Source organism: Mercenaria mercenaria, chromosome 12 (assembly GCF_021730395.1).
Source record: "Mercenaria mercenaria strain notata chromosome 12, MADL_Memer_1, whole genome shotgun sequence".
In the NCBI taxonomy this organism is placed as follows: Eukaryota; Metazoa; Mollusca; class Bivalvia; order Venerida; family Veneridae; genus Mercenaria; species Mercenaria mercenaria.
Window position 1 is genome coordinate 4,478,260 of NC_069372.1, and position 72,089 is coordinate 4,550,348.

At 36.0% G+C, this 72,089-nt stretch overlaps 1 protein-coding gene and 1 long non-coding RNA gene across 6 annotated transcripts in view; one reads left to right on the plus strand and one right to left on the minus strand.

The window, feature by feature from the left end:
• The first annotated feature begins 22,044 nt into the window (after positions 1–22,044).
• LOC128547189 (uncharacterized) lies at positions 22,045–59,217 on the plus strand. 3 transcript variants are annotated; one of them, XM_053519010.1, is made up of 13 exons: positions 22,045–22,151; positions 29,849–30,480; positions 30,684–30,711; positions 31,289–31,867; positions 32,053–32,124; positions 32,297–32,686; positions 33,881–34,093; positions 34,940–35,094; positions 38,925–39,270; positions 42,789–42,856; positions 45,157–45,243; positions 47,068–47,113; positions 54,598–59,217. In XM_053519010.1, the coding sequence occupies exons 2-13, from the start codon at positions 29,869–29,871 to the stop codon at positions 54,975–54,977; spliced, it is 2,976 nt and encodes a 991-aa protein (XP_053374985.1). In that variant the 5' UTR covers positions 22,045–22,151; positions 29,849–29,868; the 3' UTR covers positions 54,978–59,217. The 3 variants fall into 3 exon arrangements, with proteins under 3 accessions (XP_053374985.1, XP_053374987.1, XP_053374986.1); XM_053519011.1 differs by lacking the exon at positions 22,045–22,151 and adding an exon at positions 24,301–24,405; XM_053519012.1 differs by lacking the exon at positions 47,068–47,113 and having other exon boundaries at positions 54,598–54,748.
• A 10,005-nt stretch (positions 59,218–69,222) lies between these two features.
• Positions 69,223–72,089, minus strand: part of LOC123541440 (uncharacterized) — a 12,295-nt gene continuing 9,428 nt past the window's right edge. For all 3 annotated transcript variants that reach the window (XR_008366364.1, XR_008366363.1, XR_008366362.1), the window contains one exon: positions 69,223–69,366. This is a non-coding gene — a long non-coding RNA (uncharacterized LOC123541440). The remainder of the gene's footprint in view (positions 69,367–72,089) is intronic.

A 72,089-nucleotide genomic window follows, 5' to 3' on the forward strand; every position in this document is an offset into this window, starting at 1 on the left:
CACACATGACTTCACCATCATGATATGTCAAGTTAAATAACTCTAGCTTTTATTTTGTCAAAATTATGCATGCTCCTTTTTATCACAGAAATTTTGTGACAGTTTTGCATGTATGTATGTTTCTCAAATATTACTTGACTAAATATATTTAGATTCTGCACACGTCTTGAGCATCATAGGATGACCTAACATGGTAAGTCTCATAACTCTGGCATACATTTTAGCAAAATTATGCCCCTTTTTCATCTTCCAAAATGTTTCTGAAGCTTTTCTGTTAGATAGTATGTTAGGTCTTCAAATAGTCGAGCATGTCATTAGACAGCTCTTGTGTTTATGTATACATTATTCAGTTACAAATTGAAATGAGGTTGAATTTTTCCCTAGTGATAATGAACAACTTTGTAAAATGAGAGGCTCGACTGTCTCGATTCATTCCTTGTTTTACTTCTATGTGTAACAAGGTTTTGTTGTTCACCTGCGCAAACTACATTGTAAAGTTTTAGATGGTCAAAACTAGTTTCCCAGTGATACTCTTCATTTATTTAAAGAAATGTTGCCTATATGCAAATATATTCAAATGTCCTGTGTAAAATCGAGTGAAACAAATGTGTTTGTGGTTGCTACATGTTTATTTTTATGCCCCACTTTGAAGAAGGAGGGGTATATTGTTTTGCAGATGTCGGTCGGCCAGTTGGTCGGTCGGTATGTAGACCAATCCGTTTCCGGATGATAACTCAAGAAAACTTGGGCCTAGGATCATGAAAGTTGATAGGGAGGTTGGTCATAACCAGCAGATGACCCCTAATGATTTTGAGATCAGTAGGTCAAAGGTCAAGGTCACAGTGACCCAGAACAGTTAAATGGTTTATGGATGTAACTCAAGAACGCTTGGGTTTAGGATCATGAAAGTTGACAGGAAGGTTGATCATGACCAGCGGATGACCCCTATCGATTTTGAGATCAGTAGGTCAAAGTGACCCGGAACAGTTAAACAGTTTCCGGATGATAACTCAGTAATGCTTGGGCCTAGGTTCATGAAACTTGGTGACAAGCAGACGACCCCTATTGATTTTGAGGTCAAAGGTCAAGGTCACAGTGATCTGGAGCAGTTAAATTGTTTCTGGACACTTTGGCCTAGGATCACGTAACTTGATAGGGAGGTTGATTATGATCAGCAGATGACCCCTATTGATATTGAGGTCAAAGGTCAAGGTCACAGTGACCCGGAACAATGGTTTCCGGATGATAACTCAAGAACGCTTCGGTCTAGGATCATGAATGTTGATAGGGAGATTGGTCATATCCAGTAGATGACCCCTATTGATTTTGGGTCAGTAGGCCAAAGGTCAAGGTCACGTTGACTTGGAACAGTCAAACCGTTTCCGGACGATAACTTGAGATCGCTCGGTCATAGGATCATGAAAATTAATAGGGAGGTTGATCATGATCAGCAGATGACTCCTATTGATTTTGAGGTCAGTAAGTCAAAGGTCAAGGTCACATTGACCCAAAACAGTAGAACGTTTCTGTTCAGTGACTAAATAATTTCTGTTCCTTGTGCAATTACTCGATGCTTCAAGGGAGGCATTTCTTGTTCTACGAGCTCTTGTTTATATAAGCTGTGTTCATAGATCTTTATACATCTAAGTAGTATCGTACTGAATAATGCAAAGCCACCTATGTGTTCAAAAGAATAAAATGTGTTAATACATGATTTTGTATATCCAATGTACACTTCATTCAGAGTTTTATGTATTGTTGCAAATCTGTACTTTAATACATGCAAGATTAAGTATATATTATGAAGAAAGTTCTCATTCCTTTGAATAAGTTTGTGTCTTTCGCACATAATAAAGGTTTGTTCTTGAATATTAGTATTATCTATCTAATTTTAATGACTACATAGTCTGAGAATGTTTACTGGTTATTTCTGATGGCTAGTCATTTTTAAATGAAGATTTTATAATTTAGTATTAATGATTTTGTCATTGACACTGAGTAATTTGTTATGTTTTTATCAGCATATCTATTTACATATATTAGTCCCTTACCTGTCCTAGGGCAGGGATAAAGACTGTAGGATACTACATTTTTCCATCTGTTAAAATAACATTCCATCTTTCTATCATTCCATCAGCTCCAGAACTTCAATAGTACTTGGCGTAAATGCTACCAATAATGGAACATGTCATGCACAAAACCTAGGCCCCTAGCTCAAGGTCACAATTTGAGGTCGAAGGTTAATGAGGTATGTTTTGTGTTAGCTTCATAATTTTGCCATATATCAGGAATTTGATACTGTTTAGGCATAAACTTCCCAATAAAGAGATAATGCAGCGAACCTATGCCACTAGCTTAAAGGTCAATGTTACACTCAGTGTCCAAAGATTTAAGGTCATTGTATTTGTCAGCTACTAAATAGCTTTCCCATACATAGATTATATAAAGATAATTTGGCACAGACATTCACTGTTACAAGATGCTTGGCTTTGGTTTTGTTGTAACTCTATGATTCCAGCAGGTATAAAAATTTTGATTCCATACCTCATGCTTTTATTTCGATGTAAATGAGATGTGAAACCAAAATTTTTAGTCCTGTTTGGCGCCATATAGCCTATACTGTGTTGGTGCGTAAAACTCGAATCAATTGGTTGCTTGCAACACCCAGACCCTTACCTTAAAAGTCGAGATAACATTTGTACGTCAAATATTTAAGTTGATTTTCTTGTGGAGTCATAAACTGTTTATGCATGAACAGATATTCAAATAACTTGACATGAAATTTCTCCATAAGGCGTAAAATAAAATTGTTTGTTCCCGTTATCCCGACCTACCCTAAATTTTTGGCCTGACCCGAAATGTTTTTATTGCATTCGAGAATATTTTTTTTCTACTTTTTAACAAAAAGTTGCAAAACTGCACTTTTTATACGCCCGTTTGAAAAACGGGACGTATTATGGGAACGCCCCTGGCGGGCGGGCGGCGTCCACAGACTTTGTCCGGAGCATATCTTCTACATGCATGAAGGGATTTTGATGAAACTTGGCACAGTTGTTCACCATCATGAGACGGAGTGTCATGTGCAAAAACCAGGTCCCTAGGTCTAAGGTCAAGGTCACACTTAGAGGTCAAAGGTCCAATTCAAGAATGACTTTGTCCGGAGAATATCTTCTTCATGCATGGAGGGATTTTGATGAAAGTTGGCTCAATTGTTCATCATCATGAGACGGAGTGTCTTGCGCAAGAACCAGATCCCTAGGTCTAAGGTCAAGGTCATACTTAGAGGTCAAAGGATACAAGAAAGAAAACTTTGTCCGGAGCATATCTTCTTCATGCATGGAGGGATTTTGATATAACTTGGCACAAATGTTCACCACCATGAGGCGGAGTGTCATGCGCAAGAACCAGATCCCTAGGTCTAAGGTCAAGGTCACACTTAGAGGTCAAAGGATACAAGAACGAAAACCTTGTCCGGAGCATTTCTTCTTCATGCATAGAGGGATTTTGATATAACTTTGCACAAATGTTCACCACCACGAGGCGGAGTGTCATGCGCAAGAACCAGGTCTCTAGGTCAAAGGTCAAGGTCACACTTAGAGGCCAAAGGTCAGATACAAGAATGACTTTGTCCGAAGCATTTCTTCTTCATGCATGGAGGGATTTTGATGTAACTTGGCACAATTATACACCATCATGAGACGAAGTGTCATGCTAAGTTCCCTTCTTTAGAATTACTTCCCTTTGTTGTTACTATAAATAGCTTATATTGTAACTTTTTCATTACTAGTCGTAGGGAAAAATCGAGACCACTTTTCTGTAGTACAACATGCATGCTACATCCAATTATGAGGTGTATTTTGACCAATCTCTACCTGGTAAAGATTTTTATGTGGACTTACAATTTTTTTTTTTTTTTTTTTTTTTTTAAGATTATCTTCCCTTAGTTGTAACTATAAATAACTTATATTGTAACTTTTTTATAATTGACCGTAGGGAAAAAACAAGACCACTTTTCTGTGGTACAACATAGATGTTACTTTCAAATTTTAGGTGTATTTTAAGGTATCTCTACCTGGTAAGGAGTTATTTTTGTGGACTTAGAAAAACAAATGACTTACAATGATTACTAAACAACCACAAAATTAAAATTCCATTTCCAAATACAGGTGCTAGAGTAAAGAAATTTGCTGTGATGGGCGTATATTGTGACATTCTGGCACTCTTGTTTATGCTTTAAATTAAACATGGTCAGTGATGTTAGAAATCAACTTACTGATGCTCTAAAGGCATAACCCCTTTATTTGTATTCATATTTTGACACAAAAATAATTTCCTAAAAGTCTCACTTATTAAAAAAAAAAATCCAAAAAAAAAAAATTCTGACATACCTCCCCTTTTCCTTTTTAGCATGTTACCAGAAACAAAGAATTTTTATGCCCCCGAAGGGAGGCATATAGTTTTTGAACTGTCAGTCTGTCCGCAATTTTCGTGTCCGGTCCATATCTTTGTCATCGGTGGATGGATTTTCAAATAACTTGGCATGAATGTGTACCACAGTAAGACGACTTGTCGCGCGCAAGACCCAGGTCCGTAGCTCAAAGGTCAAGGTCACACTTAGACGTTAAAGGTCATTTTTCATGATAGTGCATTCGTGTCCGGTCCATATCTTTGTCATCCATGGATGGATTTTCAAATAACTTGGCATGAATGTGAACCACAGTAAGACGACGTGTCGCGCGCAAGACCCAGGTCCGTAGCTCAAAGGTCAAGGTCACACTTAGACGTTAAAGGTCATATTTCATGATAGTGCATTGATGGGCGTGTCCGGTCCTTATCTTTGTCATTCATGCATGGATTTTAAAATTATTGGGCATGAATGTGTACCACAGTAAGACGACGTGTCGCGCGCAAGACCCAGGTCCGTAGCTCAAAGGTCAAGGTCACACTTAGACGTTAAAGGTCATTTTTCATGATAGTGCATTCGTGTCCGGTCCATATCTTTGTCATCCATGGATGGATTTTCAAATAACTTGGCATGAATGTGTACCACAGTAAGACGACATGTCGCGCGCAAGACCCAGGTCTGTAGCTCAAAGGTCAAGGTCACACTTAGACGTTAAAGGTCATTTTTCATGATAGTGCATTCGTGTCCGGTCCATATCTTTGTCATCCATGGATGGATTTTCAAATAACTTGGCATGAATGTGTACCACAGTAAGACGACGTGTCGCGCGCAAGACCCAGGTCCGTAGCTCAAAGGTCAAGGTCACACTTAGACGTTAAAGGTCATATTTCATGATAGTGCATTGATGGGCGTGTCCGGTCCATATCTTTGTCATTCATGCATGGATTTTAAAATTATTGGGCATGAATGTGTACCACAGTAAGACGACGTGTTGCGCGCAAGACCCAGGTCTGTAGGTCAAAGGTCCTAAACTCTAACATCGGCCATAAGTATTCATTCAATGTGCCATCGGGGGCATGTGTCATCCTATGGAGACAGCTCTTGTTTTAGGCCTAATAAGATGATTTGCCTTTGGACCCAGGCAAGTGTACTTTTTTTAAATTACTTCCCTTTAATAGAATTAAGTTTTTCATTACATTTCTTACATTTTCTTACCAATTTAAAAATGAAATTATACTAGAAGAAAGATGGTATATTTTGATAGATACTTAAAAGTAATTGGCAGGTAATACCTAGTTCAGGCACAGTTTGTATAAACTGTTTATCCCTTCCATGAACGTAAGAGGTGACTGATAGGACCTGTACACTTGGTTTCGCAATATCTGTGATTCCAGTAGGTATAAAAGTTTTAATTCTATACCTCATATATGTATGAACTGCTAAATCAAAATTTTTGGTCTTGTTTGGCATCATGTTACCGGTGTTGGTGTGCCGTTAAACCCAAATAAAACATTTGGCAGTTGTAGTGTTCCAAACATGCAAATTCAAACCCAGACATGCTGCATTATAGTTTGTTGTATATTCAAATAACATCCTTTGTTAAAAAAATCTAGTAAAAACTTTGTGTTCTTGATTGAATTAAATGAGACAAAATTCAGTTGAGTGAACTTGTTACTCTTGGCAGATATATGCTCCAAAACCATATTCTAAACATTTTGTAATTGTTTTTGTGTCACCATAAAGGATGGCACCACAGTTTGTCCTTTATTCGATGACACGAATCTTTAAGATCAACATTGCAAAATATTGTATCGAGTGGTGCCGATTAGTATAATCATTACCAGCTGGATGTATGTTACCAAGCTCTGTCCTTGTCATTACCAGCTGGATGTATGTTACCAAGCTCTGTCCTTGTCATTACCAGCTGGATGTATGTTACCAAGCTCTGTCGTTACCAAGCTCTGTCCTTAGCATCCTTTGATGAGCCGTTTTTTGATTCCATACCTCATGTTTTTATTTCGATGTAAATGAGATGTGGAACCAAAATTTATAGTCCTGTTTGGCGCCATATAACCTATACTGTGTTGGTGCGCCGTAAAACCCAAATAAATAAATAAATTGATGAGCCGTTGTCACAGTTGCTCTGCTTGACTGAAGAAACAACTTCTCATAAAAGGAATTATTTTTGTGCGTTTATACTGGCATAAACCACATTGGGACTTTAATGCAAATCCTCCAAGAATCGAAAGTTGCAGGATTAAACCCGTATAAATGCTCATAACTAGCATTTAATTCTTTACTGAATTGGTATTGCACACTCTTTGAAATTGTGTTTATTTTCATATGATAAATAATAGGAGTTCTGGTGTAATATTCAATGTAGTTTAAGCACAAGTCAAACAATCACTTGGATAATTTATTGATACACGTTGGGATGTAGAAACGGTGCTATAATCAAAAGCAAAATTCTCTTCGCTTAACTTCTTGTAATAAAAAGTGTGTGGTGGTGGGGTAGGGGTGCGAGGGGTAGCGGTGGTCAGCGTAACTGCGAGGGTTTGGCAGTAGATACAATAATGATAGGAACTAGAGTTACATACTAGTGTTGAAAAGTTTGTTTCATTTATGTATTTCTAAAAGAATTCCGACTTAACATGACTTTGGGACATGATAGACTTTCCATGTGCGAATATAAACGATTATCAAGTTTATCGAGCGGTAAAAAAAAACAGCCGACAGATACTGCATGAACTGATCAAATGGTGAAGTATTCAACCGTTCACAGGTTCTACCAAATCCTTCAAATATCTTACAAATTGAAAACAATCTGACTAGCACATGTGGAATATAATTGATTTCTATATCTGTAAAAAATGTGACCGAGTATTGCAGTGGTGATACAGAAGTCTCCTACCGGTGAAAAAACAATTTTACTTTACCTTCAATAGAGACCTTGACCTTTGACCAACAAGCATGGGTCATGTGCGCGACACATAGTCAAATCATGGGGAACATTTCTGTGTAGTACTAGAAATCCTTTCATGCAATTAAAAGTAATGGAGCAGAAATAAATTTTTACTTAACTTTGAACAGTGACATTGACATTTAACCGACAAGCATAGATCATGCGTTAACACATTGTATCATCATAGGGAACGTTTGTATGTAGCATTTACATAATCCATCAATGCATATAAAAGTTACGGAGCAGAAACAATTTTACTTCACCTTCAAAAGTGACCATGACCTTTCACCGAGGGAACATCTCTTTGTAGTAGTAAAGAAAATCCTTCAATGCAATTAAAAGTAATATGGAGCAAAAATAATTTTTACTTGACCTTGAAAAGTGACCTTGACCTTTAACCAACAAAAATAGACGCGTTGACACATCGTCATGGGGAACGTTTGTATATATCATTAAAATAATCCATCAATGCATATAAAAGTTACAGAGCAGAAACAATTTTTACTTTAACCTTCAATAGTGACCTTGACCTTTGACCTACAAGCATAAGTCATGTACGTACATAATCTACATATTGCCCTCTATTCAAATACCAATTTTTACAAGCTTAGCTTGAATACTTTTTGAGTTATCTCAGGATCTAGATTTGCGGACGGATGGACGGAAGGCATTACAATATTCCCCTCCGGTGTTGCACCGGTAGTAGCCTATTACGAATTTGGTACATGAAGCAAAAGTAAAGCTATTGTCATCTGTGTCACAAAAATTGTGCGTGTATGCAGGTGTCTCTAAAACTACTAGAACAAATGCTTTCAAACTTCACTGTTATATTCGGTATCATCATATGACCACAGGACAAGTTACATAATTTAAGCTTTTATTTCGATAAAACTTGAAAAATTTGGTTACAGTTTTGCATGTAAGTAGTTTTCTAAAAAAAAACTACCAAGTCAAATACTTTTAAACTTCACACATGTCTAGGGAATCATAAAATGGCCTCTTACTACAAGATTCATTACTCTAGATTTTATTTTTTCAAAAAAGTGCCACTTTTTAAGTAAAAAAAAATATTGGTTAAAGCATGTAAGCAGGTTTCCCAGGAACTGCCAAGCAAATGTTTTTAAACTTCATACATGTTTTGGCATCATGAGATGACCTCATAGGGCAATTTGTAACTAGTAAATGCAGAAACTAATTACTGCAAATCTAAAATCATTTTAGTAAGCTATCACTGCTATTTAGAATCATAATATTTTATATAATGTTTTACTTACTAACACAGGATTCTATTATATGTTGGACCTTGTACTGATATGAATATTTTACACAGTAGTAGTTACAGATACAAAACTAACATGATATTTTTCACTTTTTAATATAACTGTAACAGAAGGGTGTACCAGTGACACAAATCAGGGGATGTTCTTTTATAAATGTTATTTATTAAGATTGAATGTTACTTTTGGTGCGCTTCTGCGGATGTAAAAATTAAGACAAAGATCTGTAAGGAAAAGCCACGCTCCCAGAACGCAGCGTCCCCCTCTCCCCCGATAATAAATACCATATCTATGTATGTGTAAAGATAGGAAGGAACAATCACATAAAACATAGAAAAGTAAAACAAATTGAGAACTAGGACAATGCAAACACATTTAGTAGCACATTGGGGGTATCGCCTTGTAAACCACATCGGGAGATATGCCAAATCCATAAATTGCGCTTTCAGTTGAAGTACTTACATTGTTAGAGGTATTTGAAAATTCTCTGTGAAGTGTTCTTGCTTTGTCAATGAGGCGCATAAAGAGAAAAGAAAATTCAAAATCCGCCTTATCTGTGTTTAACAAAATTTTAATTACTTAAGTCGATGTACCCTGAAAAGTTTCATGTACATATAATTCCTTTAAGAAATTCACAATGTGTTTTAATTTTCTGACAAGTTTATTCACCTACGATTATTCGGTTAATCTTCCAAAATAAGTGCGCGTTGTATGTGTCGTTTGAATTCATTTTTCAACACTGGCAAGGATAATATCTTAATTAACTAATTATAACACAAACCTTATTTTACGGCTTAAATTTTAAGGAAAAATTACCCAAGTTCAGGAAACTTTCCCGATGGCATTTCCGTTGGGTGAAAAAAGTTCCTTCTATATTCGATTCCACAATTTTTCCAAATACTTAGGGAAATAAATTTCAGTTTGATATGTTACTCCTTACGCTTTTTACGATATATTGAATATGATTAAGTATTTTGAAAAAAAAAAAGAAATGCGGCTTTTTACGATATATTGAATATGATAAAATTTTAGAAAAAAAATTGCGACCAATATATCCAACAGCTGTTTCTTGTCATCGGCAGCTTAACTTCGGACGAGTTCGTATGTTTCCAGAACTAATTATTATATACATAAACGTGTTAGATTGAGATTTAGCTGATGTAAATCATATTATTTTAGATAAAGAAGTATTTTAGTGCATTTCTGCGGTCGAACATGGCATGCAAGTTGAGCAAAGACGACCCTTAGGGTCGGATTTCGAACATAATCAATACCTTGAATAGTACATGAATAGTTCTACACGAATATATCTTTAAATAAAAATATCTTAAGTATTCTTGTCGTAAATTTAAACTGAAAATGATACATTTCATAAAAAATGTGTTGGAGCGCGATCGGCCTTACCTAACCTAACCAGGGGGTAATTAAACTGCGAATACTGCAACATGAAAATGATAGTAGCAGTACCAGAAGAAATAACAGTAGTAGCAGTAAAAGTATAAGCAGTAGCAGTCAGAAATTAAAAATCGAAAAATTTGCGTAAGCAGTATCAGCTTCGAGCAGTAGCTGCAGTGAGCAGTATTAGTACCAGCAGTAACAGTGAACAGTACCAGTAGCAATAGTTGCAGTATAAGTAGTAGCAGTACCAGCAGCTCTGCAGTAGTAACAGTATCAGCAGTAGCAATGAGCTGCAGCAGTAGCAGTGAGGTACAGCAGTAGCAGTGAGCTGCAGTAGTAGCAGTGAGCTGCAGTAGTAGCAGTGAGGTACAGTAGTAGCAGTGAGGTACAGCAGTAGCAATGAGCTGCAGCAGTAGCAGTGAGGTACAGCAGTAGCAGTGAGCTGCAGTAGTAGCAGTGAGGTACAGCAGTAGCAGTGAGGTACAGCAGTAGCAGTGAGGTACAGCAGTAGCAGTGAGCTGCAGTAGTAGCAGTGAGGTACAGCAGTAGCAGTGAGGTACAGCAGTAGCAGTGAGCTGCAGTAGTAGCAGTGAGCTGCAGTAGTAGCAGTAAGGTACAGTAGTAGCAGTGAGGTACAGTAGTAGCATTGAGGTACAGCAGTAGCAATGAGCTGCAGCAGTAGCAGTGAGGTACAGCAGTAGCAGTGAGCTGCAGTAGTAGCAGTGAGCTGCAGTAGTAGCAGTGAGGTACAGTAGTAGCAGTGAGGTACAGTAGTAGCAGTGAGGTACAGTAGTATCAGTACCAACAGTAGCAATGAGCTGCAGCAGTAGCAGTGAGGTACTGTAGTATAAGTACCAACAGTAGCACTGAGCTGCAGCAGTATAGAAGTAATACAGTAGTATCAGTACCAACAGTAGCAGTGAGGGGGCCTCCGTGGTCGAGTGGTTATGGTCGCTGACTTCAAATCACTTGCCCCTCATCGATGTGGGTTCGAGCCTCACTCGGGGCGTTGAATTCTTCATGTGAGGAAGCCATCCAGCTGGCTTACGGAAGGTCGGTGGTTTTACCCGGGTGCCCGCTCGTGATGAAATAATGCACGGAGGGGCACCTGGGGTCTTCCTCCACAATTAAAGCTGGAAAGTCGCCATATGACCTATCATGTGCCGGTGCGACGTTAAATCAAAAAAAAAAAAAAGCAGTAGTGAGCTGCAGTAGTAGCAGTGAGATACAGTAGTATCAGTACCAACAGTAGCAGTGAACTGCAGCAGTAGCAGTGAGATACAGTAGTATCAGTACCAACAGTAACAGTGAACTGCAGCAGTAGCAGTGAGATACAGTAGTATCAGTACCAACAGTAGCAGTGAGCTGCAGCAGTAGCAGTGAGATACAGTAGTATCAGTACCAACAGTAGCAGTGAGCTGCAGCAGTAGCAGTGAGATACAGTAGTATCAGTACCAACAGTAGCAGTCAACTGCAGCAGTAGCAGTGAGATACAGTAGTATCAGTACCAACAGTAGCAGTGAGCTGCAGTAGTATCAGTACCAACAGTAGCAGTGAACTGCAGCAGTAGCAGTGAGATACAGTAGTATCAGTACCAACAGTAGCAGTGAGATACAGTAGTATCAGTACCAACAGTAGCAGTGAACTGCAGCAGTAGCAGTGAGATACAGTAGTATCAGTACCAACAGTAGCAGTGAGATACAGTAGTATCAGTACCAACAGTAGCAGTGAACTGCAGCAGTAGCAGTGAGATGCAGTAGTATCAGTACCAACAGTAGCAGTGAGATACAGTAGTATCAGTACCAACAGTAGTAGTGAACTGCAGCAGTAGCAGTGAGATACAGTAGTATCAGTACCAACAGTAGCAGTGAGCTGCAGTAGTAGCAGTGAGATACAGTAGTATCAGTACCAACAGTAGCAGTGAGATACAGTAGTATCAGTACCAACAGTAGCAGTGAGCTGCAGTAGTAGCACTGACATACAGTAGTATCAGTACCAACAGTAGCAGTGAGATACAGTAGTATCAGTACCAACAGTAGCAGTGACATACAGTAGTATCAGTACCAACAGTAGCAGTGAGGAACAGTAGTATCAGTACCAACAGTAGCAGTGAGCTGCAGCAGTAGCAGTGGGATACAGTAGTATCAGTACCAACAGTAGCAGTGAGTTGCAGCAGTATAGCAGTACCAGCAGCTCTGCAGTAGTGGCAGTAGCAGTGAGCTGCAGCAGTAGCAGTACCAGCAGTAGCAGTAGTAGCAGCAGCAGAAGCAGTACCAGCCGCTTGCAGTAGTAGCAGTTAGCAACAGCAGCAGTAGCAGTGAGCAGTAGCAGTTTTTTATTTTTTCGTTTTAGGTTTAACGCCATTTTTCAAAAGTATTTCAGGTATGTAACGGCGGGCAGTTAGCCTAAGGTGTTCCTGGATTCTGTACCATTTCTTCGCAAGTAACTGCCAACTTCCCCACATGAATCAGAGGTGGAAGAAAAAGAATTCAGACACAATGTCTTCTATCAAATCGTCACGGAGAACATACAGATCTGCGTTCTCCTTACTTAGCTAAACGGGCGGTCTGAGCAGTAGCTGTACCAGCAGTAACAGTAAGAAGTAGTAGAGGCAGTAGCAACGAGCAGAAGCAGTATAAATGAGCAGTAGCTATGAGTAGTAGCAATGAGCAGTAGAAGTACCAGTAGTAGCAGTACCAGCAGAAGTAGTTGCAGTTAGTGATAACAGGAGTAGCAGTGGGCTGCAGAAGTAGCAGTAGCAGTACCAGCAGTAGCAGTGAACAGTAGCAGTAGCATAGTAACAGTAACAGTGAGCTGCAGTAGTATCAGTACCAGCAGTAGCAGTGTGCTGCAGCAGTACCAGCAATAGCAGTGAGGTACAGCAGGCGCAGTGAGCTGCAGCAGTAGCAGTGAGTTACAGCAGTACCAGCAGTGGCAGTTAGCTGCAACAGTAGCAGTACCAGCAGTGAGCTACAGAAGTACCAACAGTAGCAGTACTAGCAGTAGTGCTCAGTGACCAGCTCTATTTTGAGATGCGTTAAAATGTAATTAAAATCAAATAAATATATATCACTGCCCTAAACTTTGACACTGTACCATACCAATATTAGATATAGTAAAACCGTTGATGTTGTAATTTTGTTACTCATTATCTCATTTCTGTTTGCTTTGTGTACATGACGTAATCGTATTTGCCCTTACCGTTTTAGCTTTTGCACATTTAGGCCAACATTTTTTTATTTTCTGGTTTACGGGAGATTTTTCCAAAAATTAGGGTCCGGGGGGGGGGGGGGGGACAAATAAAAAAAAAAGTCCCAATTTTGAGCAGTCGACCAAATAAATAAAAATAAAACATCCAAAAGGATACAATTTTTTTATTTTTTGTAAACCACAGAAAACGAAAGCTTGCAAGCTTAAATTGCATACACACTCACAAATGACCTATTCTGAACTGGTTTATATCTCATCATCTCAGTATACTGTTGTTTTCTTTATGTGTAGCTTGTATGAATAATGCCATTTTCAAAGTCACCAAGGATATGCACTATTTGTGTTTTTGTATGTATCTATTTTGAAGTAAAAATAGACTTGTGGAAACATTTTTCATTATTAAATATACATATATCACAGTTGACATTATCATATCATAAGACCACTGCATAATGTTTATTATAATTAAACATGAATAAAAACTGCTTTAAAATGGGTATATGCAATGACTACTTTAGGTCTGCATCCTGCATATATGCATATTGATTGGCTGGAGATGGAGTCTTAAAAGACAGGCATTGTCATACTAGAAATGAAAAATTATGAATTGATAAATATTATGCACACTCAGTGACACTGGCTTTAAAATTAAATTGCTTTGGTTAAGTTTCAGTGGCTTGAATATTGTTTTATATTTTGCTGACTGTCAGTGCCACCTATATTGTACGACAAGCCAAAACAATCTGAATTTTGGTTCAGCTAAAATGTGTACAAAATAACAACCTTATCGGCCGATGTTCTGACAACATTATCAGAGCTTTATAAGACCCTTCACTGAGATGGGACTTGGAATTAATACGTTATGAGTCCGAAAAAAACATTTATTACTGGATATGTCATTATGTGTTCCTCAGTGTCAAAGGCACATGTGGCATATAGTGTCTGAATGTTTGTCCCAAACATACTTTCAAAGGGTCTTCTTACAGATTTTGTTGATATACTTTATTAAGTGAACATGACAATATATTGCTCGGAGTTTCATGTTTCATAATTATCTTTTGAGTTATAGTACCTGGCTAGAACTTGATCCTAGGAAATATTGAGATAATCTTTTATATATGTCCAATATCTCCACTGGATTAGATTGCCTGTCACAAATATTAAATAACCTTTAATCTGACGGTCCAATTATTTTGACTAGTTTGAATCTTTTATCACATGTATCATTGTCAAGCATTTGCAGGGACATGTCATTTTACATTGAAATTGCACTTTGTTTTGAACAGAACTACTGAATATTGTGGTATTAGTATTTTTTCTTCTCTAACCCTCAAGACTTCAAAGTAAAAAAAAAAAATATGTTTAGCAAGTTGATACTCACTTTTGCTCTTCCATTTTGCCATTTCTTTGGTTTCTTTCCTTTTTATCAAATGTGGTATTTTTCTGACAGTCCCACATGAATTCGATCGTTGTCCAATTATAATATACAGACAACAAATCTTGTACATGTGATACGCCAGATTTTTCAACATCTGTACTGATAGTGAAGGCCATTTTTCGTAGGTGATTACTCCTAATGTTGGGCTTTAGGTGCCGTAATTTCTACTCAGATCCAATTTCTTTACAACACTTGTTATCTCTGCCAACTCATTCCAAAGATTATTGTCTGTAAACTTGTATATTTTTCCAATTAATTTCGCACAATTTACATTTATGCAGGCCGCCATTTTTCATGCGTCTACTGATCCAGATTAAAAACCTCTACCATACAGTTAAACTTTTATTTTTGGCAGCAGCAATTACGGACTGTCGGCGGGTAAAATGAAAATAAAAGTACTGAAAATGACTTTTATTTTTATTTTGTTTTGTCAAAAAATAGGGTCGGCGCTCCCGTAAACCAGAAAATTAAAAAATGCTGGCCTTACACGTAAATTCCCATAGGGCTTGTTTCAATTTTGGTCACTCATTTTTTAAAAAATGTCACTTTTGTAGTTTTGTCATATATACTCTTGCTTCATTTTTTAGCACGCTGCTTTTTTGACCGAATTTTTCATATAACCAAGAAATACCCATTTTAGACAAAACCATTCTAAATTCATTACAAATAGCACCCGTAAAAAAATGACTGACCTGTTTTACTAGATAGTCCAACATGTGAATTTATCTTTTCTTTTAAAACAGTCACAAATAATACCTGCCAGTATTTTAACCGAAATATTAACGGAGACATTTAATCAATGTTATTTTATTTGCTAAATAGAATAATCTAACATTAGCCAAACATGCTGCCCTTATTTTGTATGTATGCATGAACTATAAACCAAGACCATCGTCTCAAAAAGCTCTATTTTGAGATGCGTTAAAAATCAAATAAATATATACACAGTGACAATTATAATTTATCCATGCAAACGCGCACAAGCCCATCAACATTTTATTACAACTTACATGTCATTAAGTTCGATGAAAAATCAATAAACCTATCACAAATATACAGTCTTGAGAGTGATTATGGTAAATTTAATTCTTATTTTTGTTTTTTTCCATGCATACGCGCGCAAGCCCATCGGTATTTTATTACATGTCATTAAATTGGACGAAAGCCTATCGCAAACATACAGTATTATGAGTCATTACGGTCAATTTAATTCTTATTTTTGTTTTCTCTGTCAATCTCAGTAGTAAACGCGTTTTCTCTTCTACAACTTACCGTCAAATGACAGTAAACTTTGATCAACTATTAAAGTAAAAACTTGGTCTCTTGATCTTTACACCACGCTATATGTAATTAACTGATACGAAACTAGAGCTCGTAGAACACGAAATGTCCCCCTTGATGCATTCAGTAATTTAACAGAAATTATATGCTCACTGTAAACAAAAGTTCTACTGTTCTGGTTCATTGTGACCTTACACTTTGACCTATTGACCTCAAAATCAACAGGGTTTATCTGCTGGTCATGATCATATCCCTATTAAGTTTCGTGATCCTAGGCCCAAGCGTTCTCAAGATATCGTCTGGAAACGGTTTAACTGTTCCGGGTCACTATAACCTTGACCTTCGACCTACTGACCTCAAAATCAATAGGGGTCATCTGCTGGTCATGAATAACCTCTCTATCAACTTTCATGATCCTTGGCCCAAGCGTTCTTGAGTTATCATCCGGAAACCGTTTAACTGTTCCTGGCCAATGTGACGTTGACCTTTGACCTACTGATCTCAAAATCAATAGGGGTTATCTGCTGGTCATCATCAACTTCTTTATTAATTTTTCTTGATCCTAGGCCCAAGCGTTCTTGAGTTTTCGTCCGGAAACCGTTTTACTGTTCCGGGTCACTGTGATCTTGACCTTTGGCATACTGACCTCAAAATCAATAGGGATCATCCGACAGACCGACCGACCGACATCTGCAAAACAATATAGCACTTCTTCTTTGAAGGGGGCACAGTGAGGTGCTCTCTACCAATGATAATTACATTTACTACCCACAGCAGTATTTTGGCAAGCGATAACACGGATCGATTTTTCCAATTCTATTTAATCAGTACAAAAACGTTATAAATGTCAATTTAAAAGACACACCGTTACGAGCGGTCAACGTAGGAAAAATAACGCTTAAATTAAGTTATTTGCAAAACAAAAATAAATTACTACTTAATGGGTTTTGCAAAAACATAAATGTCAACTTAAATTTGTAAAAAGCAATAACTGCGCACCAACAGTATATAAGTTCACTATGGTTTTGTACCGTCTTATTACCGATGCGACAAATGTAGCATTGCGATTAAGGAAGGACAGCTTAGTTTCTGTAAGTAAATTCAAACACAAAGCTTTGTCTTTACTTTCAAACTAGTTACATTGTAAATTAATTAATACGAATGAAAAATAATTAATGAGATAGTTGTACAAAAATAGCCTTAGAACAGGTGCGTTATAAATTGAACTGACCCCAAATTTAGCGCAAAAAGATGGAAAATATTTCAACACTTTTTGACACACTGATGAGATGTTTCACCTCTGGAAAAGCGTTTACGAATGTTGTGGCGACATGGGAGATATAGGATTTCCCCGGGGTTTAGATAATTTCTGTAAAATATTTAAAGTGCTTTACTTTAATAAAAAACAAAACCATATTTTTCTTTAGAACTTTTATAGTGCAAACTTGTATTACTAATACAGACTTCATGTATCGACTGAAATAAGACAAAACAGTCATCATTCAACTTAATAAGTCACAATATACATGCCTACGAAGACGAAATATGCGTTCTTCCATTTTTAGTATAATATTTCGAAGGGACTGTTCATATAGGGTCCCTCGTTTTATACTTTGACGTCTATCCATTTTTTTTTTCATTTTTAGTCCATACGTGTTTAGCTGCAGAAGGGACAATGTCTTGTCTCCCGGTAGCATACATCCAATCTTGTAGACTGTGTAATGGGTACTGTCGTTTCCACCAATCAAGGAACGTTTTCACTTTTTTGATGTCCTTTTCCCATTGATATTTAACTATTTCATACGCCGTAGCTACGGGCGAAACAAATTTAAGTACTAGATGATTGCTCATTTTTGTTTGTGTAGCTTCTTTTTGCTTTCTTACGCTTGCTCTAAACTATTCATCATCCTCTTCCTCATCATCATTATTATCATCATCGTCATCATCTTTTTCTTCGCACTTTTTGTGAATCAGCACTTCATTCAAATCAGGTTTGTACATGCGAATTAAGATGCAGTCGTTCGGCCGTGTTCATTATTGATCTATACAAAGGACATCTATCCAAATAATAGATTGACGTTATAATATTTCAGCTAGGTAGTCTCTGGCCGATTTACGTATATCCGGTAGTATATCATTGATCATTTCTAGGATGACATTCAGGATATCTTGAGACGGCATGGTATTTAATCTGAGGTTCATATAAACATTTCATTTTATGAATGGCTTATTCTTTCAAAATACACATCTCTTTTGTCGCATGATTAGCTTGGCACATTTACATGGTCTTTCAGCCTTGCCATTTCTGTTTTTGGTAGTCCAGGTGGTACATTCAACTTCACTAGTTTCCTGTCAATATTCCCCTTCCGCCTCTTTCTCATCTTCGTTATCATTATCGTCATCAGTTTCAGACAACTCTCCATCGCCAAACAATTGATTCTTTTCAACGTTTGCATACGTGTCCTCATCCATCAGTTTTCTCTTTTTAGTAGCTGGACTGTCTGTCTCAAAAACATTTTCACGTAAACGGTCTTGATCTGGTTTGCCCGATTTCAAGTCTACCACCAAATAACCGTGCGTTCTGGATGCTGCGTTTATAAAGGTTGCCACTTGCTGTGTATATATAGGATTGTTAAACAAACCAGATACTGCGTATTCAAGGCGATATCTCTGCAGGCTTTACCTTGCGGGAACAATTTTTGGGTGAGATATATGATAGATATGTTTCTGTGGTGACTCCCATTGGTAAAGAGATCTGCGATTCTTTGATCACATTTAGCTTCAGTCATCAAATCGTCAAAGACCAGCAAGTTCCTTTGATTGACATTTATGTATTGGGAATCGTTCAAGTAGTCGAGAATACTGTGTACAAATTCGATCCAGGGTATTTCACGCTGAAGTTCATCGTACAAAGGTTGCCATTGCCCAAAAACACCATACGATACGCTGAGGCTAAGGTCTAACGTGATTTGATAAGAGCAGTTTTCTGGTCCATTCAGTTTTTCCGCTACCACTAGGACCTGAAACGACCATAGAAAATGGATGTTGAAACGCCATCTCTGTAGAAGTCCCTGATATTTGTAATGATGTCGAATAACTTCTAGTGATTTGGTCACTCCCGTGTACATAACGCTGATGTTTCCGCATGCTGTCAGTCCTAGAGAATGACTGATGGCAAACAGGGCACTTATTCATTTGTATGACAGATGTAAAATTACTTTTAAAAAAAAACAAAAAAAAAACATTGCCTTATTCTGTTTTGCCAGTTAGCCATTCTTACGCTTTCTTGGTGTAGAGGAGGAGGTGGAGTAGAAGGGTGGTGGAGGAGAAGGGGAGGGGAGGAGGAGGGAGGTGAAGGATGGAGGTGGAGGAGGGAGTTGGAGGAGAAGGAAAAGGTGAAGGGAGGAGGAGGAGTTGTCAGTGTTTGCTTTTGAGTCACACGCGTGCGATTTGTGAGTCAGAATGCGTCGTATGACAAACCAGTAAGAATACTGCTTTAACGTTATTTATTATAAAGACCAATATCTACATTGCTTCGACTCTGTTTATTACGTTGTAGCCTGAGAATTCATTCACTGCCATGTTGAATATCTAAGTGTAAGGATCAGGTAAGTTTACTTTGATGGATTGTACGCAGGAGTGATCGCACATTTTTTAAATGTAATTAGTGCTGGCCAAACCATTTCATTTAATACCAAACGCCGCTATAGTCGTTCAAAGAATAAGGGAGAAATGTTGTATTTTACGTGTGAGTAATAAGGGCAAAATACAAAGAAGACAAATACTGCTTCCAGTTAGTCATTTGTATTGACCACATATACCAAAACGTATTTTTACAACGCTATTAAAACATATTACAATACAGTAGAGTACAAAGAAGGCGTTACTCTAGTGTCTTCTAAATATTGCTCTAGAATGTCGAGTAAATGTTCCATAGCTTCACGATATTCCCGTCTAAACCAATCTTATTACAAAGTCGCAGCGAGATATACAAATGTCAACATATATAAGTCGGTTGATCTGTTGAGTTATTTCTAAAGTTTTTTATTATTATTTGCTCCCGTTGCAGATGAACTAAATGCTCAAAACCCGACAAATGGCCTCGATGTCGTTCCAAAGCCGCCTAGTGCGGTACTATACCCACACCCGGTTTGTTTCTGTTGAGGGGCGCCCATTATTTTGATATATCCGCAGTTTGGAGACCATTTATAATGTTCTGTCAAGGTACAGTCCGGTTTTTATCAAGGTTAAACTGATATCCCGCCACTCTCTGATATCGACTCTGAGCTCGCCTTTCCATTCGTTGACTTGCACGTAACGATCATTGCTGAGTCTGAGTTTGCATCTGTAGCTAGACATGTCGGTTGTTTGAGTGTTAAAACTCTCCTGGCTGTGGTGGTTATTACCCGGTCTTTTACAGATCTAAGTATTTTCTGATTAGTCAGTTTCTTTTAAAACTTGATTTATAGTAACTTCGATGTTAATTTTAGAAACATAGACTTTTTCACATCCAAGATGGCCGCCGCGCGTTTTCTGTAACGTCATTCTCAGGCATGCTCAGTACTGATGCCAAATCGGCGTCGTTTCTGAAAACAAAATGTAGGACAAAAGTCTCTTAATAAAGTTATAATAGTTGCTCATATTACTCCATGTGATAACTTAAATTGCACTGTCGATAAACTATACACCACTTTGATGTTTACGCCATTCTATCGTAAGTAGTAAAGTTACCTAGAATTCTATATTCCACCCATCATAGTTACATTCTCATAGTCTCATAAATCATAAATATCTGAACGTAAAACGGTTAAAAAAACAACATTACTAATCAGAAAATTTATGTAATATTTTAAGAAATGATAGATTAGTTCGAAATAAAAAGATGAAAACTCTCTAACATTACAATCTTAACGCTGTTATAAAATAGAAAAAGTGGGAATTTCACAGTTTGCCTAACACAACAAAAACGAAAATGTTGCAGGCTCGGTTTGATCTGTTCGTAGGCAGTTATGGAAATGCATGCTATCGTCCACTCCATGTAGCAGTACATGTTAAAAGTACAAAAATAATTTAGATACTCCCGCAGATGTGTTAATATACGGCGGTGTGCATGGAACGTTATTTCAATTTATATCTTTCACTTCACTGTCTATGTTACATACTTAGATTATTATGTTACAGGACCATATGTTAGACTGGATATAGCCAATTATACTTTGAATAAAGTTACTATTATTATTATTATAACCTTCAATGATACGCAGCGTGCAATGCCATGAAAAGCGGCTTGAAAGGCAGGCATAGTTAATGATGTGATGAAAAAAATATTTGGAATAGAAAATGCATAGAAAAATATTGTATATGAAACATATTATATTTTTGTTATGAATTTCGAGCTTCCGTTCCCAAAATAGTTAACACTAGGATAAGTTGAAAGTGTCTCCATGTATTCTAAATGTTCACAGCATTTTAAGGAGTATTCCCTGTTTTGAGTGAGCAGACGTCATAAAATTTTGATATTTGTCTTCAATTAATTCCATGGCTTATATGTAAAGCAACAGAGGGTGTATACATACCCCTTAGTCATACATAAAGTTCAAGCAGAGAGTACTGTATTTTATATAATTGACTTTTTCTCCTTTCAATGATTTATAAGAAGTCCCAATGTGATTTATATCCGTCTGAACGAAGAAGAAATAAAATTCAATCTTAATAATTATATTTTACAATAACCTATAAGTGATATCTTAATATCATAAAATAAATATATAGATAGACCGGCCGACGTAATATTGAACTTGGCCTTACGACACATAGTCGTGCCGAGTTAATTAAGAAAAGCACGTGTTTGCTATTCTGAATATTTCCTTTTAAAATCTTGGGTACTAAGCATCTAATATTGCACTAATATTGTTTAAAATACAAAAATAAACAGTTTTTATACAAAATACATAGTGAATGTAAAATCTTTGTGATGCAGGGTATCACGATACAAATTTTATAACAAAACAACTTCATTTATTATGAACCATGCGAAACTTACAAAACTGGATAATATAAATAAGTGTTTTGAGATGCTCCCTTCAATAACGTTTATAGATAACGCTATGACACATTAAATTCCACATGGCGGAAGAAAGCCCTGGATATGTTTTATTTCTGAAGAAAATTTACAAAAAGGTAAATTTTGATATCTTTCTATATAAAAAATAAGCTTTAATGATTTGCTGATATTAAGTTTAATGTATCTGCTTTATTAGATTAAGTATAGATGTAACAAAAACGCCTCCAAAATAGAAATTAGATTTACACTAGATACGACTCGTTATCATGTTCGTCATACGTTTTCATTTCCATACTGCTTGATTCACTCGGTAACATCACTCATAATGGCGGAAACACTGTGAACTTTTTTTTTGTGTTTTAATAAGTGGTTTTAAAGGGAAAAATTGAATCGTTACTTATCAGAATCTGATGAAGGATTCTTCTTGTGGAAGTCAAAAACTTGTCTTTGTTTACATGAAAAGTTACTCTATATACGCCACCATATAAAATGTAGAAGTTCATTTACTTGTCATGTTATTTATACTTGGGAGCACTTGCATGATCCACTCACGCTGAATAAATGTTCACAAAACGTTACGTTGGTGATATGAGTGACATTTAATCTACACCAGACTCAAGAATGTTTAAACTTGCTGATCTACCTTTCAGCATCAGATGACCAACTTTCAAACTGTACCAACACTTAATTAAGACGAACGTTATGCTTATGTTCATATATATCAGATAAGCAATTGAGCCTGTCGAGTGTTAAGCGAGCGGAAGCTGATTTTCAACATTTTTTTGTTTTATTTTGAAAAAAAAAAAAAAAACGGAGCGGGGAATCCATTGACCAAGTAATCAATTTGGTGCGACCTAACCAACATTGATACAGGCAAATATTCTTATCCGGTTTTATAAGATAATATTGCCTCTAGAGTGATAACAATGTTTATTTTTCTATGAAAAACATCGCGACCCAGTTTTTGATCCCATATTACAATCCAGTTTCAAACTTGATCTAGATTTTATAAAGTCAAACATTCTTACAAGGCTATATAAGGATCGAAAATACATCATGGCGTCTAGTGTGTTCGCAATGATTTTTTTTCTACAACTTCATCTGGTGACATTTATTTTAGACCCTAGATAATCCAGTTTCAGACTTGATGTAGATTTTGTTACTCAAATATTCTGACCAAGTTTTATACAGTTCCTGTGATGGAATCTAGACTGTGTTAACAAGTTTTTTTTATGATTTGACCAAGTTTCATTACGACTGGGCTGAAATTGTAACATCTACAGTGTTCACAGTGAAATTGTGAACTACAGATGAAGACAGATGATAGACACAGTGCTATCACAATAGCTCACTTTGAGCACACAGTGCGCACAGATGAGCTAAAAACTCGGGTGCGCAACTCCTAATGTTGAATAAAATTAGTACATTTGTATACAATTTCAAGACGGTCATTCAATACTTCTTGCGATATGCGCCTTAACACAATCTTTCCTGACGAACAGACGGGTGGACGAATAGATAAAGTCAAACTATATTCCCACCGCATAGTGGTGGTATTAGATTCTGTACTATAATAAGTCAGACCTTATTTTTGTTACCGCACTTAACATTATGAAATTATGTTGAGCTGGCCCAAGTGAAAAACGATTGACTACTTCGTCCTAAATCGAGATCGTAATCCGATACTCATACTGTATTTTAGGGATAATCTCAAAACATTTATGTCTATTTAATTCACAGTTTTAGCTTGAATCACTTGCGTTTTTTAACTTTATCATAATGTTTGGTCATTACTGTTTTATACAACAATAAAATTTAGTTAATATTTTTCTGTTAAGTGTTTTTTTTCCCGACAGAAAATGCCATACGAGAAACACAGAGGGCTGACAGTTGACAGCTTCCTTCCTGTTTCTGGCATTATGTCATACATTATCCAGTTAGTTCCTTATAAAGCTTTAACTTGAGAATGGATATTATCCTTAGTCGTTCTGCATTGCAAAATAAGAGATGTTTCTTTTGTAATTCTTACGGTTTTTACGTCATTAAATAGTTAAGTTAATTTTCTTAAAAGATTCAGTGAAGAATTTTGCATAACATGAAAACCTGTTATAGTTATTATTCTGATTTAGTTTACAGATAATCCTGAGCATATTTATTTCACCTATTATGTCGTACTCTTGGTGTATCTATGATCATTAGAAGTCCGTCGTACGTTCGTTATCAGCCCCCGTACTTATTATGAACGTCTTCTTCTTAACCACAGGGTCAGATTTGTCCAAACATAACAGGAAAATTTCTTGTAGGTGCTCTTTTCGATACACGGAAATCTTGGTCGTCCATGCAAAGTTCCGGCTGCGATAGCAATCGAAAGTAAGAATTCTTTTCCTTACTGACCCCTTTTTCAACACTATTTCCTGACCCCATTAAGTTGTATAGAATGGTTGAAATTTTTCCGAATTTTCTTATTAGATATGCTGTTGTGCACACATTTTTTTGGGTGGCTGTCAGCCAATTTCCTTTAGATCATTTTATATGTTAATTTAAACATCGCCGTGAGGGGCAAAGAAGGTTTCCATATAGTCTTATAGCTATAACGGAACTTTTGAGAATCGCTTTTTTCATGACTGTTAAACTTATTTAGATATGATTCCACGGAAATATTTCTTTGGTGAGCCTCTTCCAGATTCATTCAGATCATTTGGTACATAAAAGAATGTAACCGCAAGTGAGCGGAGCAGGGTTTCCTCATACCCCTATATAGAGATGGTACCTACCCAAGAAAATCTAAGGGGAACAACTCTGAATTGACTAATAAACTGAAGCCAACATAAAACATTGGTCAAAAGTGAAAGAAAAATCAGATAGGTCCTTTTTCCAACAACTGATCAGGCAGACAAAATATGACCTACATTTGTTTAAATCTCATTGTATTCAATATACAATTAACATGCACACTTTTCTCATGGCTTACACTGACAGTTATTTTATATGTTGTAGTGAGGCCCTGATAGAAAGTTTAGTAGTGCATGAAGATAATGTAAAATAATGAATAAATTCCTTAAAGAAAGTTTACGAAATTAAGAAACGTATATAAAATTCTGATCTTTTAGTCAAAGTTATCTATTGTTCTCAATGGTGATACATTGGTTTACACAAAATTTATATATTAAAATGTAAAATTTATATATCTAACAATGAGAAATAACAAAAAAGTTAAATTGGTATCACTTTTGTGCTAGTAGCTAGATTGCGTATATTTATCACTTCAGTGACTCATTTTGAAAGTGTTTCTTATGCTTTAGTCATTTTGAAGAGTTTCTCTTATTGTTCAGGAGTACTTTGCTTCAAATAATGTAACACAAAAAATCATTTTCATCAAATATAATTACAATGTTTAAGGCAGTGGTTGTAATTACAACATTTGAAGGTAGCTGATAGGTAATGATTCAATGTAAAGTATTTTAAGCAAGTAAACATTCTCTGGATGGAACTATCACGATCATTGCTTTCCTTGAAAAACGAATAAATGCTGAAAAAGCATATGGAGATTATTTGATGATTTTCGATACAGGTCAACTACCTTAAACAAACTATATGGTGTTTTATTTATTGTTGTAAACAAGGTAAGTGGGTAACTTCAGATATCAACATTAATTTACAACTTAAACTGTTTACACAACTTGAAAAAAAAAGTTATTGTTGGGGCCTCTCATTTACAATTATATCAGCAATTATCACCTGAATTGAGTGCATTCATGAGTGAAAAATATTGATGTTAAAATGGTGTAGGGGTTTGTTTACATTATAAAATCTTTAATAACTTCTTTCAGGTAAATTTTGGTATGTTTTGGTAAGCTTATGATAAAGAGCATGTCATTCTCTTTCACTCGGAATTTTTTCAAGCGTTTTAGACTCTTGGCTAGTTTTGGAATTTGACTTTATTAAAAGACAAAAGGAAGTTCAGTATAGGCTCTTTCAAAGTGTTAAAAGTAGACTAAACTTACACTATACTCTATTGAATTTATTTAGCTATGGGAACTTTTGATATAGACTATAATTGGGGAAATCCTAAAATCATTGAAAAAGGTCAATACAAGAGTTGTCCATTTTGCTTCAGATATTTTGAGAAAGTCATTTTTAAATATCAAATATTTCTATTTTTACATGGTGAAGAGAAAAACCATCAATACATTTAGAAAATTGGTGCACTTAGCTATCATTTCACTCTGAAAAAAAATCTGTAAAGATGAATTTGGATTTTTTAGGTACCATCTCTACCCTATAGCGTAAAAGTTAGAGGTCTTCTTTGTCAGAAGCAAAAAGATATAAACCATCTACTCTGATTGTATTGTCAAGTTTTCAAAGCTATTTGGCAGAAATATATTTTTAGGACCTACTGAAAAGAAACCCAGTTTATTTTCGAAAATATATACATTAATGTCAACGATTCAGTATACATTATATATAAAATATAGTGAGTGAAGTATAACTCGCAATTTAACTGTGAGAAATTATCGGTTATTACTTAAGATCGTGTCATATTAAGTTTTATTCTGTATTTCATCAGGAATAAAGTCTTGTTTATCCTACACAAATAATTGTAACATCTATTTATTTTTCAAAACACAAATTGCCTTGCCGAGCGAAATTTGAAAGACAAATATAGTGAATGAGGAGAAGTAACTCTTACATCTTTATTTGTCTTTGCATTACCAGTTATACTTCTTACAATGTAATGTACTTAATCTCTGGAAATTAATATTTAAAAAAAACCCATAAAAATGAGCTCAAAGGTCAATATGTAAATGCATTTTACATAAGATGTTGAATGCATTACGAATTATTTGAAAGTGGTAGAAAAAATATAAAGTGCGGGGTGGGGTGGGTGGGGGGTGGGGAGGGGTTCGGGTGCTTGGGTGCAGTGTTGGACAGATCAGGCTATAAATATAAATAAAATTAGCAACTTAATTGTAATTGGTGTACAATGGTAAATATCCACTCCATTTTTTGTCAGACTTAGATGCATTGTTTTCATTTTTGCATTGCACAACTCTGAATGCTTAACCTTGAAACAGCTGAGAGCTTGGTTCCAAGTTATGTATTTTGCAACGCTATATAGTATACTTGGCCAAAAGAATTAAATTCATTGTTGCTTTATTGTAGTTTTCATTACCTAAAATTATAATTTACATTTACTTGTGGACATTTTAAATTTATCCATCTTTGAACTTCCTTCCATAGCCTTTGTTAATTGACAATCGAAGAAAAGATGCTTTATTGTTTCAGTTTGGTTATTACAGAAAGAGCACAAACTATCATTTATATATTCATTTTTGTAATAAGTAATTTGTTGCAAGAATCCTATGATTTATTTCAAGCTGAAACCATTGTTAAAACTGAGTCATTTGTAACTGTAAAGGGACGTCTATAAGTATATTTCCAGTTAAAGTCATCATCTAAATTTAGCTCATCACTCCATTTTCTTTTGAAAGTTGGAGAAGTATTGGATCTTAAGACATGGTCGTAGATACCTCTGCATTCTTTCTTTTGACCATTAATTATTTTAACTGCTAATAGTATTTATGTTGTAATTGTTTGAAAAATCATTGTATGATAGTAAATTTCCATTACTGTCCAAAAATTATTTACTAAAATCACACCCTTATATACAAATCTTGGATAGTAGAAGCTAGTGCCTCCTATTTTGAACATAGAATTATAAAAAACAGGCAGAGCACAGAAATCAGCCAATTTCTTTGGATGTTGCTTATTTAAATGAATAAGTCCTAAACACACGTCTTTCCAAAATTTATTCCTAATTGTTTGGATTTTGCTTTTCAAAAATGTCATCTCCAAATTTACTAAATGGATACAGACCTTTCACAAAATTGAAGTATTTAGTATCTCCTAATCCATGTCAATTTTAAAGATATCATAAACATTTCTATGTTTATCATTCTAAGTCCTCCATAATCATAGGACTGAGAGGTAATATTTCTTCTTATTTTATCTGGTCAAGAATTCCAAAGGAATTTATAGAAAGAATTTTGTATTGATTTAATCATGTCTGAGTTTGAGTTAGGTAAACACAAAAGAAGATGATTTATATTTGGTAGAGCTAAAGTTTCAATCACAACATTTTTGTAATGATTCGTCTTGACCACTTCACAAACAACTTTTTAATTTCTTCATTTTTTTTTAGGAATAATTTACAGATATTATATCATTTAAATCAATTGTGAAATTTGCTCCAAGTAGTTTATAAGATTCTGCCTCCCACTGAAGATCTGATTCTGGATAAAATTTGAGGTTATACTATACCTTTCATGGATCCAATACATAATATATTTGTTTTCTCAAACCTGATGTTTGCATAAAATTCTAGAGTTTGCAGAGTGTGTTTTAAAGACTTATCAGTTCCATCTAGCATAATTGTTGTATCATCAGCATATTGCGATAAAAGGAATTTTATGTTATTCAGCTTTATTCCATTAATATTCTGATTATTTTTCATTAATATTGCAAGAATTTCAGCACACAATATAAAAATGTCAGGGGATAGGGGGATCGCCCTGACGACAACCACGTTGGACATTGAACCAATCTGAAAGATGTCCATTTATTGTAACACATGACTGAATATTTCTATAAAATAACTTCACCCATTTTGTAAAGTTTTCCCCAAAATTAAAAAAATCAACACTTTATACAAGGGAGTCAAATGCCGTTGCAAAGCCAATTAACAGCAGCATTCCAGGTACTTGATGTTCTTCAGTATACTATACTATATCAGAAATGAGTCTTATATTATCACCTATATATCTTCCAGCTAAGAAACATGTTTGATCTTCGCTAATAGGTTTGCGTAGAACTGTTTTGAAACGCTGAGCAATACTGGCCGATGCAATTTTGTAAGACACATTAAGCAAAGAGATAGGTCTTCAATTTTTTTAATCTTTCTCACGTTATGACCCCCAGTTTTAAGGTAACTGACAGTTCTTCTGTATCAAATACATTGTAAACTGATCTGACTAAACACTGTCCTATATCAGTCCAAAATAAAAATGCTGCAGTAAAACAACTACTACCTTGAGAAGAGTCATTATACATTTTTTTCAAGCTTGCCAACATTTCACTATAAGTCAAATGTCCTTCTAGACCTAGCGTTTCATCTTCATTCTATTTGTGTGTGTCAATATTATCAAATAAGTTATTTAGATCAGTATATTCTGTTTCTCTAAACCAATACATCTTTTTATAATGATTAGCTACTTCATTTCAAATTTCTGTTTGATTTGTTAATAGTGTACCAGATGGAGTGTATAAAGAATTCATTAGATTTGATACATATTTTCTGTTTTCTAAATTACAAAATATTTTAAAGGGTTTTCTCCCTCAGATATCCATTTCGCCCTTGATCTGACAAAAACACCTTGCATCTTTTCAGTTCTATATTTAGAAAGTTGTACATTAACCCAATCATGTGACACATATTTGGTAACTTGGTAAAAACATGTTATGTCAGAGCTCATTTTGCTACCTTTTGCATAATTTTGTCTTCAAACTATTATGTCCAAGCACTGTGCTCTCGACTTTATCAAATATTTTCTTGCGTACAACTTTTATACTTTTAATATATTTTTAAACTCAAAGTACATGAATCTACAAGAAAATGGTTCAATGAACAAGGTTTTTTAATTCTCATGCAAGCAATTTAAATTTCAAAGTTGAACACCTCTTGTGCGTAAATGATATATAACGGTTAATCTGTAGACAATTGTAATGACAAATTTTATCAATTTATGTTACATAGGCGTTCCAAAGATAAATACCATGTCTGACAACCCAGAAGAAACAGCTTACTACCTTCGACTTGTATCTATGTACATGGACCTTTGTACAGAGAGTGTAAGGAAAGTGTTTAATTTTTATTCACCAAATAATAATGGTGAAGATTTTGTTCGATTAAATCAAACCAAACTGAATGAATTAAAGACAAAGGGAATTCTGAATCAACAGGAATGTAAACTCGTCATCACACTATGGCCAAATCTCAGACTTATGGATATATCACTACTGATAACGCTCTCTATCAATTTATTTACTCCCGTGCACCTACCACCTCCGACAAAAGGATGGGACTGCCCCCCAAGAGATAAAGATATATCTATTGCGGCTGATCTGTTACGTTTAAGAAAGATCAGAAACTTTATTGTCGGTCACCATCCATGTGCTCGGCTACGTCAGTGGGAATTTGAAGAAGTGTGGGAGAATATTGTGACTATATTAATAAGGATAGAAAAGGAAATAGATCCGGGAAACGAGGCACATCTTCAAAGCCAAATTGAATGTTACTTAATACAACAGCTGCAACCATGTATTCAGAACGAGCATGACTCGAAACTGAAAGAATGGTATCAGGAGGTGTCCGAAGCTCAGAAAAAGGTATCTATCACTGATAAGAGAATTTTATTTTACATTCTTAACCGAACTATAAATTAAATTTATGCACTTTCATGAAAAATTAAGTTATTGCAATACCTTATTAAGAATCTCCCTGTTTTAGGGATTTAGGCGTCATTGTAAATTTTATTGTGCTCTGCATTATGTTTCGATTACCTTTATTTTCTTGTTGTCTTCTTGAATAGGTAGACGAATATCTCAAGAACCTTGAAGGTAAGTTAGATTCTATCGTGTATTTGCTAGACATAATTTATAAGACAAATATAGATTTACTCGTGTATATACATTATATACATATCACACATTATGAAATAAAACATACTGCACTTAAAACATGTCAAGTGATTAAAAGAATAATAATCTCATTAATTCTGAGTGGATCGTAACCTTGTTTTCCAATATTTGCTAAGACCATGATACCAAGTCAGGGTGACATTGAACGAGTGATTTGTTATTGCCTTATAAGAACTTTAACCTAGAATAAACTTTTCTGACAATCTTGTTTGCAGTTGACGCACCAGAAAAATCACTGTCTAGATATTTGTAACTGATTGTTGGACTTAATATCATGTCCATTACAGTTAACAGAAACTTCTATTTTTCTGAGTTTTCGTTTTGACGCAAATAAGATATGCTTATTTTTACTACATAAAAGAAGTAGATTTTTAAAATTGTAAGAATACATTTGTTATATATGCTGCTCTGAATATATTTTCTGTGTTTTTCTTTATATTTTGATTTGTTCTACTTCTACTTGGAGTAGATCTTTTAATTATAGTTTTATTTTAAGGATTCAACGTTTACTTAAAAGATAAGTCCGACCGATATGAACGTTACATAAAACTCTTGGTTAAGGGCGGGCGATTTGCATTGTCTGCTCTAATTAAAACAAAATGTCAGCAAAGCGATTTGAGATGCAAACTGGATGAGAAGGAAGATATACTTAGGGAAAAGATCACTGATTCGGAACATTTAGCAATTCTCTACCCATCTGCCTCAGATCGTTTGGCAACCCCGTTGGATTTGTCAGTATGGGACATTTCGTTACTGACTGGGGTATTACGGTATGCTTTTGAGTGCAGTGGTGATCTGAAGGAGGCAATAGACAATCTGTACAGTGCACGAAAGAACTACGCAGAGGTAGCTGTTAAAGCATTAGATCCGGATACCTTCGTTGACTACCTATCTGATCTCAAATACAGCATTAATGTTGCTAAAAATTATCTAAATTCGGAAGATAAATCTCACATTAACGAAGTATTGGAAGAGAGTAAGAAAAAAGCAAAGGAAGATGGCTCATTTAAGACAGACATGGAGGAACTCAAATCACAGGGTTTGCAGATGAAAACTTTTTCAGACATTCATAAAGGTAAAACTAAATTATGAATTTTAAATCTTTGTTGTGTTGCTATAATATAGTTTGCTTCAATTATTTATAAGAGACAATAATTATGTTTTAGTCTCAAATGTTCAAGAAAAATAATTAACATGTTCCTTAAATGGTGATAGAGGTAAAAATTTAAAACTAAAATTTGCACTTTTTGTTTCTTTCAGAGACTGTTCAGAAAACGAAAGCAACACTTCAACAAATGATTACACATGGAATAAGCTTTGGCAGTAACCGGAGTATGCTATTATTATTTTCTTTTTACTGTTGCAATTTGTATTTTCCTATATACGTTGTACAAGTTTAGTTAATTTCTTTATACTATTTCTCCATACAGAATAATAGTTACTCCATGGTCGATTATGAAAATAATTGAGAGTGTAACAATTTTAGGTCTGTTTGTTTTTTCAGAGCTAGAATTGAAAATGATAACTGTCGGGTCAGACGAGGAGAAGACGAAAATTGCTGAAAACATTTTGTTTGCGGTGTGGCAGACAGCATTGGATCGAACAGAAAACAAAGACAATTTTCAAGACATCCAGGAGGAAGTTAACAAGATTTTGAAAGAGATAGAGAAGTTAAAGAATATACAAAATATATCCGTTGAGCAGAAATGTGTCCTTCTGCAGATTGCAAGTAGGGAACCCTGTGACATGTTGGACCTTATTGAATATTTCGATAGTGACTTATTCCACAAAACCTTGGATGATATATGTAAAGCGGTTGGATATCATTGCGATACGATTGTTGCTATATGTTCAAATGTGACCATTGAATCACTTCATGACATACTTAATGAACGTAAGTACCACCTGCTTAAATACTTACTAGTGTTAAACATTAATATTATATGTTTGGATGAATATTGGAGTTGTTTGTTGGGAGCTGAGCATTGTGGGTAAATTGTCAACAACTGAATTTTTTTTTAGATATTTCTACCCTCTCTGTGAAGATTTGTTGACAATATTGTATAAGTCAATTAATTTATTTTACAGCGTTCAAACATATTGATTATTCTAAAAGCTCTCTGCATCAGTTTTGAGTTTTATCAAATTGGTATTTTAGTCATTTCTCTAGTCTAGACGTTCTTCTCTTAAAGTAATAAAAATAAAGAAAACATAGAATATATTGGTTCTCATTATCCATTTTATTGTTCATCTATAAACACTAATTCGAAATGAAATCTTTGACATTCACAAATACTTTATTCATCCGTTATTGCAATAAGAAAATACGAGGCTATTTAATGTGCCAACTAATGTTATGCGCAGTGATTCAGATGGTACGTTTTTAGCTCGACTATTTAAAGAATAGGTAGAGCTATTGGACTTTCCACTTGCGTCTACGTCGGCGTCGGCGTCGCCGTCGGCGTCTCGTTTGGTTAAGTTTTTATGTAAGCTTGTATCTCAGTAACCGCTGGTGGGAATGGATTGAAACTTCACACATTTATTTGCTGTGATAAATTGACTTATATTCGAATTTTGTATTCATTCATTGACAAGGCTGTTCAATAGTCGGGCGTTGGTGTCCTCCGACAGCTCTTGTTAATTCCTGAAATAAAAACGACGCCATCTTGTTTTTGAGAAACAACTTTAAATTTATTAGTGAAACGTTTTTCTTAAAAAAAAAAAGAGTATTATCATTCAGTGAAAAATGGAAGGTTATGCCGTACCAGAAAATAATTTCTGAAAATCACCGATGCCTTGATAGTTATGTGGTTATTGATGAACTTGCAGTTATATATTGCATGATTTCCCCCCCTTATATTCTCAGGTATTTCATCTACAGCATGTAATAAACATCAATCGAAACAGAGTGGTATTGGTGAATACAAACGTTTTTACCAGACTCATGTTTTCATTTGCACTTAATCTTTATTTGAATCTATTTTTTAAATAAATAAGAGTCGTATCGGTTATATGAGAAAAGAGATCAGTAAATTTTGATTATATATAAGTTGCTGTTCTTATTACTTTCGTTCTCGTTAATGTACAGATCATCTACCAAAGCAACAAGAAAGTGGCATAAGAGTTCCAATTACTGTTTCTTCGCCAGCTGACATGATGGAATTGTGGAAATTATTTCGAAGTGAGCAATTTTCAAATAGCACAAACGCTATAGCGGAGAAATTGTCAAAACATTCGAACACACCAGTTACCCTGAAAACTTTCACAGATATGAAAGAGTTGAATGACGTCTTTGATGGAGGTTTGTTTTAAAATAAATTATTTTATCATTTGAATAAAAGATGTAATGGATAGCTTTTGAAGTTCCCTACAAGAGAAACGGACAGGGTGTTTGTAATTGCAGAATGACGCATGTTTGCCCACCCTGCATCTATAGTGACACAAACGACGTTAAATATGTATTTGAACACTTTGAAATATGGTGTCTCAAACACCTGTAGTGTAGATCTGTCTTTAAGGAGAAATAAATAACAAGTTAAGTGGATCTAAAAGCAATTTTCAGCATACTTTGATTTGAGTGTGTGTGTGTGTGTGTGCGTGCGTGCGTGTGTGCGTGCGTTTGCGTATATGTGTGTGTGTGTGTGCGTTCGGGTTTAACGTCTTTTTCAACAATTTTCAGTCATATAAACGACGGTGTCTACTTGTAGCAGTGAGCACAATGCCCAACTTTATAGTGCTGCCTCACTGGAATATCACGCCGTAGACAGGTGGCATGATACCCCACCCAGTCACATTATACTGACACCGGGCTGACCAGTCCTAGCACTATCCTCTTAATGCTGAGCGCCAAGCGAGGAAGCTACTAGTACCATTTTTACGTCTTTGGTATGACGCGGCCGGGGATCGAACCTACTTTGATTTGAGTATGCCAATGTTGTGACAACCATCATTTCATTCTATTGAAATAAAACAATAAAGTGAGACTTGGCAATTAACAGTGAAGCTTTGCAATAAGTTATACCAATGATTTCAAATATCTCATTCTTCCCACATTCCACCATTAAATTAAGCCATTACAGTATTAATAAAAAGATATATATCTCCTTCATATAAAGTATCTTATATATAAATATTTAATATTCCGTAGAGACTGGGCAAAGTAGTACAGACAGCGAAAGTAATGATTCCTTGACTCAAGACAGTAGCCGAACGTTAGACACTGAATTAGATTTCCCATACAAAGTAGAAGCAGCGGGACATTCAGCTGATCAATCGTCCATAAAATTATATCATAAACAAAAGGTCAGTATAAATCACTTCTCTGACTTCCTGGTCCATATTTATCAAATGTTTAGACGTACACTTTAAAATGCTATTTTTTTTTATTTGTTCTGTCATTGTTAGCTAGTACAGATTATAATATCACATTATGATTGTGAATGTGCTTTCTGCTGATACAGATAGCAAAGTGATATGGACTAAATATTTTTTTTGTTCGGACTTGATTCCGCCCGCTAAGCTCAATAAAGAGAGCGCAGGTCTACGGGTCGCAGGTTCGTGAATTCGATACACGAGTGAGGCTATGTTCTCCATGAGTACTTGATAAAATACATTACGCCTGAAATTATTCGTTCTTCATGTCTTATTCACGTGGGGAAGTGGACAGTAAGCAGTAGCAGTACCAGCAGTAACAGTACCAGCAGTAGCAGTACAAGCAATAACAGTAGAAGCAGTAGAAGTACCAGCATAAGCAATAGCAGCAGTAGCAGTGAGCGGTGGCAATAGCAGCAGTAGTATCAGAGTAGCAGTAGCAGCAGAGGCATTTGCAGTAGTAGCAGTAAGCAGATGCAAATACCAGCAGTAGCAGCTGAAGAAGTACCAATAAGAAGCAGCACACTTCAGCAGTAGCAGTAGCAGTAAGCAGCAACAGTACCAGCAGTAACAGTACCAGCAGTTGCAGTACTAAGAATAACAGTAGAAGCAGTAGAAGTACCAGCAGAAGCAATAGCAGCAGTAGCAGTGAGCGGTGGCAATAGCAGCAGTAGCAGAAGAAGCAGTAGTGGCAGTTGCATGAAACCAATACCAGCAATAGCAGTAGTGGCAAAAGCAGTACCAGCAGTAGCAGTAGTTACAACAGAAGCAACGGAAGCAATATCACCAGTAGCAGTAGCAGCAGTTGTAGTACCAGCAATAGCAGTGCAATCAGTAGCAGTAGCAGCAGAAGAAGTACAAGCAGTAGCAGTAGCAGTAGCAGTAAGTAGTAGCAATACAAGTAGTAGAATTACCAGTAGAAGCAGTAGCTGCAGACGCATTACTAGTAGAAACAGTGAGCAGAAGCAGCAGAAGCAGTGATATCAGTATAAGTGAGCAGTAGCAATCACCGTAGCAATGAGCAGTAGAAGTTCCAGCAGTAGCAATACAGGCAGCAGTAGTAGCAGTGAGCGGTGTCAGGAGTAGCAGTAGTAGCAGCGAGCAGTAGCAGTATCAGCAGTGGCAATGAGCAGTAGCAGCAGCAACAAAAGTAGCAGTACCGGTAGTAAAAGCAGAAGCAGTACCATCAGTGGCAGTGAGCAGCAGAAGAACTACCAGCAGAAGCAGTAGCAGCAGTTGCAATGAAATATTATTCTAATGATAATTTCTTCATGCACATTTGGCGGTTCAAATCTGGAGGCTTTCATCGAGTGTCTTCGGATTTAGCCTTTACTAATGCAAGAGGCTGACGAGCCCCTTTCTTAAATCACTGATACTATATACATGTACAGATAAACACAGTATAAATGTATGTTAAATCCCACAGCTGCTAACGTTTTGTTAATAATCTGTACTTCATAATTTTCTTATGTATATAATATGAACTGTTTACAAATTTCGTATATAAATACTTGATAATCTTGGTGACATATAGGCCCAATGGGCCGGGTGCCTTATTTTCAATTATATGCTATGTAATCATCATGTCACAATAATAAATAATATCTTATCTTATCTTATGTATGCTACCATGAAAAACACTGGCTGTTTTTTTTAACAATCAACTGGTACTTGCTAATGTAGTTATATATATGCAAACTTAATTTATATAATACTTAGTAAAGTTAAATGCATTTGATGAAGATTTTATTTATTATATTTTATACATTTGAAGTGAATATCAAAAGATGAAATATTTTGGTGAAAGATGATCATTGGATATATAAATTACAGCGGAACATTAATTAAATACAGTTGTAAATTTGCGTGCAATTTAGTATTTAACTTCATTTGTAAAAAAATTCATTCAGGTCTATTATTTAAATTCTTGTATTTGACCATTAAGGACAATGACCATCCAAAAATTGTATGTAAGAGTTTTCCGTTGATTACTTTTTGTCTCCACTCACAGCTATCCCCAGTAATGTTCCCTCTGGTAACAGGAGACAGTTTAAAAGCGGAAAAGTATACTTCCCTCACCCCTCCTCTTCCAAAAAAAGCTATACGTAAAAGTTTTGAATTATTGTTAATTTTTAGGCTTTTTACTTGTTTTGCAGACTGAAGTTTTGCTACTTTCTAAGCTTTCATGTGTATGTATCGAGTCAAGAATTCACAAGTCAAGTATTCAACAATACATTTACGTTTTAACAATTATTAAAAAGCTATCTCACATTTTCAAACATTCAAACATTTAAGCATAAAATTAACAGATTTATGTGTATTTACAGTACTATGCATTAGGTTTAAAATAGTACACACTGTATAACATGTATAGATAAACAGAGTATAAATGTGTACAACCACTAAAAAACTGGCTGTTTTAACAATCAACTGTTAGTGAGTGGCTTCTAATTATGAATGTAGCTCCATATGCAAACAAAATTTATAAATCAAGTAATGTTAAATAACTTGTATGAGAATTTTATAGATTTTAAGTAAATATCTGAAGATAAAATGTTTAAATAAAAGATGGCCATTGGATGTATCTTTAAGCTCATTGGTAGTCACCACGAGATACCCATATGGGAGACTCCTCCAGAAGACTATTTAGAATTTTAGCTGAAGGACAGTCAGTGCCAGAAACAGAGGTAAAGCACTCATACACTGGATCACTGCATCTGCATAAAGGGAATTCATCCCAATATCATTTATTGCAGTTGGAGGTGGCGGGTTCTTGAACTCACGACCATGTTAACGCTGTGTCCACATACATAATACTTTTATCCCAATATTAGTAATTTGAGTTCAAGGAGGAGGGAGTTCCTGGGTGGCACATGATCCCTATTTTCATAGTCCAACAGTTTTACCTTTGAACCACTGCGTCCAATACATGGGACTGTTATCCTAATATTAGTTATATTAGTTAGGAGGGGCGTGGGCCTAAACATACTACCCCTGGTGTTGTTGCCAGACAGTGTTACCACTGCTATTGTATATTAAAGCATAGAGGATAGGCACTGTTTAAGCTATATATATTTTTGTTCACACCTATATCATATCCTAAGTATGGCGCAACGGCACTCTAAAATCATAATTCTGTAGTGTATCCCATACAAGTGTATTCTTAAAGATAGTAAAAAACAATGTAGTGGAAAAATGTACTGTAGGGATCCTTTGAATATTAAACATTTCATATACTTTCAAAGAAACAAACTTATACATATATTAAACTAATATCTTGTTAATATCATACAGTGAAGAGCACCATATGAATTTCATCGACATTTAAGATATCATATGGAAGACATTGTGTCACTGTCTATATATTTTTCACTGAGAGCAGTTGCAGTTAAAAGCTAATGGAAAACAATTTCAAAATTTCATCTTTCATCTGCAATTTACACACGTTTACAGACTAACAGAGCTATTGTTGAATCATTGTAACAGTTGTTGTTCTCAACATTGAGCATCGGGGTCCATTTGAGTACTAAAGTGTAAAAAGTACTCAAACAAAATAAGTACTCATTGAAACAAACCATATGAAAAAACAGCCCATACTGGTATGTGTCTTCACGTTAAGAAGCTCAGTCATATTGCATTGTCAATAACAATAAAGTACTTTTAAAAAGTATTTTATAATGCTGCTATTACCAAGCAATTTGTGAAGACACTGAACAATAAATAAGTAAATCAAGAACAGTACTTTTTTACATTATTTTCAGAAAATGGTGAAGTATACTATCGGTGGGTTTACAATACGTGGATTCTTTAAACACAAGGAACACTGGATCCCAAGGCTTGGTCAACTTTTAGATTGTGTACTCGGTCAAAAGGGTGCTGTAGAAGTAGTTAAAGGAAAAACTGTAAATGGTACAGTACCAACAGAATTGCAGGAAGTTTCAAGAAATTTTTTAAAAGCAGGAGGTGATATAAAGGCTCGAGTCATACAGGTTGCGCCACTGAGTGGAACTAAAGGCGAAGAAATCCGTTGTCAGTATATTTGGTCGTATAGAACTGATAAATCTGAAACAGCTTTGGTAAAAAATGCAGTCCTTGCGGCTAGAACAGGTAATAGTTATGTGTATACAATGTATAACATTAAGTTTGGTATGTAGATTATAACTATTGTTTTGCATTTTTGAAAACTGCGTTCTTTTTGTAGCTAATAATTTGGTATTTCTTCTTTTCCTCTAAACAAAAATGAACTATTTTGATAGTGCTGTGTCCCTCATCTGCTGATAGCGTCTTTAAATATCTTCTTCTCATGAACCATATATTGAATCTTCACCAGCAGAGGGATAGAAGTATCTTTGCTACAGCCTTGGACATCTCTCAATTTTGTTCAGATCTTTCAGATCTTTCACTGGGTCATAAGGGGTCAAAAACTAGGTCACCAGATCAAATCAAAGGACAATCTTATTAACACTCTAATTTTATTCTGCTAATAATATTATCCTTGTATTCCATGTTGATTATTAACATAATGGCACTTTCGAAAAACCAGTTATCATACATGGTTGTTTAAAAATGAGAGAAAATGCGTTACCAGGGAAACACGAGCTCTGCAACATATACATTTTAAGCTTATTTTAGCATGCTAGCGTGCATACTGATAAAATCATCAACTACGAAGACATCTATTGATACCAGTGAAACCAAAATACACTAAAAAGTGTTAAATACAATAACATACACGAAATAATTAATCCCCAAACACGAGTGGTGTTAGGTTATAGGAATGGACTCCGTCCGTAATTCCGTCTTCCGGCCTTCCGTCTGTCTGTAACATTTTGTGTCCGCTCCGTATCTCCTAAACCCCTTGAAGGATTTTCATGAAACTTGGGTCAAATGATCACCTCATCAAGACAATGTGCAGAACGCATGAGTCAGCCATGTTGGCTCAAGGTCAATATCATAACGCAATACCAAACATTTTAGCCTTTAATATTGTGTCCGCTCTGTATCTCCTAAACCCTTTAAAGGATTTTCATGAAACTTGGGTCAAATGATCACCGCATCAAGACAATGTGCAGAACTTATAATTCAGCCGTGTCAATTCAATGTCAAGGTAACAACTCAAGGTCAAGTATTTGAGCCTCCCATTTGAGTCCGCTTTATATCTCCTAAACCCCTTTTCATGAGACTTCAGTCAAATGATCCCTTCACTGCGTCAGCCGTGTTGACTCAAGGTCGAGGCCTCAACGCAAGGTCAAAGGTTTGAGACTTCCATTTTGTGTCCGCTCTGGTGTATCTTCTTTTTAAACTGGAGGACTCTTATTGAGACATAAATTCATTTTACTGTCAACTCGCCGAATAGTGGAGCGTGCTGTCTTGCGGAAAGCTCTTGTTTAATAGTATGGTCTTCATTCAGTCTGGCTTGGCCCTGAAAGAAGCTGCAAGAGTGAAATATAGAACAAAACTGTAAAACACATTCACTAAGCATTGTCTGTAGCGCGATTGTGTGGTCTTCTCATAAGTTAATATCAAATGGTTTGCTTGGCCCCTGTTAGGAGATGCCAGTACCAAAATTAAATGAACAACGAAACAACCTATTATGAAATAACTATGGATCTCCACCAAACTTGGTCTGTGGCATCCTTGTATAGCTCGCACTCAACATTGTTTAAATGGTTCAGTTTGGACCCTTTCCGGGGTTTCCAGAGGTAAAACTTTTAAATAAATAAGAAAACATGTAGAGGACTTCTCTTGAACCATTTTAAAGATGGATCATCACCAAACTTGATCTGCATTGCCCTTGTATAGTCTTCTCTAAGATGTGTTCAAATGATTCAATCTGGCCCCTGTGTGGACTGCAAAGTTAGAAATAGAAAAACAGATGTTGATTCAAGCCTCGCTTAGGGCATAGAATTCTTCATTTGAGGAAGCCTTCCATCCGGCTTAAGGAAGATCAGTAGTTCTACCCAGTTCCCTGTCCATGATGAAACAATGTCAGGAATGGCACCTGAGGTCTTCCTGCAACATCAAAAGCCGGAAACTGCCGTTTGTCTTATGATTGTGTCAGTTTGATGTTAAATAAGCCACCGAAGCATCTCCAACCAAAACAAAAACCTTCAAATGATTTCTTCTACATTGTATTTGTTTCATGGGCCACCTTATGGATCTTGACTAAACTTTTGACCCTTCCTCACATTTGTTCAAATGGTTCTGCTGGCTGCCACAATAAAAAGAATAAAAATCTTCATATATAACTTTTAATGATCTGCCTAATGGCACAGGTGGCAGTAACGTACCTAGGATACAGTATGGATCCATGAGCCATATGCACTTAAATTTACTACAAGTATAATGTTTTCTTAGGAAAAAAATGACAAAAAGCCATTTTGAAAAACATTTTGCTCCTGTGACATTGAGCCATGAGAAAGGTGATCAAGAACAATTTGACATGTGCATTGCTTCCAGGTCCGTATTTTTTTTTTTTCAAAACAATATTTCCTTATCAATGGTTGGCCGCCTTTTCGGCAAAAGATTAATATTTCAGAAAAACCTTACTTCAAAACCCAGTTCCAAACCGTTTACGCATCACGAGCGAGCAACGGCATACGAAACGATAGTGATTTCTCCACCCGAATAAATCCCACACATTTTTCGCATCGAAGTCTCCCCCCTAAAACACATCAAGCTCACAGTGCAAGTTTAAAATAACGTTATAACCCTTCATAACAGACTAAACACAAACTAACAAGACCGAAAACTAGGTTCAATCCTATTTTGTTACTTACAAATTCGCTATTTAACATTTTCGCTTTCGGAAATTACCTTCGCCTGCCATGATTACCGTTGACAAGACGGTGGTTGTAAAGAACGTTTTCATTGGCGGAGACAGTTTACGTATTTCAAACGTAGCGATAAAATCCAAAGAGTACCCAAATATAAACAAGCAGCGATGGCTCACGAGGATTATTTAACAAATTCAAATAAATAACAACTGGTAAGTAATTAAGTATACTTGAACTTTATTTTCAGTCTTGTTAGTTTACATTTAGCCTATTCTGACTGCTTGCAGTGCTATTTTTAACTGACATGGTGTACTTGATTTGTTTTACGGGGCAGACTTCGGTGCGAAAAATGTGTGGGATTTATTCGGGTGGAGAAATTACTATCGTTTCGTATGCCGTTGCTCGCTCGTGATGCGTAAACGGTTTGGAACTGGGTTTTGAAGTAAGGTTTTTCTGAAAGATTAATCTTTTGCCGAAAAGGCGGCCAACCATTGATAAGGAAATATTGTTTTTAAAAAAAAAATACGGACCTGGAAGCAATGCACATGTCAAACTGTTTTTGATCACCTTTCTCATGGCCCATTGTCACAGGAGCAAATTTTTTTTCAAAATGGCTTTTTGTCATTTTTTTCCTAAGAAAACATTATAATTGTAGTAAATTTAAGGGCATATGGCCCATGGACCCATACTGTATCCTAGGTACGTTACTGCCACCTGTGCCTAATGGATGTTTACCAAGCACGGTGTCTAAAGGTCACAGCCTCAACAGATGAGTGACTTAACCCCAATCGGATACTTTTTGTTCAGGTTCTTGTTAAATGTAATGTGAAAATATATGTTTTATTTCAGTCGTTTCAAAGCTAAGGAAGAAAGGCAGCATTAAATGGATTTCATTCAAAGAGGTCAATGAAGCAAAGGTAAATTTGATTTCTTACATGATTTTATTATAGCCATGGAGTCTTAAGATAGTTGGTTTGATTGTTCTCTGTCTGGCTCCTGTTCCTTGTTTATTTGTAACTTCAAATCACTTCTTTTCATGAATTGTTTGATGATAATCCACCAGATTTGACTTAGTTGAGAAGCATCCATGTGATCTCAGTTTTTAGCTAGACAGCTTGATGTTCACCATACTTGGTCTGAAGCATCCCGGCATGTTCACTACTGTGCAGATTCAAGTATTAAAATATATAAGAAATCTTTATAAACAGCTGGATGGATGTTCATTAAACTTGGTCAGAAGTATTTTTCTGTGGTTTTCTGAAGTTTTTTCAAATCAAATGGGTCTTTTTCACTTTATTCAGGCGCTGCAAGCTATGATTTTTTAATAAGACAAGAACCCTTAATATATATACTTGTGGACCTTTTGTTGGATTATCACTATATGTTTTAAGAAGAGTCATATTTTATAGGTTAGTAGCAGATTTGTTCAACTGGTTCTACTTGACTATGCATAAAGAGTGCTGGAGCTAGTAATAGGGAAAAAATTATAAAATGGCTTTTCATGATTTTTCATCATAAAGAATGTAAAATCTAGAATAAATAAAACATAATGGTTGTAAATCGTTAAAATAATAATGTCGACATCAGAGCATGTTTTGCATGTAACTTTTTTCACAAGTATATTGTTTAGTCACTATCCCATTTTAAGTTTCTGAGCATATCCCGCCTTTTAATGGTACTTAAGGGAAATTGTTATTTTACATATATGTTTATTAGTCCCCTACTGGTTGAAAACCAGTTTCGGGGACTGTAGGAATGCGATTTTATATCCGTATGTCATTTCGTCCGTCCGCAATTTTATGTCCGGTTCATAACTCATTCTGTCATTCATCAAGAGATTTTAACATCACTCGGTACAAATACTCTCCATGATTAGACGACGTGTCACGTGCAAAACCCGGAACCCTAGCTCAAAGGTCAAGGTTGCAATTGGAGGTCAAAGGTCGACAGAGCTTTTTTAATGTCCGGTCCATAAGAGCTATCCTTGATGAAATGTTAATATTACTTGGCACAAATGTACCACATACAATGACAATGTGACTTGCATAACGTATAACTTTCATACCCGAGCTCAAAGGTCAAAGTCACGATTGGCAGTCAAATGTGAGCATTGCATGAGCAGGGTGTCTGTTTCGTGTCCGATCCATAACTCTGTCATTCATCAAGGGATTTTAATATTAATTGGGACACATGCCGCCAATGATGAGGCGACGTAACATGCACAAACCCAGAAACCTGGCTTAAAGGTCAAGGTCATAATTTGAGGTCAAAGGTCAACATGTATTTTTCCTATCAAGTCCATAAATCTGCCATCCATGAAGAGATTTTAATATTACTTGGCACAAATGTACCCCATAATAAAACGATTGCCATACACAACTTTCAGACCCCTAGCCCAACGGTCAAGATTACACTTGGTTATCAATGTTAACGTGGCATGAACAGGGTCTGTTTCGTGTCCGGTCCAGAACTCTGTCATCCGTTAAGGGATTACAATATTACTTGGCATAAATGTTCCTAACGACGAGATGGCGTGTCATGCGCAACACTTAGAACCCTTAAAGGTCAAGGTCAGACTTGGAGATCAAAGGTCAGTAGGGTTTTTTTCCTCTCCGGTCTATAAATTTATCATGCAAAACAGGATTTAAATATTAAATGGCATAAATATTCCCCTAGATGTAATAATGTGTCATGTGCAAAACCCGGACCCTTTGCTGAAAACTCAAGGTCACACTTTGAAGTCAAAGGTTTTTTTCCTGTTCTGACTCTAACTCAACAATCCTTAAAGATATTTTAATATTTCTTGGCACAAAATACCCTATGATAAGACGATTGCTATGCGCAGCACTCATACTAACTTAAAGGTCAAAGATCAAACTTAAGAATGACGGGCCTATATTGTGACATTCTGGCACTCTTGTTTATATCTATAGATGTTATGTAACGTTCAACAACTGTAGATATTTGTATATGCACATTTAAGTCCAAGTGTTGTGTTATAACATATTATATATATAGTACAAAATTGTATAAAAATCATTGACAGATATCAGGTCATTATGTTACACTGCAGCGCCTTCCAGTACGGGACTTTGTATTGCATGACAATACTTCATTCACTTGTTATCTTGGTTAAGCCTTATATTCTTACTGACTGAAAACTACTGCAATGATTCTAGAATGATGTATACTTGTATATATGTTAAAATGATTCCAGAAAATCAGTCTTAGGAAATGCAGTACAGGGAAGGCCACTGCAGCGATTGACAAAACATTATCAAAGAAGAAGAGCACTGTGCAACGTGTATGTATGCTTCAAAATCAGAGTTTTTATGAGGGATAATATTTTATAAGCTCGAAGGGACGTATTATGTTATGACACTGGTGTCCGTCCATCTGTCTGTCTATTAGCAATTTGGTGTCCGCTCTGTAACTCTTGAACCCCTTGATTTCGAAGAAAGTAGAAGCAAATGTTCACCACACCAAGTCGACATGCTGAGCGCATGTTCTTGGTGGCTTGCTTCAAGGTCAATGTCACACTTAGGGGTCAAAGGTCATATGACTTTGTTTCCTGTCCGTTCTGTCAAAGTTCGTACCTGAACCCCTTGAAGGGTTTCGAAGAATCTTTACACAAATGTTCACTACGTTGAGACAACGTGCAGAGCGCATGTTCTGGATGGCTCGCTTCAAGGTCAAGTTCACACTTAGGGGTCAAAGATCATATGATTATGTTTTATGTCCGCTCTGTAACTCTTGAACTGCTTGAACGGTTTTAAAGAAACTTGGCACACAAATGTTCACTACATCGGGACGACGTACAGAGCGCATGTTTCAAATGGCCCGCTTCAAGGGCAAGGTCACACTTAGGGGTCAAACGTCATACCTTCGGGCGTATATTGCACTGCATTGCAAGAGAAAATGTTCTACTGGTAAAATATAAGGTAGTATAATGATATGCAGATTATTTGAACTGCTTACACCTAACCTTGTTTTTTATGATTGTAGCTCAAAAGGTAGGGCACTGCACCGTAAATCTAGAGGTCACATGTCTGATTCTGTGTGACAACTGGACTTGAGAGAAAATGTCTGAAGTGCATCATCCTCCCCTTTGGGAAGCATAGTCGCTGCTCTAGCCAGCCTTCAAATGTTAGGGTTAGGGTGCCAAATGTTAGGGTTAAGGTGCGGCGTCCACAGACTTTGTCCGGAGCATATCTTCTTCATGCACAAAGGGATTTTGATGTAACTTGGCACAATTATTCACCATCATGAGACGGAGTGTCTTGCGCAAGAACCAGGTCCCTAGATCTAAGGTCAATGTCACACTTAGAGGTCAAAGGTCAAATTCAAGAATGAAATTGTCCGGAGCATATCTTCTTCATGCATGGAGGGATTTTGATCAAACTTGGCACAATTGTTCACCATCATGAGACAATGTGTCATGCGCAAGAACCAGGTCCTTAGTCAAGGCTACACTTAGAGATCAAAGTATACAAGAATGATAGCTTTGTCCGGAGCAATTTCTTCTTCATGCATTGAGGGATTTTGATGTAACTTGGCACAAATGTTCGTCACCATTAGACGGAGTGTCATGCGCAAGAACCAGGTCCTAGTTTAGAATTACTTCCTTTTGTTGTTACTTTAAATAGCTTTGGTCATAGAGAAAAATCGAGACCACTTTTCTGTAGTACAACGTGCATGTTACATTCAATTTTGAGGTATATTTTGACCTATCTCTACGTGGTAAGGATTTTTATGTGGACTTAGAAAGGTTTATTTTTTATTTTTTTAAGATTAACTTCCTTTAGTTGTTACTACAAATAACTTATATTATAACTTTTTTATAATTGACCAGCGTAGGGAAAATCCAAGACCACTTTTCTGTGGTACAACATAGATGTTACTTTCAAATTTTAGATGTATGTTAAGGTAAATCTACCTGGTGAGGTGTTTTTGGTGGACCTAGAAAAAAAAAAGAATTACAATAAATACTACACAACCACAGAACTATAATTCCATTTGCAAATACAGGACTGGTGCTAGTGTAAAGAAATTTGGTATGACGGGCGTATATTGTGACATTCTGGCACTCTTGTTCGAAAAATGATAAAATTGTATATTTCTGTTCTAGCTGAGAGACACGGGCAAGAGTGGTGTAAAAAAAGGAAGTCTGAAAGGTACAATTGTATAGCTTTTACTTGTAAAAATGTTTTATTGTTATTGAACAAAAATGCTATGCAAATTAATTAAAAAGTTGGATAGGGTTGCTGCCTTATCAAACCTTCCCAAATCATTGTCCCACAATTTTTCAGAGATTTGTCAAAACTTACAGAAATGAAGTGTACTTGTGCTTCTTATTCCCCTACTGCTTGAAAACCAATTTTGTGGACTAAAGGATCTGTCCTCATTTTCCTGTCCATTCAAATGCTTTTGATATTACTTGGTACAGATGTTTCCTACAATGATACGGCATGTCATGTACAACACCAAGGCCCCTAGCTCAAAGGTCGAGATCAAACTTATAGGCCAAAGTCCAACAGTTTTTTTCAGTCTAGCCTGTAACTCCACCATCCGTCAGGAGATTTTGTTTCATGTCTGGTCCATTACATCAAGGAACTATAATACTACTTGGGGAAAACGATTCCTATAATGAGAGGACATGTTGTGCACAAATCCAGATCACTAACTTAAAGGGACTGACCCACACATTTTATGCGAAACATAATTTCTGTCAGAAATGGAGTCAAAAGTGAGTACTCTGAAAGTGACTAGTGGTACATACTTATTGGCAGTAGATTTTTGCAAGATCTTATAAATAACCAAAAATAATGTGCAGAAGGTAGTAAACCGTTGCAACGCTTTTCAAATGATGCAGAAAATGTACATTCTTCTTGCATTTTTACCAATATCTAACTAATAATTTCACGCACTTTTATCTTTTTTCAGTGTCATATGTACATTCTATGCTAAACTTGGTGAAAATGAACAGTTGAAAAATTTTACCCATTAAACTGTGGTCAAGTAGCTTTAAAGGTCAAGGTCACACTTGGTTGTGAAAGTTTGACAGGTGTTTTTCTCCTTCAGTTATCAATTAATGGATTGTTAGCTCGACTATACGAGGTATTGAGAGCTGTCCTACTCGACCAGGTGTCGGCATCTTTCCACATCCGCACCTTGGTTCAAGTTTTGATGCACTTTCTCTTTACCTCTTTAATTACTTAATGGATTGTTTCAAACTTAAAATAGTTATTAGAATTTCAGGTGCACTTTCACTCTATCTCACTTATTACTAAATGAATTTGATTCAAACTGAAAGTAGTTATTCCACATCATCACCCACATCATATGAAACAAGGTCCACAACTCTGGCACCAATTTTTTATGAATTACGCCACCCTTCCTTTTTACTAAGAATTTAAGGTCAATTTTAATGCATTCTCACTATATTTCTGTTATTTCCGAGAGGATTTGATTCAAACTTGAGGTAGTTGTTCAACGTCATCACTCACATCATATGACACAAGGACCATAAATGTTGCACCATTATTTTATGCATTATCCCCCCTTTTTACTTAGAATTTCAGGTTAAAGTTTTGGTGCACTTTCACCCATTTTCAGTTTTTACTAAACTTCACATCATCACCCACATCATTTGTCACAAGGGTCATCACCTCTTGCACCAATATTTTATGAATTATGGCCCCTTTTTGCTTAGAATTTCAGTTCAGTTTAATGTTGATACTTTTTCACCATGTCCCTTTTATACTTATATAATGTTTTGATACATTTATCTGTATCTCTCTTATTACTTTTTTAAAATACACAGGCTCAAGCTATTGTGCAATATCTTCATCATACTGGAGTCATTAAACACTCAGTGACAACTCCAGTTTCCTCAGAATGTTCCCAGTTTCAATATCCAGCATCGAAATAGCGCTGTTTTCTGTGACAGCTCTTGTAATATCACTGGGCAAAAATGTTCCCCATAATATAACAACATGTCATTCACAACAATTCTGGGTAAAAGGTCAATGCCATACCTTGAGGTCAAAGATCAAAAGGGGTTTTTCTGTCTGATCTGTAGCTCAGTCATCCATTGAGAGATTTTCACATTAGCTGGCAGTAATGTTTTCCATTTCAGACCACTAGGGTCAAGTTCCCACTTTGAGGTCAAAGGTTAACTTGGTATCAATGGGGTTTGTTTCGTGTCCAGTCCATTACATCATCAAGGGGTTTAAGCTCGACTATTCGAAGAATAAGTAGAGCTATCCTGCTCACCACGGCGTCGGCGTCACACCTTGATTAAGTTTTTAGTACCAGTCCACATTTTGAACAAATCTTCAGAGATAAAGCTTTGAAACTTTCAAAATTTGTGTATTATCACAGTGTCCAGTTTTAGGCAAGGGTACATAACTCCATCATAACTTTTCGCTGAATTATGGTCCCTTTAAACTTACTTTCTTGGTTCAGTTTATCATACCAGTTCATATCTTATGTAAACTGTTTTACATATGTCTTTGAAACTTTTATCACTTATTTATTATAACAGTCTCTATCTGTAGGCAAGAGTACATAACTCTGTCAACTATTTTGGCTGAATTATGACCCTTTTTGGAAATTGGCTCAGTTTTCATTTAAGTTCATGTTTTGTCAAAACTATTTGACATGTGGCTTTGAAACTTTGAACACTTGTTTATCATCCTGACTTCCATCTGTAGGCAAGAGTACATAACTCTGTCGAAGTATTTTTGCTGAATTATGGCCCTTTTTGGACTTGGAAATCAGTTCCATATTTTGCTTAAGTAGGTAGGTTACCTTAATATTTGTATGTGCGCATGCCCAACCGGAAACTAACGTGAGGCATTACGACAACGTTTACGACAAACAAAATGTGTTTGTATATTTATTTTTCTGATAAAAAGTCATTTACCCGTGTCTGATCTGATACTTAATGGATTAATAGTGCGGAAATAAAGAATAAATTACCGCACAAACGCTACAAAACATTGTTGCCTTTAAATGACGTCATGACGAAACGTGTCAGTTACCGCGCAAAATTAATAGCTTTTATCATGAAAGTACGTAATTCTAAGTATCTATATTTATTTGAACTATTTTTTAAACAGACATTATTTGCCAAAATATTTTTATGAGTCTTTCACTCTGAATAGTGGTCAATATTTTACGGCTTTTGTGTAGTTAAATTGAAATGTTATGTGGATTGTAGGAAAATGGATGAGGTAACTGATCTATTTGGGAATATAGCTGGGTGAAAGGTTACTTACCACGGCTATTTTCCAATGAAAATTGGGAAATTTGGTTTGTTATACCTTTTCTCCGTTTCCATTGATAATGTGGTACTTATACACTTAAACTTTGTTCTAGAAATGTTCAACTTTTTCAGCAGAAAATAGTGATTTCTTGAATTATATTGATGTTACCACTGAAACGAGTCCCGTAACCTATATATCTAAATATAAAATTTAAAGGCGTTGACACTGGTCTACTTTAGAAACACAACATCAGCTTTTTATTTTTATTTTAACATTAGCCATGAGAATAATAATTGCAAGCGCAATGATTTTTTAATCCCCTGCCGTGGCGGAGGGATTATAGGAATGGTCTGCGTCCGTCCTTCCGTCCGTCCTTCCTTCCGTGCCCGCGAAATGATGGTTAAGTGACTTCATAACGGTACTTTCTCTTTGATGTCATTCATTCCGTTCTGTTTATGTGACCTTTTTCTTTTTATGTGACTGATAGAACAATAGAGGGAACAATGGGGGTGTCACATAAATACCGTTTCGTTAGACCGTCCGTCCGTCCGTCCTTCCGTCCGTAGCAAAATCGTGTCCGGTCCATATCTCCTAAACCCCTAGAAGGATTTTCATGAAACTTGGGTCAAATGATCATCTCATCAAGACGATGTGCAGAACCCATAAGTCAGCCTTGTCGGTTCAAGGTCAAGGTCACAACTCAAGGTCAAAGCTTTGAGCCTGCCATTTTGTGTCCGCTCTATATCTCCTAAACCCCTTGAAGGAATTTTATAAAACTTTGGTCAAATGATCACCTCATCAAGACGATGTGCAGAACCCATGAGTCAGCCATGTCAGCTCAAGGTCAAGGTCACAACTCAAGGTCAAAGGTTTGAGCCTTCCATTTTGTGTCCGCTCTATATCTCCTAAACCCCTTGAAGGAATTTCATAAAACTTGGGTCAAATGATCACTTCATCAAGACGATGTGCAGAACCCATGAGTCAGTCATGCCGGCTCAAGGTCAAGGTCACAACTTAGGGTCAAAGGTTTGAGCCTTCCATTTTGTGTCCGCTCTATATTTCCTAAACCCCTTGAAGGATTTTCATCAAACTTGGGTCAAACGATCACCTCATCAAGGCGATGTGCAGAACTTATGAGTCAGTCATGTCGGCTCAAGGTCAAGGTCACAACTGAAGGTCAAAGGTTTGAACCTTCCATTTCGTGTCCGCTCTATATCTCCTAAACCCCTTGAAGGAATTTTATAAAACTTGGGTCAAATGATTACCTCATCAGAACGATATGCAGAAATTATGAGTCAACCATGCCAGCTCAAGGTCAAGGTCACAACTAAGGGTCGAAGGTTTGAGCCTTCCATTTGGTGTCCACTCTGTATCTCCTAAACCCCTTGAAGGATTTTCATCAAACTTGGGTCAAATGATCACCACATCAAGAACTCATGAGTCAGACATGTCAACTCAAGGTCAAGGTCACAACTGAAGGTCAAAGGGTTCAGCTCTGTATCTCCTAAACCCCTTGAAGGATTTTCATGAAACTTGGGTCAAATGATCACCTCATCAAGACGTTGTGCAGAATTCATGAGTCAGCCATGTCAGTTCAAGGTCAAGGTCACAGCTAAAATCAAAGGTTTACCCTTTCACTATCCATAGCAGTGGCGGGGGATTTAGCTGTCTTTCAGACTGCCTTGTCCATAAAAATATCAGATGAGGGAGTACTGCTGTAAATTTCTAAGCTTTGAAATTTGTTTAGATAAATGCAAACAACACGAACATATTTCTTACTTTAGAAATAAAATGTTTTGAAGCTACAGTAAACGAGAAAAGTAATCTCATTTAATTTTTTTCAAAGAAATTTCGATAAAAAGCAAGATATAAGATATTTTAAACGTCTCTCCTGCCATGGTAACTTTAACTGTTAAGATAAATAGGGTACCGTGTAAAGTGTTGAGTATTCTGCTAATAACATTACCCTAATATGTCATGTTGATTATTAACAGAATGGCACTGAAGCCGTCGAAAAACCCGTTATCTTACATATATTACGAGCCCCGCGACATATACATTTTAAACTTATTTTAGAAAGCTAACGCGTATACTGATAAAATTATCAACTACGCAGATTTCTACGGATAACAGTGAAATTGAATTACACTGAAACGTGTTAAATATCCGTATTTTCCTTCTTATTTCAATGTAAAATACATGTGGAGGGTCATGTACTTCAAACCTGGATAAAACTTGTACTTAATGGGACAAAGATAAACGAACTTGAGATTGGAGCAGCTAAAACATTAACTCACACGAAATACAATAAATTGCTACAGTTAAACTAGTTTGAATTTACCCTGGTAACAAGGTAACCTGTCTCCTTAACCTGTTTGTCATATATAGCTTTGAAACTTTGACCACTTGTTTACCATCATAGTATACATGTGTATGCAAGACAACATAACTAGGACAAGTACTTTAACTCAGTTATGGCCCTTTTTGACGTAGAAATTAGTTAAGTTTCCCATCCCATTCATTATTTTGTCTAAACTGTTTGGTATATGGCACACTTGCTTACCATCATGGTCACACATTGCAATATAGTGCAAGATTTATTCAAATCCACGAATACAGGTACATTGTTTGTGTTATCTATTTTTCTTCTTTTGTCTGAAAATCTCTGGTCTAACCACATACTTCTACCAATACTTTGAATAGTCGAGCGCACTGTCAACAGACAGCTCTTGTTGATATTACTTAGCACTAATGTTTCTTATAATTATTTGATGTGTTATGCGCAACACACAGACTCCTAAAATAAGTGTCAAGGTCCAATTTCGAGAACAAATATCAACAGGTGTTTTTCTTGTACCCAAAAACTCCACCTCTGCCAAGGGTTTTATTATTACTTAGTATAATTATTCCCCATGTGTCTTGTGCCAACCCAGACCCCTGGGTCAAAGGTCAAGGTCGCACTTGGAGTTTAAAGGTTAACAGTGTCAATTTTTTGTCCATTCCATTGTTGTGTCATCCATCAAAAATTTAATATTACTTGGCAAAAATGTTCCCAATAATGAGAGGATGAATCTTATCAGCCTCAGACATCTAGGTCAAATATCAACTTTACTCTTTGATGTCACAAGTTAATAGGTCTGTTCTGTGCCTGCCAAAAAGTCAGCATTTTGCACATGTTTTTCTCATAATGAGTTGATGTTTTATGGTCAACACCCAAACCACATGCCGAAAGGTCAAGATCGCATTGGAGGTCAAAATCAATAGGGTCTATTTTTCTTCTTCATAGCTCTTCCACATGTCAAGGTATTTCATATTACATGTAGTTCTTAAGACAAATGAACGTTAACCTTGGTGTGTAAACAGTTAATCTATATCTAGTGGAACATTTTATATTTTAAAATCCTAATTACTGCTCTCTTCTATTCTCTTGCCACATCATGATCTTAAATTTTAATGTATTATCAACATCACATGAATGATGTAAACTATTTTAAATGTTTTATTTTATCAACATATAATTAAAGAAATAGTATTTAAACAATTTTCTCTAGATTACCTTAAAAGAGGCTTATATGTAATGTATATACTTCCCTGGAAAAAACAAGCAGATATATGTATATATGAAACCAGAGTCAGCTGGTTAAGTGAGACTGTTTTAAGAGACTCCCTGTCATATGTGACTTTTTTATTGCTTTCAAAAGTCGGCGTTGGCGTCACACTTTGGTTAAAGTTTTGCATACAAGTACATATGACTATCATTTAAAGACATATAGCTTTGAAACTTACTTTTACGTTTTCTAGGTCAAGTCCTATAACTCTTGTACTTTGACTAAATTATGTCCCCTTTTGTACTTAAAAAATCCTGGTTAAAGTTTTGCATGGAAGTTACTGTCTCCAAAACTAATGCAGATACAGGATTGAAACTCTGTAAATATTTTAACATTTAGGGTAATATTCCTGCTTCTGAGATAACAATTCGAATAGTCGAACATTGGCTGTCTTATGGACAGCTCTTGTTAAAGTTCTTTCTTGAATGACTCTCTCAACAAATTTTATTGTTTATTTAAACTGTGAAAGTCTGGTTAGCAATATAGGACCATCAAGGCATTGTTTCAATGGGTATGTATGTGCAGTATGTCAGTAAAAGACTTTTGGAAAGGTCGTAATAACTATTTTTGAGCAATTGTGTCCTCTTGTTCCATTCAGATTATTCTGGTGTAAGTCGTATTTTAAAACATACATTAAACCAGACTTGGTATGTGGAATCTGACTTGGATGTTTGAGTGTTGCGTACTTGAATTTTTGTGACCTTGACCTTTAACTTGCCATTTATAGTAATGATATTCCTTTGAGTGTCTAAATAGCTCAAACATGCTACTATTTTTCAGGTCCACGTACTTTAACAATAACTTCAAATGACCTTCCTGTTGGAAACAACATTCCCACCGAGGAGAAGATTCCACTCACTTCTAAGAATTTAGCAGAATTAGCTCAGTGCATAAATAAAAACTGGGAACTACTAGGAATATTACTAGGACTGACTAATACTGAGATCTGGCAGATAAAGACGGATTATGATGGCGTGGAGTTTAGAATTTTTCAGATGCTACAGAAATGGAGTCAGTTGAAAGGAGACGAAGCATGTCTTCAGAACTTTAATAGAGCTATGGCAAAATGTCCAAAGGTTGGTTTTGAGCAACCACAGTTGAATAATGTTATGCTCAAAATAGCAGGGGATTACAAGGAAGAAAAGTCAAAATTCAATTAAAACACATATTGTCTTATGATACGATACATATTGACTAAGGATACATATTATCTTGATTTGAGTTTTAAATTATCAAATTAGAGTTTGGAGACTGGATTTATAGTCCCAGTGTTGGTTATTTTTAAAACTGACCAATAGCAAGGTTGCGAGGCCTGCAACTTTATTTCATAACATGAGACCCTTTTAGCCATTTAAAAAGGAAGTTGTATAGAAAGTTTATATAGAAGTTGTATTATAAAATCGTTTAATTTCATGTTTTGAAAACTAAGATTAATTTTGATTCAAGTTTTCGTTTTGGTATAATTACCAGAAATGAAATTGCAAATAATGCTGTGTAACAAATTTTTGATTTAATGGAATATTACCTTGTCTTATATCCGGTACATTTGAAGTAAAACTTGAAAGTATGTATGATGTTATTAGCCCACCATCATCAGATGGTGGGCTATTCAAATCACGCTGCGTCCGTGGTCCGTCGTCCTTCCGTCCGTTAACAATTTCTCGTTATCGCATCTCCTCAGAAACTACTGCGGGGATTTTGACCAACGTTTGTCAGAATGATGTATTGGTACCCTAGTTGTGTCCCCCTGAAAATCAGACTGGTTAAACAATTTTTGAATGAGTTATGGCCCTTTGTTTATTTCCATAATTTACATAGATTTATATAGGGAAAAACTTTGAAAATCTTCTTGTCCAAAACCAAAAAGCCTGGGGCTTTGATATTTGGTATGTAGCATCATCTAGTGGTCCTCTACCAAGATGATTCAAATTATTTCCCTGGGGTCAAATATGGCCCCGCCCCGGGGGTCACATGGTTTATATAGACTTATATAGGGAAAAATCTTTGAAAAACCTCTTGTCCAAAACCACAGGGCCTAGGGCTTTGATATTTTGTATGTGACATCATCTAGTGGTCTTCTACTAAGATTGTTCAAATTATTCCCCTAGGGTCAAATATGGCCCCGCCCTGGAGGGTCACATGGTTTACATAGACTTATATAGGGAAAAACTTTGAAAATCTTCTTGTCCAAACCACAAAGCATAGGGCGTTGATATTTGTAATGTAGCATCATCTAGTGGTTCTCTACCAAGTTTGTTCAAATTATCCCCCTAGGGTCAAATATGGCCCAGCCCAAGGGGTCACATGGTTCATATAGACTTATATAGGGAAACGCTTTTAAAATCTTCTTGTCAATAACCTACAACATTCATATTTGGACCACATGTATAGTTTTGAGTGGCAAGATGAACCTTGACATGAGTCGACCTTGATTTTGACCTAGTGACCTACTTTCACATTTCTGTAGCTACAGCCTTCAAATTTGGACAACATGCATAGTTTTGTGCACCAAAAAAAACTTTGACCTTGACATTGACCTAGTGACCTACTTTCACATTTTTGAAGGTACAGGCTTCAAATTTGGACCACATGCATAGTTTTGTGTTCAGAAATGAAATTTGACCTTGATTTTGACCTAGTGACCTACTTTCACATTTCTGAAGCTACAGCCTTCAAATTTGGACAACATGCATCGTTTTGTGCACCGAAAAAAAACTTTGACCTTGACATTGACCTTGTGAACTACTTTCACATTTTTGAAGGTACAGGCTTCAAATTTGGACCACATGCATAGTTTTGTGTTCCGAAATGAAATTTGACCTTGATTTTGACCTAGTAACCTACTTTCACATTTCTGAAGCTACAGCCTTCAAATTTGGACCACATGCATAGTTTTGTGTACCGAAAAAACTTTGACCTTGACATTGACCTAGTAACCTACTTTCACATTTTTGAAGGTACAGGCTTCAAATTTCGACCACATGCATAGTTGTGTTCCGAAATGAAATTTGACCTTGATTTTGACCTAGTGACCTACTTTCACATTTCTCAAGCTACAGCCTTCAAATTTGGACAACATGCATCGTTTTGTGCACCGAAAAAAAACTTTGACCTTGACATTGACCTTGTGAACTACTTTCACATTTTTGAAGGTACAGGCTTCAAATTTGGACCACATGCATAGTTTTGTGTTCCGAAATGAAATTTGACCTTGATTTTGACCTAGTGACCACTTTCACATTTCTGAAGCTACAGCCTACAAATTTGGACCACATGCATAGTTTTGTGTACCGAAAAAACTTTGACCTTGACATTGACCTAGTGACCTACTTTCACATTTTTGAAGGTACAGGCTTCAAATTTGGACCACATGCATAGTTTTGTGTTCCGAAATGAAATTTGACCTTGATTTTGACCTAGTGACCTACTTTCACATTTCTGAAGCTACAGGCTTCAACTTTGGACCACATGCATATTTTTGTGTTCTGAATTGAAATTTGACATTGATTTTTACCTAGTACCTACTTTCACATTTCTCAAGCTACAGCCTCCAAATTTGAAGCACTTGCATAGTTTTGTATACCGAAATGAACTTTGACCTTGAAATTGATCTCGTGACCTACTTTCACATTTCTCAAGCTACAGCTTTCAAATTTGGACCATATGCATGGACCACATGCACAGTGTTGTGTACCGAAATGAAATTTGACCTTGATTTTGACCTTGAGCTAGTCTTGAAATTTGGAACATTCAAAAATGCCTCAATAGTGGGCGCCAAGATCACTCTGTGATCTCTTGTTTTGTCAAAATTATGCATGTTCCTTTTTATCTTTATCACAGATTTTTTGTGACAGCTTTGCATATAGGAATTACTTGACTAAATAAATTTAGATTCTGCACACGTCTTAAGCATCATAGGATGACCTAACATGGTAAGTCTCATAACTCTGGCTTACCTTGTAGCAAAATTATGCCCCTTTTTCATCTTCCAAAATTTTTCTGAAGCTTTTCTATGTTAGGTAGTATTAGATGGAAGGGCTTCAAATAGTCAAGCGTGCTGTCATTATTCAGCTCTTTATTCATTTACTTTGAAATGAGGTTGAATTTTCCACTAGTTATAATGAACTGCTTTGTAAAATGAAAGGCTCGACTGTCTCAATTTATTACTTGTTTTGCTTCTGTGTGTAATAACAAGGTTTTGTTGTTCACCTGCCCAAACTACATTGTAAAGTTTTAGATGGTCAAAACTAGTTTTCCAGAGATACTTTTCATTAATTAAAAAAAATGTTGCCTGTTGTATATTATATGAAAATATATTCAAATTACTAGTGTAAAGTTTAGAGTATCAGATGTGTTTGTGGTTGCTACATGTTTATTTATATAAGCTACACGTACATATATTGATACATCTAAATAGTATTGTACTGAATAATGAAAAGCCACCTATGTGTTCAAAAGAATAACATGTGTTCATACATATTTTTGTATTCAATGTACACTTAATTCAAAATTTTATGTATTGTTGCAAATTTGTACTTTAATTCATGCAAGATTAAGTATATGAGCCACACCATGAGAAAACCAACATAGTGCGTTTGCGTCCAGCATGGATCCGCGCAGTCTGATCCATGATGTTCGCAAATGGTTTCTCTAATTGCAATAGGCTTTGAAAGCGAACAGTCTGGATCCATGCTGGTCGCAAACGCACTATGTTGGTTTTCTAAATGGTGCGGCTCAATTATATTAAGAAGAAAGTTCTCATTACTTTGAACAAGTTTGTGTCTTTTACACATAATGAAGGTTTGTTCTTGAAAACAAGAATTATATGATTTTAATGATTAAATAGTATGAGAATGTTGACTGGTTATTTCTGAAATTTAGTATTAATGATTTTGCCATTGTCATTGACAATCAGTAATTTATTTTGTGTTTTTATTACATTACATTACATTTTTTGATATTTTCTTACCAATTTAAGAATTAAATTATATTTGAAGAAAAATGGTATTTTTTGATAGATATTGTATAGCAATTTGCATGTTATTCCTGGTTGATGCACAGGTTTTGTAAACTTTTTTACCCTTGCATGATCGTAAGAGGTGACATATAGGACCTTAACACTTGGTTTTGCAGTATCTCTGTGATTCCAGTAGGTATAAAAGTTTTGACATACCTCGTATTCTGATATGTATGAGCTGTGAAATCATATATTTTGGTCTTGTTTGGCATCAAATTACCAGTTTCTGTGTTTATATGCCGTTAAACCCAAATAAAAACAATTAGCAGTTATGCAGCATTATAGTACAAAAAATGTATATTGTATATTCAATAACATTGTTTGTTAAAAAATATCTAGTGAAACCTTTGTGTTCTTGATTGAATTAAATGAGACAAAATTCAGTTGAGTGAACTTGTTACTTTTGGCAGATATGTGCGTCAAAACCTTATTTCAAATGTTTTATAATTACCACAGTTTGTCCTTTATTCAATGACACGAATCTTTAAGATCAATGTTGCAAAATATTGTATCGAGTGGTGCCGATTAGTTATCATTAACAGCTGGGTGTGTGTTACCAAGCTCTGTCTTTGTCATTACCAGCTGGATGTATGTTACCAAGCTCTGTCCTTGTCATTACCAGCTGGATGTATGTTACAAAGCTCTGTCCTTGTCATTACCAGCGGGATGTATGTTACCAAGCTTTGTCCTTGTCATTACCAGCTGGATGTATGTTACCAAGCTCTGTCCTTGTCATTACCAGCGGGATGTATGTTACCAGGTTCTGCCCTTAGCATCCTTTGATGAGCCTTTGTCACATTTGCTCTGCTTGACTGCACTATGGGGCTGCTGCAGCTTAAAACAGAAAAAACGACTTCTCATAAAAGGAATTATTTTTGTGCGTTAATACTGGTATAAACCACATTTGGACTTCTAGCAAATCACCCAAGAATGAAAAGTTGCAAGTTTAAACCCGTATAAATGCTCATAACTAGCATTTAATTCTTAACTGAAATGGTATTGCACAATCTTTGAAAACGTATCTATTTTCATGTGATAAATAATGAGAGTTGTGGTGTAATAATCAATGTAGTTTAAGCACAAGTCAAACAATCACTAGGATAATTTATTGATACACGTTGGCATGTAGAAACGGTGCTGACATTAAAAGCAATTTTCGAAACATCGCTTTCTGTTATAGAAATATTCCGTCGTATAGTGTGTTTGTGAGCGTGTGGAGTGGAGTGGAGGGGAGAGCTGGGTAGGAAGCGGGTATAATCAGCACAAATGCTAGGGTTTGGCTGTAGATATATTAAATGATAGGAACTAGAGTTACATACTAGTATTAAAAGGTTTGTTACATTTATGTAAAAAGTGCATTCCGACTTAACATGACTTTGGGAAATGATAGACTTTCCATGTGGGAATATGAACGATTATCAAGTTATAAAACTGAGCGGTGAAAACACCCTAAGATACTGCATGAACCGATCAAATGCTGTTCATAGTATTCAACTGTTCACAGGCTGTACCAAATCCTTCATATATCTTAAAAATTGAAAATAATTCGACTAGCACACCTGGAATGTAATTGATATCTATATCTGTAAAAAAAACAAGTGACCAAATATTGCAGTGGCCATACAGAAGGCCCCTACCGGTGAAAAAAAAAATTTCTTGACCTTCAACAGTGACCTTGACCTTTGACCGACAACCATGGGTCATGTGCGTGACACAGTCTAATCATGGGGAACATTTCTTTATCACATGTTTGACGTCGCGGGAGTGTAATAAAGCCATTAAATAAAAATGATAATACACTAGTGTAATAAAGCTTTGACGTCGACGTCATTTATAGTACTGGAAACGTCGGTCAAATTGACTTGTTTATATAGTAAAACAAATTAGAATTTTTGATGTTTCGACAGGAAAGGCTAACATGCGATAAAAAGAATATTACATTTGTGACTTTCCACATTGAATTTATTAAACTCGTTGAATAAAATTGATAAAATGCTCGGAAGAGCCTCGCATTTTATTATTTTATTCAACTCGTTTAATAAATTCAATATGAAAAGACACTCATGTAATATCCTCTATGTATAGTGCTAAAAAAATCCTTCCATGCAATTAAAAGTAATGGAGCAGAAACAAAAAATTTTACTTGACCTTGAAAAGTGACATTGACCTCAAACCAACAAAAATAGATCATGCGTTGACACATTGTCTCATCATGGGGAACGTTTGTTTGTAGCTTTAAGATAATCCATCAGTACATATAAAAGATATGGAGCAGAAACAATTTTTACTTGGCCTTCAATAGTGACCGTGGCCTTTGACCTACAAGTATAAGTCATGTACATGCATAGTCTACATATTGCCCTCAATTCACATACCAAGTTTTATGAACTTAGCTTGAGTACTTTTTGAGTAATCGCAGGATCCAGATTTGCGGACGGACGGAAGGCATTCCTATGGTTCCACCTGAAGGGGACTGTTAAAGTCGCTTTACACAATAATTATTTTACGAAGTTGGTACATCTAACAGAAGTAAAGCTATTGTTGTCATCTGCGTCATGTAAGCAGGTTTCTCCAGAACTACTAGAACAAATACTTTCAAACTTCACTCTTATATTCGGCATCGTCATATGACCACAGGACACGTTACATAACTTAAGCTTTTATTTTGTCAAAATGAAACCTCTTTCCAACTTAGAAATTTTGGTTATGGTTTTGCATGTAAGCAGGTTTCTAAAAAGCTACCAAGTCAAATTCTTTTAAACTTCACACATGTCTTAGGAATCATAAAATGACCTCTTACTACTGTAAGATACATTATTTTAAAATAATGCCATTTTTTAAGTAAAATATATATTGGTTAAATCATGTAACTTTGAAGAAGGTTTCTCAGGAACTGTTAAGCAAATGTTTTTAAACTTCATACACGTTTTTGGCATCATGAGATGACCTAATACTGGTAAATGCAGAAACTAATTACTGCAAATCTAAAACCATTTTAGAAAGCTATCACTGCTATTTAGAATCATAATATTTTATTTAATATTACTAACACAGGATTCTATTATGTTGGACCTCGGACTGATACCAATGATTTACACAGTAGTATTTACAGACTTCGCAGGTGAATTTATAAATTATGACTTTTTAATTACTGTAACAGAAGGATGTAACAGTGACGCAAATCAGGTGATATTCTTTTATAATTTGATTTATTAAGAATTGAATGTTACTTTTGATACACTTCTGAGGGTGTATAAACGAAGACAAGGATCTACTAGGAAAAGCCGCACTCCCAGAACGCAGCCTCCCCCTTCTCTCGACAATAAACAACACGTGTATATATGTGTAAAGATAGAAAAAAATCATGTAAAACATAGAAAAGTAAAACAAATGGAGAACAAGGACTATACAAACACATTTAGGAGCACACTGGGGGTATCGCCTTGTAAACCATATCGGGAGATATGCCAAATCCTTAAATGGCGCATTCCGTTGGGATACTTACACTGTTAGAGCTCTTCAAAAATACACCTAAAGTTTTCTTGCTTTGTCAATGAGGCGTTTAGTGCATATATAAAAAAGATAACATTCAAAATCCGCCTTATCTGTGCTTGACAAAAATTGTAATTATTTAATACGATGTACTCTGAAAAGTTTCATGTAATTCCTTTAAGAATGTGTTTTAATTTTCAGACAAGTTTATGCACTTGTTTCAAACACATGTACGATTATTCGGTTAATCTATCAATCTTCCAATATCGGTTTAAGGAAAAATGTTTAAAGATATGAACGATCAGATATTGTAAGCAAACGGAAATAAAATCTAAAGATTTAAGTCAATCGTCTTCGGTACCAAAAAGCTTTTTTTGTAATCTTAACTCAATTCTAATGGAGACGGAAAAATCTTTACATCTCAAGAAGTGACATTCTATCAATATTCTCAAACACATGAAATATTTTAATCTGGTGTTGAGTTTTAATTTCCTCTTTGCTAGCAACTTCTGCAAATAGAATTAATAAATTTCGAAAACATGCCATCACTCCGTGTCTGTCGCTACAATCAAGTTACGTGTTCTAAACACATGCCCAGATATTTTGTTCGTATTTTTCCCTGTTTTTTTTCCGGTCACAGAGCGTTATATAAAGGCATGTCGGCGCTGGCGAGTTATTTTGAACAAAATGTTCTTGAAAATGTTAATGAAATTTGTATTCTATTGCATGATAGGTGTCGATGCTTTACAGGTAGACTCCACATGGAAAGCAGACACACACTTCAAAGATCTTATAACAGATAGATGTCTATTGGATACCTTTTATAGGACTACCTTGATTAAATGCGCGAGCAGGTGTTTTAATCACGACCGCTGTCTTTCGTTTTTCTACATAAAACGCTCGCAAACGTGCACTCATCATGCTACGAAGTTTGAAAAAGATTCGACTGGTAATAACACGTTTATGATAAAACAGCCAGGTGCTGTATATTTCTACAATACCAACTGCCAACATCAGAATTTTTCAACGTCCTGCGCAACTGTCAAGTGCACGGAATTCACGTATTTACCATCTGTCAACGGTTATTTCAAAATGGCAGAAAACAGTACAAACAGTAGGGAAGATGCTTCAAAACAGTGCATTAGCGACGGGGGAAGATTGGCTTCGCTGAAGGACCAAAGGACCATTGACGCAGTTGAAGAAATGATACATACAAGCATGAGGGGGATAGAAAACTTAAAAGGATTTTGGCTGTCTGCAAGATATAGCCCAACAGTTAAAGATTTTGTTTGGTCGGATGATAACTCGACAGTTTTGCCTAGTCTTTGGCACCCTGGTAGACCGGAGTATTTCAAAAGAGCCGGGACAAATACTACGTGCGTCGTTCTTGTCCCATTGTACAAGTTTAAACTGGCAGATTATCAGTGTAATGTTAGCGGAGATTCTATTATTCCGCTATGTGAGTGTTCTTAAACTGATGGATTGTTAAGGATTCCATTATTTCTTCTCAGTGATTGGACAAAAAATGTAACAGACTACTGCGCAGTTGAGTGGGGATTTCATTACCCTTTAATGGGTGCGAATTAAACTACTTAGGATTCTATTATTCTTTCTTATGAAACTGTCAGTTTTACTACTTCGCAATATTCTATATAGTATTATTCATATGTAAATAAAAAAGATTGTTGCACATTTTTATTCCTTATTCTCCATGAGTTCATACCAAATGATCAGTTAAGTTGTCCTCGATGTGAATGTACAAAACCTAAGAAATTATCTGAGCATTATTACGGCGATCACTAAAAAGCCACACATACACAAAATTCTGACCAACGCCATTAAATCTTACACACATAAGGAAACGAAATCGTATAAGTCTTTTTCGAAGACTTGTTTACGAATCCTATGTATAATTTGCTCATATGTATCTAACTGTATGTATGCATGTATATACTCATTGTAATCGAAATAAATACTGTTCAAACCAAAAAAAGGAAATAAAATATTATGAAAAAGGTTATTTTTAAATTACTGGGTTTTTTTTAATTGTACACGGGTGGTAAACGCGCAATCCAATTCCCACTGGGAATACGCTAAAAATGGGTTGCGCGACTTCCGGTGCTGGGGTGCGTTTCATAAAGAATCCTAAGTCTTATTCCTAAGTGTAAAGTTAGGACTGGAATAAGATTGCACTTATGTGCGTTTCAAGAAACACTCGTATCTCTCGTACATAGGAATAATCTTAACTTTTGACTTAGGACAGTTTCAACACAGTGACGTGACGCGCACCTGCTTGGAAACGTAAATAACAACAAAATTTAACCACCGCATAACCCTGAAACTTTGCGATTATCTAGCCTTCTTGTTTCTGACTTGCAACAAATCTTATTCTTGATTGTACAGAATTGATCCTAGTTTAATTGTTTTTACAAAAATAGTCGTGAAAAACACGCTTAATTTCTAAATACCGACTATAAATATGGCTTAAAAGTGTCATAGTTTTCGTCTACATGTTTAATCGATCGAACTTTATCCGCACATTCGATGAAGTTCGTGATGTATTCAAAAGTATAATTTATGCTAAAATTGATAAATTATTCATAACTTTATCATGACATCACAATACATTAGGGGTTCTAACTGACCAATCAGAGAGCTGCATTTTCGAGTACCTGCCAGTTTCCACTTGGGTATAACGAAGTATATTTACAATGAACATATAGTGACTTTAGAAATAAATATCACACTATTTCAGAAATCAAATAAAGATTTTTCACTGCACATGCCCCAGATGATGCTACAGACAACAAAACTTTGAAGTTCCGCTGAAATATTATATTGATTTAATACCGTTATTTTAGTTAAAAGTTTGAGATTTTACACAGGGAGTCTATGATAAAGTCCGAGTAAAAAGTAATCAATACCCAAGTGAAATAGTTATCATTCCACAATGTTTTGGACATGTTAAAATTATGAATTCTGAGTTTTTCTGTGCTCTCCACAATTGGGGGAATAAAGATATCTATCTACTTATATGTAATTTTAGACATAGAAGATTTCAGCGCCAGATGTGTGGTTTAGACAACCCTTAGCAGTTATCAATGCCACCCCTACCTCTCTTGTAAGAAAAAGATACTGCATATATTAATATTTATAGACAAAGCGCCTCCCAGTTATAATCAGTATTGATTGTTGGGCAGTAGGCCTAAAATGTAGATGTACTGTAGATGTTTATTTGTTGATCAGTATATTACGCACAGTACGCACGTGCGTAATGTAAAAAATTCCAGGTATGTTTGTTGCCAAAACAAGATTTATTAAATTATAGCACCTTTAATGCAAGCAGGCGAGTATGATACCCCATTTAGCGTTCCCACACCCACGACAGTGACTAATTTCACTGAATTAGGGGTTCATTACGCATCACATATATGCTTAAACATAGTACTTACAAGTGCAAGTAATGTAAGGCACCTTTCGTTAGCAGAAAATGTTATTTAAAAAGAATAAAAAAAAAAACAAGAAAAGATATATATAAACTGTCGCTGGGAAAGCTATGAGTCACCGCCTGGAGAGGTCGAAACAGTTTATGTCAATGTTAATATTTCTCACAATCTTACTCAAAATGGTACTTTCAGCGGTTCAATTTTCGAAATAGTGACCTTTTAATGTCCGAAGTCCCTAGGATTATACATGTATGCAACAAAATGCGCCAGAATGCACCATTTTTATCTAAGTCTCAAAAAGTTCGCTGTGGAGGCCCCGGACCCCACCAGCGTCTATACTACTGTATACATCGGATACCTGCGAAATATTAGGATCCTCGATATACTTAACTATTAGCAAATAAAATTTGGAGTGTGCTATTCATATCTGAATCACATAATAAGAAGTAGAAGTATCAGTTTTAAGTATTACAAGATCAAAAAAGCCCGCCTGCTTAGCTCAGTAGGGAGAGCGTTGCTTTACGGATCGCGGGGTCGCGAGTTCGATCCCCGGGCGGGGCGTGTGTTTTCCGTGACGATTTGATAAAATACATTGTGTCTGAAATCATTCGTCCTCCACCTCTGACATTTCATGTGGGGAAGTTCCACCTCTGATAATTTATGCGGGGAAATTGGCAGTTAATTGCGGAGAACAGGTTTGTACTGGTACAGAATCCAGGAACACTGGTTAGGTTAACTGCCCGCCGTTACATGACAGAAATACTGTTGAAAAACGACAATAAAACCCAAAAGAAACAAACAAAACAAGATTTAAAAAAAAGTCGACAACTTAACAATTTTCTTCTTTTTTCCCCATTTCCTTTGTAGGGATAACACGTGTTATAACATCTGCAGAATTTTGAGGGATTGGCTAGTGCCCGAGCCCGGTAGGGCGAGGGTACGGTAACTACCAACGTATCCCGATTCTGAAGATGTTATGACACGAAATGGAAACATGCGCTAACGTATTCTAGCATACAACGCGTAAAATCTAATAAATGAGAACATTGTCCTTCAACGTCATTAAATTTCCATGAAATGCATGGTAGTTCAACTGTTGTTTTTTTCACGTTGATGTTATTTGCATTTGAATAATCCATTTTGGGCCGTACAGAACGCGCATATATAAAAAGCTATTTTAACAGTACGTGAGCGCGAGAATCTCTGTTAACACATGTTTTCTCTATTGTTAAATCACCCCTGAAAAGTGACAAGAACGGCAGTTTTATGCTAGAATGTAGAACATGGCTTATATTTGCCCTATGACATGTCAACAGAGCTTGAGCAGTTGGGAAACAAGTTCCTCTTTTAGTGTGCTGTATTTTTTTCCGCCAGTCTTTTAATTAAGAATAATTTATAGAAAAAAAAGTGTTTTATCACTATTTATGCACGATGGGTCGTTATACGTCGGGCGTAGCCCGAGTGAAATTATTTGTACGATGTATTACCGCCGGAGTGTATATTTTATGTTGGCAGATTAGGCATCTGTGTGTACTGTAAAAGCAGAAATGTTCACGAGGGTTTAATTTTTGCTATATTTGCGAGGCCCTACTTCTCACGAAAATTAATCCTTGCATTAATATTCACCATTAGTATAATTCAAGTAGGATACAATTTTTACAATTTCGTGAATATTTAACCTCGTAAACAAAAATTTCAAATTCGCGAAATTTTAACCCTGTGGAAATAAGTGCTTTTACAGTAGTGTATAAAATGTGAATTCGTTATTTTATAACTTGAACATCTAGAAGCCAATAGGTTTGTGTAAATAATCAAATATATTACTGCAATGCAATTGGAAGTATATCTACTGAGGAGCATGCATGAAGTCCACCGGATCTATCTTCTTACTAAAAGATCAAAGGTTTTTATATGGGATAACTGGATTCCTCGTATGTTTTCAGACAAAATGACTAGGACTGTCATTGGAGACTTTTTTTGTTGATAGTTATCACCTCTCAAATATCGACATTACATTGAAATTTGCAATAGTCTTAACAACAGACTGAATGATAAAAATGAAAGATTTATCTTTAAAGCAGCCCATCTTCTTATGTCAGCTAATCATTGGTATTGTAAACAAGGCAGACAGCTATATCCCCTGCCACTGTTATGGATAGTGGAAGGGTTGACGGTACTAGGTGGAAGCATTGACGTTGTTAAGCATATTTTATAGTCTATGTACAACGAAATCAATGAACTTGTTCCAAGCGATATGATGAGAGATTGCAGGAAATAAGTTTAGTATAAAAAGAACCATGAGTATACATCACAGCCAAGTCATAATATTTACATTCGCCCTATTCTTTTCCATTGAAAATTATGACGTTCATTTCGCATGAACAGCGAAAGGAAAGATGCAAAAGTTACGTCATCACTGCTGAGTGATAACCGACCACTGTTTTGACGACGTCCGCGTAGAGTCATGGAGAACGTTCCTTATATGAGCCGCGCCATGAGATTACCAACAAAGTGCGTTTGCGACCAGCATGGATCCATGTTGTTCACTTTCAAAGCCTATTGCAATTAGAGAAACTGTTAGTGAACAGCATGGATCCTGACCAGACTGCGCGGATGCGCAGGCTGGTCTGGATCCATGCTGGTTGCAAACGCACTATGTTGGTTTTCTCATGGTGCGGCTCAATTATGACGTCGCACTTGTTCTGTCTGGTAAACGCAATGGCCGGGAAGCTAATTTTAATTTTTTTTTTTTTTGCGGGGAGGGTGGGGGGGGGGGGGGGCGGAGATTTAACGTCGCACCGACACATGATAGGTCATATGACGACTTTCCAGCTTTTAATGGTGGAGGAAGACCCCCAGGTGCCCCTCCGTGCATTATCTCATCACGAGCGGGCACCTGGGTAGAACCACCGACCTTCCGTAAGCCAGCTGGATGGCTTCCTCACATGAAAAATTCAACACCCCGAGTGAGGCTCGAACCCACATCGATGAGGGCTAATTTTAATGTTAAATGCCTCAAAATACCTGCAATTTATAATCTTTTCTTGCTTACAAATGGAAAGAAAATATTATAATGTAAATTTATATAAGAAATGAAACTATTTTTTTTTGGTGTTCATGCGAAATGAATGACAGAATAGGATCAGCAAATCCATGAATCACGTTAATCATTTCATTTCTTAATCAAAATCCTTCAAGGGGTTTAGGAGATACAAAGCGGACACAAAATTGGAAGTCTCAACTTTAAACCTCGAATTGTGACTTTGACTTGAGACTACATGACCGACTCATTGAAGTTTGCACATTCATCTTGATGGGTGATCATTTGACTAAGTTTCATGAAAACCTTCAAGGAGTTTAAGTAATATGGAGCTGACATTAATTGTTACGGGCGGACGGAGACCATTCTTATAACTCCCACCACTCGTGGTGGTGGATCAATTAACAAAGTTAAAAATTCTAATATGCCTTTCAAATTTATAAACAAATTTTATTTCCATATTGTTGGTACATGGAAAATAACCAATGTATTCAAGTCGGTGGCTTTGCTGATTTTCTATCAAAATATTTGTGAACTGACCAAGCTGAGCAGACCTGAAAGACAAAAAAGTGTAATTGTTTTCCAGCATGTATACAAAACAAGTGGACCATGATGGCCCTATATCGCTCACCTGAGTTTAGTTGTTGTTGGTGGTTTGGGGTCGTGGGGGAGGGGAGGGGTAAAGGTGGGGGTAAGACATTGGGGAATGATGTGATATGACAATATTAAACATGAAGATTTTATAAAAGTTTCCACTACATAAATAAGGGGTAAAGTGACCACATCTAGTGGCAATACTTTTGATGAAAGAGAATAATTTGTACAATCTTCGTAAAGGGTCACCCAAGAATCATTTATTTTAAAATTGGAGCTGCTGTTTCTGACTAGAATGTTTTATGTTTCCGATATATACATATATGGAAAAAATGGTCATACCTCCTCGCAGCCATGTTTTTTGATGAATCAAAATAATTCTAACAATCTTTGTAGAGGGTTACACAAGGTCTATGTATGTGAAATTATTTTCAAATCGGGTCAGCAGTTTCGTACAAGAAGGTTTTTTAAGTTTCCACCATACACATATTCATCAACTTCCACCAAAAGGTATCAGATGGGATGATGTTTAAAGAAGGTGTAGACGGACGGATGGACGCTGGACAATGCGCGGTCACAATAGCTCACCCCGAGCACTTTGTGTTCAGGTGAGCTAAGAATGCTAGTAGAAATTAAAGACTTAACCAAATATTGCTAAGCATCATAACTTTGTAAATCACCATAAAGACTTATGAAACATTTGTAGTGCGTCACAGTTCCTTTGTGAAGTTTTAACATATTCTCACTAGTTGTTAATGGGCAAAATAAACAAGAGGGCCATGATGGCCCTACATCGCTCCCCTGAGTTTAATTGCTTCAAGTTGCTTGAACAAATTTCTTTGCTAAAGCTTCAAACACAAAAAACTAGGTGAGAAGGTCATGGTAAAGATTATTCAAGATAACTACTGAAATCTGTTAAAAAAATTATACAGGTGGTCCAAATCTCTTTGCTGTAGCTTCAAAACAAGAAAGTAGGTCAGTAGGTCAGGGTTAAGAATATTAAAGATGAGTATTGAAATCTGTATCAAAAGTTATACATATGGTCCAACTTTCCATGCTGTATCTTCAAAAACAAGAAAGTAGGTCAGTAGGTCAAGATTAAGACTATTCAAGATGAGTATTGAAATCTGTATCAAAAATTATACAGGTGGTCCAAATTTCTATACTGTAACTTCAAAAACGAAAAAGTAGGTCAGTAGGTCATGATTAAGACTTTTCAAGATGAGTATTGAAATCTGTATCAAACATTATACATGTGGTCCAAATCTCTTTGCTGTAGCTTCAACAAGAGGGTCATGATGACCCTGAATCGCTCACCTGAGTAATATGAGCCACATGTTTCAAATCACAAACTGATGCTAAAATGTTAGAAAGTAGGTCAGTAGGTCACATTCGTGGTCACTGAAAGTCAGTTTTAAGATCGGTGTGCAAAACTGTACATGTCATCCAAATTTCAAGGCTGTACCTTCAAATTTCAAGGCTGTACCTTAAAAAACAAGAAAGTACAAAAATGTAGGTCAGTAGGTCAAGGTCACAGTCAAGTGACCCCCTAATCACTTTGCGTCAACAGGTAATTATAATTAAACAGTCTAGGAAATATGATATGAAAATTTTTGAAGTATTTTTCCCGATATAACTCATATAACAAGTGACCCCCAGGGCGGGGCCTCCTTTCACCCCAGAAGCATAATTTGAACAATCTTGTTAGAGATCCACTAGGTAATGCTACATAACAAATATCAAAGGCCTAGGCCCTGAACTTTCAGACAAAAAGATTTGTTTTCCTAATATATGTCTATGTTAAACTTGGGACCCCCAGGGCAGGGCCTCTTTTCACCCCAGGACACAATTTGAACAATTTTGGTAGAGGACCACTAGGCAATGCAACATACCAAATATCAAAAGCCTAGGCCTTGCAGTTTCAGGCAAGAAGATTTTTAAAGTTTTTTTCCTATATAAGTCTATGTAAAACTTGTGACCTCTTTTCACCCCATGGGCATAATTTGAACACTCTTCATAGAGGACCATTAGATGATGTCACATGCCAAATATCGAGGCTCTACGCCTTGCAGTTTTGGACAAAAAGATTTTTTAATTTTTTCCTTTCGGTTGCCATGGAAATCAGTGTTCTGTGTGGAATTCAATTCTTTGAAAAAATTTTGAAGGGGACCACCCAAGGAACGTCCAGGCCAAGTTTCATCAAATTCCACCAAATGGTTTCAGAGGAGATGTTGTTTAAAGAAAAGTGTGGACGGACGGACGGTGAGCGATCACAATAGCTCACCCTGAGCACTTTGCTCAGGTGAGCTAAAAAAAACTTCACTTAATCATGATGCTGATATGGATGCCAACAAATAGGTGATGTCTTCTTCAAATAGCTTAAAATTATCCAACCTTAAACATCTAGACTTTGCAAAACTACAACACAGGCTTACTACTATGAAGTTTCATTCATATCCTGGCTTGGTCAAATTTGATTAAAGCGACATTATGCGCATCTTACTGCACATAGTGTGTTTTTGGTGAATGTTTAATAAAAGCAATTTTCGGTTGCTGTGCATTTAAAAGTGCTAAATTAACGACAATGCCGCATAAATATTTGGAGCTGATTTTTTAGAAATAAAGAAACAGAACTAATGAAATAATAGTTCTTTTTTCAAACTTCTAAGCAATTATCTCCCTT

Bases quoted from the DNA above. Each gene is read 5' to 3' on its own strand.
- LOC128547189 (XM_053519010.1), top strand. From the start codon at position 29,869: ATGTCTGACAACCCAGAAGAAACAGCTTACTACCTTCGACTTGTATCT. The intron at 35,095-38,924 runs GTCAGTATAAAT...CATTATTTTCAG, and splicing joins AATTATATCATAAACAAAAG to AAAATGGTGAAGTATACTAT. The intron at 42,857-45,156 runs GTAAATTTGATT...AAATGATTCCAG, and splicing joins AAGAGGTCAATGAAGCAAAG to AAAATCAGTCTTAGGAAATG.